General features: G+C 42.0%; 1 protein-coding gene across 1 annotated transcript; it reads left to right on the top strand.

The window, feature by feature from the left end:
* Nucleotides 1–1748: 1748 nt before the first annotated feature.
* On the top strand, nucleotides 1749–44285 carry LOC129834262 (CD151 antigen-like). The gene is made up of 8 exons (XM_055899101.1): nucleotides 1749–1989; nucleotides 11853–11949; nucleotides 20347–20538; nucleotides 37372–37446; nucleotides 38517–38621; nucleotides 39008–39166; nucleotides 40629–40715; nucleotides 42572–44285. Exons 2-8 carry the CDS (start codon nucleotides 11854–11856, stop codon nucleotides 42629–42631), a joined length of 774 nt encoding a protein of 257 aa, XP_055755076.1. The 5' UTR covers nucleotides 1749–1989; nucleotide 11853; the 3' UTR covers nucleotides 42632–44285.
* The last annotated feature ends 15825 nt before the right edge of the window (nucleotides 44286–60110 follow it).

Here is a 60110-nt window from a genome sequence, read left to right as displayed (position 1 = left end):
CATCATACTCTGCTCCAACTGTTGGCTCCCATACCCGCTTATATCATTTTCTTTATATGGTTAGGTGCATATGCTTTTTCGATTGACATAAATGTATTTTGTCTTTGCCTGCTTACTTTTAGTATATCATATTTTGTTACCTTTTTGAAAGATCATAAATTAGTAGCAAGTAATTTCCATGTAAAATGACCCATTAGCACCAACATGTGAAGTTCATAGGAGCATGTCAAATTTGGGTGTCAAATGAAGGCTACGAGTCTATATCATTAAATAATTAAGGAAAATACATTTTTCAACCATTTTCCATGCTAAAAATGTGGAATAAGCAAAGGCTTTGATTCCCGGTCAAACAGATGGAAACGGGGTCTTAGAAAACATCTACCAGAAAAAGTATATACATTGCATTCGGAAACTATTCAAACCCCTTCCCTTTTTCCACATTTTGTTACAATACAGCTTTATTTTAAAATGTCCGTTTTTCCCCCTCATCAATCTACACCCAATACCCCATAATGACAGAGCAAAATCTGGTTTATACATTTTTGCAAATTTATAAAAAATTAAAAACAGGATAATGAAAGTTCACAGAAATAACAAGTAAAGGTATAACTATCAATTAGTTATGGTGTTTTTACTGATCCAATTTAGTTTATAAATTAATTAGTGATTAAAACTCAAACCAAATCGGTAATCCAATTTTCCCTGTATCCCAGATAAAAATCTGTATCTGCAGTTAAATTGGCTACAATGGGAAATCATAGTAGTCACAAACCACAGTTGGATTCACAAGTTTGGACAGCACAGTACAGTAAAGTACTACGAAGTAGAGTTCAGTACAGTACACAGCAGAGCACACTGGAGTTGAGTACACTATAATGTACTGTATTGGGTGAGCGGTTTCTTGTTTGTTTATACAGTTTGTTGAGTGCCAAAGTGGTGTTGGCTTGTGGAGGGATGTATACAGCCGTGATGAATATGGATGACAACTCTCTTGGTAGATTAAAGGGTCTGCAGCTTACCATGAGGTATACTATATCAGGTGAACAAAAGGTTGTGATTTCTTTCACAATGTGTTTATGAAGAGACACACTGTACTCTACTTTGCTGTACTTGGATGTCCAAACTTGTGAAACATAGATGTCTATGATTGGTTCAAATTTGGTCCGAACCAGACCAACCAAATTTGGTATTGTTTGGGGGCAGAGCTCATTAAAATAATAGCCAGTGTGTAGAATAATACCCAAAAATGCAAAGGAGGATATTGCATATTTTTACCTTTGTGTACCTATTTAGGATACATCACCATGAAGAGAATGACATTCATAACTATGCATTTCTGTGTAGTATAAATCAGGGACCCATGATGAAATTCAGTTACCTCAATTATGTTACTTGGTGAAAATCCAGTACACTTACTATAGTTCAATACGCAAAATAGATTTTTTCAAAGTCAATGTGTCATGTCATAGCCAGCGGACATCCCACTCTTCCCGCAGACATCCTTGAATCATAATTCAGAGCAGATATTTAACAGAGTTTTCAGAAAAAACTGGAACACACAGAATGGAGTACACAGCTCTTCCAGTAAATATGTTTGACTAACATTTACAGTGAACATTATTAAAAATAGTCCTTGTGCATAGAGTTGTAGCCTATGGTTTGGTAAACTTTGAAATCAATATTTTTTTGTTTGGCATACGTTTAAAAACTCTGACTCTTAGCGCAAATCCGTTTCCCGTTCGCAAAGCAGCAACCAGGAACATAACTGCCTCAGGGCAGAAAAAAAGCAAGGTGATTGGGGTGGAGTCGACACGACCTACTGTACAGTCACAGACTCCAGTGGACTAGCTAATCACAAGTTTAGCATTTTGCCCTTCCCCTCTTTGGTTTGGACAATTGAAGGAATCCCTGAAAAATAGAGTTTGAAACGTCTCTATCTATTATTTTGGATACATCAACGCCTTGATACTTGTGACAACACAGCCGCAGGTAGGTACGGAGCAGCAGCCTCAAGCGTGTTACTTTGTAGAACATTAACATGTTCGACAGCCACAATGTTGCAATTCACAGAAAAGTTCATTTAAACGTTCCGTTTTGGATTATAAGGCAACCTATTCATTTTCTTATTTTAGTGATACCAAGCAGGGTTTAAATGTCAATTTGAACGTATTACTGCGGCAAAGTGATTGTTGTCTAGCTAGCATGTAGGCTATGTTAGCTCACAGGAACACAGCAATTATATATTATTTGTGAATCGGAGATACGCAGTCAACTGCTGTGATTAGGTACGCCAAAAATTATTTAGAACAGGGATCATCAACTAAATCTCCCCCTGTCAGACTTGCTTGTTAGTGGAGATTTCCGCTCTTCACTCCGTTGTCAGTTTAGCCTACATGTCACTGATCTTAGTAGCAGAAAGCATTTTGTGTGTGTCCTTCAAGGCAGCTGTCAATGATCACGTTAGGCTGCGTTATATATATATTTTTTATTTTTCTGGCGGTTTGATCGCAGGGGAGGCGCTAGTAATCTCTGCAGTTTTCGGTGTGGCTATTTGTTTTAAGTGTATTAGTCTATAAATAAATCTCTTTACAAACTTCGTCATGAAAAGTTTGCTTGCCTACATTTTACTCCCTCCTCTATGGGCGGAACATATAGTTGTAAATAGTTCGTAGACTGCAAATTGACCGCAAGAAGCACAAACGGATATAATATTTGACTAAAACGTTAAATCATTTCAAACCTTGCTCACATTTTGTATATGGTCACACATACAGTGCCCTGAAAAAGTATTCACACGTTTTGGAATTCGTTACATTTTAATGTGTTACAAATCTACACAAAACACTGTAATGTCAAAGTGTAAGATGTTTTTGTTTGTTGGGGGGGTAAATACACAATTCATAACTAAAATATAGTCGTTGTGTAAGTTTTCAGCCCCTTTGTTTAGGCAAGTTAAAATTAGTTCAGGAGTACAATGTGGCTTAACAAATACATTTGAATGAGCAGTTGCCATACCAAGCAGTCAGGATGCTCTCGATGGTGCAGCTGTAGAACCTTTTGAGGATCTGAGGACCCATGCTGAATCTTTTCAGTCTCTTGAGGGGGAATACGTTTTGTTGTGCCCTCTTCACGACTGTCTTGGTGTGCTTGGACCATGTTAGATTGTTGGTGATGTGGACATCAAGGGACTTGAAGCTCTCAACCTGCTCCACTACAGCCCTGTCAATGAGAATGGGGGTGTGCTCGGTCCTCCTTTTCCTGTAGTCCATAATCATCTCCGTAGTCTTGATCACGTTGAGGGAGAGGTTGTTGTCCTTGCATCACACGGTTAGGTCTCTGACCTCCTCCCCATAGGCTGTCTCGTCGTTGTCGGTGATCAGGCCTCCCACTGTTGTGTCATCTGCAAACTTAATGATAGTGTTGGAGTCGTGCCTGGCCGTGCAGTCATGAGTAATCAGGGAGTACAGGAGGGGACTGAGCACACAGCCATGTGGGGCTCCTGTGTTGAGGATCAGTGTGGCGGATGTGTTGTTACCTACCCTTACCACCTGGGGGCGGCCCGTCAGGAAGTCCAGTATCCAGTGGCAAAGGGAGGTGTTTAGTCCCAGGGTCCTTCGCTTAGTGATGAGCTTTGAGGGCACTAAGGTGTTAAACGCTGAGCTGTAGTCAATGAATAGCATTCTCACATAGGTGTTCCTTTTGTCCAGGTGTGTAAGGGCAGTGTGAAGTGAAATAGAGATAGCATCATCTGTGGATCTGTTGGGGCGGTATGCAAATTGGAGTGGGTCTAGGGTTTCTGGGATGATGGTGTTGTGAGCCATGACCAGCCTTTCAAAGCACTTCATGGTTACAGACGTGAGTGCTACGGGTCGGTAGTCATTTAGGCATGTTACCTTAGTCCCTGTGCCCAAGAACACTATGGTGGTCTGCTTGAAACATGTTTTGTATTACAGACTCAGACAGGGAGACGTTGAAAATGTCAGTGAAGACACTTGCCAGTTGGTCAGCGCATGCTCGGAGTACACATCCTGGTAATCCGTCTGGCCCTGCGGCCGCGTGAATGTTGCTCGCTGTTCTGATTTCTAGAAGCTCTTTTCGGTCATAAGACACGGTGGCAGAAACATTATGTATAAAATAAGTTACAAATAACGCAAAAAAACATACACAATAGCACAATTGGTTACGGGATCGTAAAACGGCAGTCATCTCCTTCAGCGCCATTTCTTAATATGCCAGTCATTTGCAAAATACCCCAAAACCTATGTATTAATTATTATAATGGATTTTATTCATCATTAATCTAATGAATAATAGTTTGACTAAACACGTGTAGGCCTATAGCCAATGTAAAAGTATACGAATGTGAAGGAACATGGTTTCTTCTGTCAAGTCCTTAACATGTCTGGAACTGGAAGGGTTTAAGGCCTTCAAATACTTGAACGATCTGTCATGCACAGGAGACAAGTCAGTGATTACTCATTGGGGTTAAGTTGTGAGCCTATTTCATACAGGCGTGGTATGTCTGGGGTATTTCTGCTTGTCAGCGGTCTTGTATTGAGCAGTAGGCGACTCAATTAAGATTGAAGGAAAAAGGGGATTTCAGTGTTCAAAATGTGAACATCCATGTACGTTTTCAGTGTTGAACCCTGTGTATTGAAAGAGCCTTTGATTTTGTATGTCTCAGATTAGGAATTTAAGTTGGACCTCTTTAGTGTATTGTGCTCCTCCTGTACACATTCGTTTTCTTTACTCAGCTGCCCCATTGATGTACATAATACAAGGATGAGTTCCTGTCAAAGGTTTGTTTGAATTTAATCGACAGGGACACACTAAAGGGGTCCACCCTAACAGATGGTCAACAGACACCGGGCAGGTTCAGTCGACAGACCCCCACACAAATATAGGCCTACACACACTATAAAACCATGAACGCTTGATGACGTAACCTACATTGTCTGCTAATGCCAAATGTAAGCACGGTGTGCTTACTTAATGAGCTGCTGGATATGGAGTTCTCTATATTAGATGCCAGAAAAGTTATTCCACCAGAAATAGCTTTGGCTACTGTACGTTTAACATTTTGTTTTTGGAGACACACAAGTGTAATAGGAATGTTAGTGTCAGCAAGTCCTAGTCATGCCCACATCATTTTTGTGGGCCATGTGTGACAATTTTTACTTTACCGTCTTTTTTGTTGACCATGCCCTCCTTTGGCCTGTGGATATAAACTCTGTATGATCTCACTGGTTTTATGCTCCTCAACCCACCGGAAAGGGCATCCACAGACACGAATGAACTCAGTGACTCAGCGTGTAACTCATTGGGGTGTTGACTATATATGTTCAGGCCAACTTTCGATCTCCTATATAGAGAGATATTGTTATAGATATGACCTTTTTAATGAAGTCAATCCAAATATATTATTGGTCACATGAATTAAGTATGCACTCTGAGTGCATGATGCTGATGTGTTATAGTGAATATAAGCCCGTTCAAACAGTTCACTACAGCACAATGCAAATGCGTCTTCATTCCACAGCTGTTGTTTGCTTTGTCCTCTCTTCCCTATGCTGGTCGGCAGTAGCCTGTTAGTAGGCTCGAGAAGGCTGTCGTGTGTGTGTGTGTGCACGAGTGGTGTAGATAAGGCTCTTACTATCACAGAAAGATTAGATTAGTACACTCTGGTACGGCCTGTGTGTGTGTGGGAGAGACAGACGGAGGAAGAGGGGAGGGCAGGTCTGGACGTGACTGATGAGTTAAAGGTGCTGTATGGTCAATCCAACGTCATTAAAACTTGTTTTTTCAACCACTCCACACATTTCTTGTTAACAAACTATGGTTTTGGCAAGTCGGTTAGGACATCTACTTTGTGCATGACACAAGTAATTTTTCCAACAATTGTTTACAGACAGATTATTTCACTTATAATTCACTGTATCACAATTCCAGTGGGTCAGAAGTTTACATACACTAAGTTGACTGTGCCTTTAAACAGCTTGAAAAATTCCAGAAAATTATGTCATGGCTTTAGAAGCTTCTGATAGGCTAATTGACATCATTTGAGGCAATTGGAGGTGTAACTGTGCATGTATTTCAAGGCCTACCTTCAAACTCAGTTCCTCTTTGCTTGACATCATGGGAAAATAAAAAGAAACCAGCCAAGACCTCAGAGAAAAAATTGTAGACCTCCACAAGTCTGGTTCATCCTTGGGAGCAATTTCCAAACGCCTGAAGGTACCACGTTCATCTGTACAAACAATAGTACACAAGTATAAACACCATGGGAGCACGCAGCCATCATACCGCTCATCCTAGAGATGAATGTACTTTGGTGCGGAAAGTGCTAAATAATCCCAGAACAGCAGCAAAGGACCTTGTGAAGATGCTGGAGGAAACAGGTACAAAAGTATCTATATCCACAGTAAAACAAGTCCTATATCGACATAACCTGAAAGGCCGCTCAGCAAGGAAGAAGCCACTGCTCCAAAACCGCCAATAAAAAAATCAAGACTACGGGTTGCAACTGCACATGGGGACAAAGATCATACTTTTTTGAGAAATGTCCTCTGGTCTGATGAAACAAAAATATAACTGTTTGGCCATAATGACCATCATTATGCTTGGAGGAAAAAGGGGGAGGCTTGCAAGCTGAAGAACACCCTCCCAACCGTGAAGCACGGGGGTGGCAGCATCATGTTGTGGGGGTGCTTTGCTGCAGGTGGGACTGGTGCACTTTACAAAATAGATGGCGTCATGAGGGAGGAAAATTATGTAAATATATTGAAGCAACATCTCAAGACATCAGTCAGGAAGTTAAAGCTTGGTCGCAAATGGGTCTTCCAAATAGACAATGACCCCAAGCATACTTCCAAAGTTGTGGCAAAATGGCTTAAGGACAACAAAGTTTTGGAGTGGCCATAACAAAACTCTGACCTCAATCCTATAGAAAATGTGTGGGCAGAACTGAAATAGCATGTGTGAGCAAGGAGGCCTACAAACCTGACTCAGTTACACTAGCTCTGTTAGGAGGAGTGGGCCTTAAATTCACCCAACTTATTGTGGGAAGCTTGTGGAAGGCTACACGAAATGTTTGACCCAAGTGAAACAATTTAAAGGCAATGCTACCAAATACTAATTGAGTGTATGTTAACTTCTGACCCACTGGGAATGTGATGAAAGAAATAAAAGCTTAAATAAATAATTCTCAACCATTATTCTGACATTTCACATTCTTAAAATAGTGGTGATCCTAACTGACCTAAGACATGGAATTTTTACTAGGATTAAATGTCAGGAATTGTGAAAAACTGAGTTTAAATGTATTTGGCTAAGGTGTATGTAAACTTCCGACTTCATCTGTATGTAAGAATGCTGTTTATTGACTATAGCTCAGCCTCCCTCCAAGCTCATCACTAAGCGCAGGGCCCTGGGTCTGAACCCCTCCCTGTTCAGCTGGGTCCTGGACTTCCTGACGGGCCGACCCCAAGGGGTGAAGGTAGCCAACAACACCTCCACCACGCTGATCCTCAACACTGGGGCCACACAGGGGTGTGTGCTCAGCCCTGTCCTGTACTCCCTGTTCGAGTGACAGCCTACAGGGAGGAGGTGAGAGCCCTGGCGGATTGGTGCCAAGAAAATGACCGCTCCCTCAACAAAACAAACAAGCTGATCGTGGACTACAGAAGACAGCAGAGAGTGCACTCTCGACATCGACTGGGCCGCAATGGAGAGGGTCAAAGCTTCAAGTTCCTTGGCATGGACATATCTGATGACCTGAAATGGTCCCTTCACATCTCAGGAGGCTGAAGAAATTCTGCTTGGCCTCTAACTTCTACAGATGCACCATTGAGAGCTTCCTGTCTGGCACCGGTGTCACAGGAAGGCCAAGAAGATCATCAAGGACCTCAGTCACCTGAGCTACAGCCTCTTCACCCCGCTACCATCTAGAACGGGTAGGCAACCCTAGTCCTGGAGTGCCGCAGGCACTTCATGTTTTTGATTTAACCGAGCTAGAAGATCAGGCATGTTGAATTTAGGCAATTATTGAACTGATCAATTGATTCAGTTGGGAACAAAACCCGGTTTCAACCGGTCCCAAGAATAAAGTGATCACTGCACACGGACAACTGCAGCTGTTGGATCACCTCAGAGTTCGTATCTACACCATAATCAAGATGTCGGATGGACTGCAGCTTTGCCTGACACAAAGCTCTATCGCGGACAGGAAAAGAGCAAAAATGGGACGTTATTGCACCTGGATACAATGCCCCTCATTTTGGCCAGATATTCTGCTTATTTACTTCCTTAAAGTGACTGAGACTCGCCTATTACTTTACTGCAGAGATTGGAAACCACTAGCCTAGCTACTAATTACTGTGGTTACTTCCTGTTGTCTTGACTTCCTTTTTAGTCACAATGGATGTGGAGTCTCTATACACCACCATTGAACATGAACAAGGTTTGGCAGCTATGCACCATTTCTCGAGTACCCGGCCTGAGACTGAGATGCCTCCTACAGAATTCATTGTCTCACTGACTGAATGGACTCTTAATCATAACATCTTTATCTTTCAGGACCGTATTTTTAAACGGTCAAAGGATGTGCCATGGGAGCTTGCTACAGCCCTTCCTACGTTGGTTTGTACTTGGGTAAATGGGAAAATGACTTCATTTTGGATCCTTCTAATAGCCATTTCTTTGACCGGATTATATGGTGGGGACGCTATATTGATGTTTGCCTGTTTTGGTCCGGCTCAGAAGATGAACTTATTTCCTTCCACCAATACCCTAACAGCATTAACCCTAACATCAAACTAACTATGGAATACAGCAAGGATAACATTCATTTTTTGGACCTCGACATTAGTAAAAATGACAAAGGTTGTTTGCACACGTCAATCTTTAGGAAGCCTACAGATGGGAATACCATTCTGAGGGCAGACAGCTTTCACCCCAAAAGGCTAAAAGAGAATATTCCATATGGCCAATTCCAAAGAGTCCGCAGAATTTGCGATCAGGAAACAGACTACAGTGTCAAATCTGCTGAATTGGAGAATCGCTTCTTGAATCGGGGCTACAGCGTTCAGGTCCTGAAAGATACAGGTATAAGTGCTGGATTACTTGACAGAGAGAACTTGTTGCGAAGGGGAGTGCCTCGTGATACATCAGTGTATTTTGTTACAAAATACAGCACTGAAAGCAGAGAACATTAAAATAATCATAAAAAATTATTGGGGAATCATCCAAAGTGATACGCTACTACGCCAAGTCTTTCCTGAGCCACCAGTCATACATAAGCTTTAAGAGATGTCCTACCCTAAATGACAAATTTTTCCACAGTTATCTTCCGGGTGACTCTCAAAAAACTTGGCTTGACCACAAACCCAAGGGCTCTTTTAAATGTTACCAGTGCAACCATTGCAGAAATATTGCACAGAAAAAGGATTTTGTTGACACCGCTTCCAAAATGGAGTATTATGTCAAGCATTTCATGAACTGCAAAACCACTCATGTCATCTATAGATTGGAATGTCCACAGTGCAAGGTGTTCTACATTGGACGGACAAAGAGACGCCTTCAAGACGCCTTCAAGACCGCTTAGCGGAACACAGGGTAGGCCATACGGGTAGGCAATGAAGACTACCCCATGGCAAGGCACTACAAGTCCTTACACCATGGCAACCCTGCCTCCCTACAAGCTATGGGTATTGATCATGTTCCGGCCTCTATTAGAAAAGGGGACCGTCTTAAACAGTTAAACCAAAGGTAAAGGTTTTGGATTTACAAACTACAGGCCACTAAATACCCTGGTTTAAATGACGGTATGGATTTCTCACCCTTCCTGTAGGGTTGTGATGGGTTCATTTGCTGTCATCTAGTGGACATTTTGCTCAATTGCCCTCAGCTATGTATAGACTGTTGTTGTTCATGGTTTGCTATGTTCTAGTGTACTATGGAATATATTGCTTTCTTATTCTTGACACTTCTCCCAGTCATATTTAAGGTTAGAACTACCTTTCTAAGTGTCCTGATACTTCTAGCTTGGAGTTGTATTTTTATGATAACAGCTTCAGTGTTTCACTTTTTAATGTGTATAGTATTGCTTACTAGGTGTGTCCAATCAACATTTTAACCACTCCCTCTTCAAGTTAGGGCTAATTGGAAACGCTGTTCAAAAGAGGACATTGTATTATTTCTTTGTACTCCCTGACGAAGGCCGTGCAGCCGAAACGCGTCAGATTTTTAAAACTTTGTTTCTATTGAACATGCCATACAAATAAAGGCATTTTAATTATATGAAGAGTGCCTTGGTCCTCCTTTTTGACGACCAATTCACCCCTTTTACCAAAGAGCGCCTTCTGTCTACTAAAAAATGTACAATTGTGTACCTTAGTAGCGCCCTTCCTCCTCTTTCTACTAGTACAAGCATACATGTATTTTTGTTAAGATTTAAGTTGATTAAAACACAAACTACAGTTATGCATAGTATGCATCTAGCCATCTGCCAAGATTAGGAACAATTAGAAACTTGTGTACTCCAAGACGTTTGGAGTGGACAGGTAGTAGTTGATGCAGAGAGAGAAGAATTAGATCAGGGATATCAGGGATAGAAGACCTACAAGTGGTGGACAGAAATGCTAACAAATGAGGGACGAGAAGATGACTATTACGTGACTACGCATGCACTTTTGGTTGGGGGGCGTTGTTATATTGTCATCCTTCATCCAGGGGATTTCTGTTTTTACCTTTTGTAATACAACAGTAGAGAGGGAAATTTGAAACTTTCTTCAGATAGGCTTTAGGAAGTCAAGTTGAACTAATTAACAAAAATAGCAGTGCAGGAAATGTGAATGAGCTCTCAGTTAATTCATAGAAATGTGTGTGTGTTACGGTCTTTGTGTGTGGCTTCTTATCCAGAAAGGTAATTTTTTGCAGATTATTTTTACCAAGCAATAACACCCAATTCAACTGATCATTTCTTGATTGAAGTCTATGATTAGTTGAATCAGATGTGTACTGGTTGGCAAGAACAAAAGCCTAATTTCACATTGATCTCTGTGGATATGTTTGGACCCTGCTATGAGTGCTACTTTCATGATAAAAGTCATGATCAGTTTTAACTTTAGAATATAATCTAATTGTACACAAGAAATGTCAGTTTAAGATTTGAACATTTGGAAATGAATTCAAATAGATTATTTAAGAGGTGGGCTTATTTGGAACACCCATGGGTTTAAAGCCCATTGCTGACTTTTCATATATTATTATCAAATATTTGTATGTCTTATTAAATAATATTGTAAGTAAAGCATCAACTTCCCATGAAATTTATTTCATCAAAATTAGGACAGTATATGTTAAAAATATTTCAAAATAGATTTTGGTTGGCTTAATAGGCACACTTATATTGTTCCAAACATTGTCTAAAAATAAGCAAAATCAAAAAGTTCACTTTTGAGCTATTAATATTTTTTACATTGAATAAATCTATTTAACATGTTTTATTTCATAGTATAGACATACTCCATATTTTCGAGCACACTATAAGGAGTATAATGACACCAAGATGTTGTTCCTACCATGTATGGTTCACAGATGATAGGGCCTTAAAGGAGGCCTGTATATGTCAAAAAAAGGCATTTTCTCAATAATGGTTTGTGATACGAATGTAAAAAGCATGTTTAAACATCCTTACTCCAATAAAGTTTTTATTTGAGAATTGCCAGAACGATCTGTGATTAGCAAAAATAGGATTATTCCGTGTCTGGGGAAACTGGCCCTAAAAGAAACGGCAACGGATACAGGGTTAACTGTTTGAACATTTCAAATCCACCTCTCTCTTTCTCCGACAGCATGGGGGCACCAGCGACAGCGTACGACGAGAAGAAGGAAACATGTGGGACCGTCTGTCTGAAGTACCTCCTATTCACATTCAACTTCCTCTTCTGGGTGAGTCTGTCTGCCTGTGTAACAGTATAACTTTAAACCGTCCCCTCGCCCCGACCCGGGCGCGAACCAGGGACCCTCTGCACACATCGACAACAGTCGCCCACGAAGCAGCGTTACCCATCGCTCCACAAAAGCCACGGCTCTTGCAAAGCAAGGGGCAACACTACTTAAGTCTCAGAGCAAGTGACGTAACTGATTGAAATGCTACTAGCGCACACCCGCTAACTAGCTAGCCATTTCACATCCGTTACACTTGCATGTGATTTTCATGCTGGGAAGACAACCCCTCTGAGAAATATGGGCTTTTGTATCTTTCCGGTGTCCACAGACCAACACAACACCACCAGGCATTCCATCCCACGTTCCCTATATCGCACAACTGTTACCCAGCCCGCTAGACGATACAGGTGTCCTTGAGTTGGCACGGGGACACGTTTTTTGGTGCGGTGCTGCAACATCTGCTGATGTACAAGTGTTAATGTTTTATGCGGTCGATTTAACCGCTTGTCATAATATTCAAACTGGGATATATTTTCTAAGTTGATATAGGCCTACACTTCTAGAGGGAATTATGTTGCGTTTTGAAGAAGAATACTGGCATTTTAATTAATACTCATGGGAACTACCTCCCGGGTGGCGCAGTGGTCTAGGGCACTGCATCGCAGTGCTAGCTGCGCCACCAGAGTCTCTGGGTTCTCGCCCAGCCTGGGCTGGGTTCGCGCCCAGGCTCTGTCGCAGCCGGCCGCAACCGGGAGGTCCGTGGGGCGACGCACAATTGGCATAGCGTCGTCCGGGTCAGGGAGGGTTTTGCCGGTAGGGATATCCTTGTCTCAGTATGTAAAAATGTAATAAAATGTATGCACTCTACTGTAAGTCGCTCTGGATAAGAGCGTCTGCTAAATGACTAAAATGTAAATGTAACTATTCCACAGTATTTAATACTGCACAAGGATGAATGGCTAAGGATTGAAGGTGGCAGTGGTTCATTTGTTTGCCACTGTAGGTGGTGGGCTGCAGCAAGCTATCTGCCTTGGTTTTCGAGATGATCGATCTATGTCAAGGGAGGAGTTTGGTCGATAGGCTGTTGGTCGACCGAGATTTCTTTAGTTAAGCAGTAGTGGACTGTTCCATTGTGAAGGCCGTGGGGATGGCACTGTACATCAGTCTAAGACATGTATATGGCTATATTACATAAGAACAATGGTGCAACACTAATATATATATTTTTTATAACAAATGCACTTTCTCCCGCAATGGATAGTGGTCGCTGTTGAATTGGCGCCTTTTCCTAGACCGTATTGCTACAGTGGCAAGAAAAAGTATGTGAACCCTTTGGAATTCCCTGGATTTCTGCATACATTGGACATCAAATTTGATCTGATCTTCATCTAAGTCACAACAATCGACCAACACAGTGTGCTTAAACTAATAACACACACATTATTGTATTTTTCTTGTCTATATTGACTACATCATTTAAACATTCACAGTGTAGGTTGGAAAAAGTATGTGAACCCCTAGGCTAATGACCAAAAGCTAATTGGAGTCAGGTGTCAGCTAACCTGGAGTCCAATCAATGACATGAGATTGGAGATGTTGGTTAGCGCTGCCCTGCCCTATAAAAAAATACTCACAAAATTTGAATTTGCTATTCAGAAGAGGCATTGCCTGATGTGTGAACCATGCCTCGAACTAAAGATATCTCAGAAGACCTAAAATTAAGAATTGTTGCCTTGCATAAAGCTTGAATGGGTTACAAAGTATCTCTAAAAGCCTTGATGTTCATCAGTCCATGGTAAGACAAATTATCTATAAATGTAGAAAGTTCAACACTGTTGCTACTCTCCCTAGGAGTGGCTGTCCTGCAAAGATGACTACAAGAGCACAGCTCAGAATGCTCAATGAGGTTAAGAAGAATCCTAGAGTGTCAGCTGAAGACTTACAGAAATCTCTGGAACAGGCTAACAACTCTGTTGACGAGTTTTCGATATGTAAAACACTAAACAAGAATGGTTTTCATGGGAGGACACCACGGAAGAAGCAACTGCTGTCCAAAAAAAACATTGCTGCACGTCTGAAGTTTGCAAAAGTGCACCTGGATGTTCCACAGCGCTACTGGCAAAATATTCTGTGGACAGATGAAACTACATTTGAGTTGTTTGGAAGGAACACACAACACTGTGTGGAGAAAAAAAGGCACAGCACATACTTTTTCTTTCCACTGTAACTCTGGGTCTTCCTTTCCTATGGCGGTCCTCGTGAGAGCCAGTTTCATCATAGCGTTTGATTTTTGTGACAACCCTGGAAGAAACTTTTGAAGTTCTTGACATTTCTGCGTTGACTGACCTTCATGTCTTAAAGTAATGATAGACAGTCATTTCCCTTTGCTTATTTGAGCTGTTCTTGGACTTGGTCTTATACCAAATAGGGCTATCTTCTGTATACCACCCCTACCTTGTCACAACACAACTGATTGGCTCAAATGTATTAAGAAGGAAAGAAATTCCACAAATTAACTTAAGACACATTTGTTAATTGAAATGCATTCTAGGTGACTACCTCATAAAGCTGGTTGAGAGAATGCCATGGCAAAGGGTAGCTACTTTGAATAATCTCAAATAAGTATATTTTGGTTTAACACTTTTGCTTACTACATGATTCCATATGTGTTATTTCACAGTTTTGATGTCTTCACTATTATTCTACAATGTAGAAAATAGTAAAAATGAAGAAAAACCCTGGAATGAGTACGTGTCAACTTTTGACTAGTACTATGTATTGTTGTGGAAATTCATGTATACTGAGAGACACTTGGACAATTATTCAAACAATACCTTCTAGAGGAATCCTGGTTCTTATATATCTGACACTAAAAATGCTTAATAATGGCTGGTCATAACCACGAGATGAACCCAAAGTGGCTTATCTGCACTTGGTGTTGTTTTACCCCCAGCCCAGGTGCCAGGATGATTAGGAACAATGAGGGTTTTGTTCTACTCCTGCAGGTTATCTCTATCTCAGTTCCACCCACCACATCTTGTCTATGGAATGCAGACTTTAGGTTTTATCACCAAGTCAACTATCAGCTCAAGCCCCAGAGGCCCAACTCAGTCCCACAGACACAGATGGGGGAGTACTCATCATAGCTATTCGATGCATAAACAGTATTAAACAATATAGTAATTATTCTATTACAATCCTCCATTTTGAGACTTCTCTCATCTTAAAAAGACATTTAAAATGTCGCTAAGAAATTCTCTGCAGTCTAAGTCGGTATGAAACAAAATCATCATGTTGATAGAAGATACTCCCTGAGCATACTCCCATTGGTCAGCATGGTAGAAATAGCCTTTTCCATCCCTATAGCACCATCTGAAGAAACTGAAATTAGCATTATCTTGTTGGATAAATTCAGGTTGTGACTATCGTTCTAAGTAAAATGTCTTCAAGGCGACACCTATGGACTCTATGTCCCATTAGTATAAACCTGCTATACTTCCTGAGTATTATCATTATCATAAAAAATTGCAATTTGGTAATGGATGTAGGTCAAATAGATTAGGATCAGTTTCACTCTCAGGATCAGAGTTCACCCTCTCCATCCACCAGGGCATGCTGAGAATAATGTCAACATCTTTGGTACACAACTTCTTTACACATGTCACAATCGACATAACAATCAATCCATAATACATTAATTGCGCCACTCATAGAACAGATCTTTATTGTAAAGGGTTTTAACACTGTTTCCCATGCTTGTTCAATGAACCATAAACAATTAATGAACATGCACCTGTGGAACGGTCGTTAAGACACTAACAGCTTACAGACGGTAGGCAATTAAGGTCACAGTTATGAAAGCTTAGGACACTAAAGAGGCCTTTCTACTGACTGAAAAACACCAAAAGAATGATGCCCAGGGTCCCTGCTCATCTGCGTGAACGTGCCTTAGGCATGCTGCAAGGAGGCATGAGGACTGCAGATGTGGCCAGGGCAATAAATTGCAATGTCCGTACTGTGAGACGCCTAAGACAGCGCTACAGGGTGAAAGGACGGACAGCTGATCGTCCTTGCAGTGGCAGACCACGTGTAAACACCTGCACAGGATCGGTACATCCGAACATCACACCTGCGGGACAGGTACTGGATCGGAGAGTAGGGCTAGGGCCATTTCCCCCCCAGAAATGTCCGGGAACTTGCAAGTGCCTTGGTGGAAGGGTGGGGTAACATCTCGCAGCAATAACTGGCAAATCTGGTGTAGACCATGAGGAGGAGATGCACTGCAGTACTTAATGCAGCTGGTGGCCACACCAGATACTGACTGTTACTTTTGATTTACAACCAATTTTCTCATTTTTTGTTCAGGGACAAATTATTACATTTCTGTTAGTCACATGTCTGTAACTTATTCAGTTTATTTCTGTGAAACTAGTTCAGTCTGTTGTTGAATCTTATGTTAATACAAATATTTACACGTTAAGTTTCCTGAAAATAAACGCAGTTGACAGTGAGAGGACGTTTCTTTTTTTTTGCTGAATTTAGTTATTACCATACTAACAATTTACTCAAATCAATTAGTCAGTTTTAAAAGTCATTCAGTTAACAAATCATAATCAAAACACAATTATCCAACCCACATTTTTAGGATGACATTGCTCAGTGATTCACATTGAGTGGTAGTGAACATTAAAACCCTCAATTTAACACACATCCACACTGACAGAATGTACATTTATATTAACATACAAAATATGAAATATTCTAGTGTTTAACTTTCTCATCATGACTATAATTACAGATCAGTATCTCAATGCATTCTTAGTCTAAATTACTATAAATTTAGCAGTGTGTAGACTTCCACAATCAACCTGATACCCCCCAAATAACAATTTTGGACAAGACTAAATCAATTACAGGTACATTTGATCAACCCCCCCCCCCTTTCCCTGAGCACTCAGTCTTCTGGTGTCTCTTCATTGTCTTCTTCAGATAGCTTCACAGTTCAAAGTGGATGGCCCATGATAATGTCCCAATTTCAATGTCTCACCTGAGCCGCCACCACCTTTACTACTACCAGTATACCAGCAACATGAGAAGTTTTGGAACGGCTCTCTCTCCATGCTCACTCCACGTGGACTACTGTCGCACTCCTTGGAGAAAAGGACGAGAGAAAAGGCAGTTGATAGCTTCGACTGGATGCTGTGTAGAGGTTGCTGGCTTGGACTCAGGTCTCTCAATAGAAGTGGTGCAGGACATGGACGTATTGAACACCATTTCTTCAGCCGGTTAGAGAGGGTTTTGAGGTCCACACGGTTTGGTCAAATTGTCCCTTCCATGCATACCATCTGTAGTTACCTTTGCCATAATCTCAAAAGAGGATAGATCAGAACAACTATTTTAGTTTAGGCTATTCTGATTTCACGAAATCCAAACAAATGGTTTACTCTATGCCAAATTATTACTACAACCAATTTTCTCAATGCAAATTTCTAAGACCAATGTCAAAGAAAATAACAATGCTGTTGAATTTTCCTTCTCAAATTGGTTTATACTCTTATCACAGTGTCGACCTAACCGCCGGAATAACAGGGTCAGGGAGTTAGAGGCCTAATCCTTAGGGAGAAATCCTGATCATCCAGCAGATGCAATCTGGTGAGTTTTGTATCGAAACAAACAAACAACGCAACAATACACTCCTTTATATATCCACTCGATACACTTCATATATCGCTCGAGGTGTGAACGTCAATCCAAAAACCTCGAAGGGCTGGTAATTCCCCCATTTTGACACATGACTCACAATGTGATTTAATGTTTAAAAACCAACACTGCAAATCAAATTAGAATTACTACCATTAACTCCATGGATATTTTTTTTACCCATAACTTGATTCAAGGAATAGAAAAATAGACTAGAGACAGGTCTATCCTTTTCGTGGTCCGAATCACACAGATAACTATTAATTATGAGTATTACAAATGACCTTCAAATCAGTATTACATATGACCTTTAAATCATCAACCAATGTCTCTTGGCTTTCCAGTGAGGGCGATCAAACCACACTAGAATGTCAGGTCAGAGGTCATTCAAACCCTTCAAAAAAGCGTTTCTTTCCCGATTAGACAAATTATTTAAAAACACTCAAACATTTCATACATTTCGTATCCCAGGTTACAGTAATTTCTTCAGTACATTTCTTACCAAAATAATTCACGTGTTCAATTTACACAAAAAAATAAAACTTTCAATTTGTGTGCCCCTTTTAGATACCTCAGCTCTAATCTGTGAAAACCCCACTAAAACCAAATGAAATGGACCCCTCACAATAAGGCAGACATGGCATTAAAAACAATAACAAATATTCATAATATAGGGTAAAAACAAACAATTTGCCAGGCCTTATTTAATGTGGAAGCTCCCATAACATACATACTGTAGTGGACTTCCATCAGTCCTGGAAGAAAGAATCCTACTCAAAACACATCAGATAATGGTGTTCCATTAAGTGGAATAGACACCTTCTAAAGTAAACAATCGGAGATACCCTTTCCGGTGATCTTATCATTGTCCCGATTTTTTTTTATTTTTTTTTTTCCCAAGCTGTATGGGCTATTTTATTTAAATGTATTACCCGGACGTAGAAAATCCCATAAGCGTTTATAGTTTAATTGGTTCGTGTACAGAGTCCATGTATAACGTAAGAAATCTTAGGTACTCACATTAACCATTCCATGTGCGTTTTTTATGACTCTCCATCGTGGAACCCAAAAAGCGTTAGTTTCCCGGACGCTGCCCGGCCGTTCATGGGAATAATGCTCCACACTTATCCGGTTCTCTAGACTTCCAGAAACGATAGAAAACGCTACATATCGAATCCAAATTTAAATCAACTTATTTTACACATTTCTATATCTTATCTAAACTTAAGATTTAACACTTATTTCCACACTCACACAACTCTCATATCATATTCACAAACACAGGACACACAGGGGAAGAGGAAAAAACAGTCAGCGCTGTTTTCAGATATCAAACCCTGTCAATATGAACAGGGAAACCCATACCATTATCAAAATATTGCCTAATTAGGGGTCCCAAAACAAGTGTTGTATCCACACTGGGATATCGCCTTACTATGGTATAGATTCTTACATCTATCTAAATGTGCAAAACTACCGACGGAGTACCCATGTCTCCTATCTATGTAACACGGTCCCAAAAATCCAATCTTACCTCGTATTTTCTATGTACCAGGAATATCAAAACACTCACAATAACACCTCACAATAGTAACCCAAGGTATACCGGTTTACCTCATTTATCATTTTTTTTAATCAAAACATTACACGTTATAATTTGAACTTCACCAAGCCGAGTGCTCTCGCAAGCACTTGCTCTCTAGTCCCTTGCTCTACAGTCATGGCCAAAAGTTTTGAGAATTACACAAATATTAATTTTCACAAAGTCTTCTGCCTCAGTTTGTATGATGGCAATTTGCATATACCCCAGAATGTTATGAAGAGTGATCAGATGAATTGCAATTAATTGCAAAGTCCCTCTTTGCCATGCAAATGAACTGTATGCCCAAAAAAACATTTACACTGCATTTCAGCCCTGCCACAAAAGGACCAACTGATATCATGTCAGTGATTTCCTTGTTAACACAGGTGTGAGTGTTGACGAGGACAAGGCTGGAGATCACTCGTGCATGCTGATCGGGTTTGATTAAGGAAGCTTCAAAAGGAGGGTGGTGCTTTGAATCATTGTTCTTCCTCTGTCAATCATGGTTCCCTGCAAGGAAACACATGCCGTCATCATTGCTTTGCACAAAAAGGGCTTCACAGGCAAGGATATTGCTGCCAGTAAGATTGCACCTAAATCAACCATTTATCGGATCAAGAACTTCAAGGAGAGCGGTTCAATTGTTGTGAAGAAGGCTTCAGGGCACCCAAGAAAGTTACTGCATGAATCTGCAGGTAGCTAACCAACCAGGTTAAATGTTAGCTATAACTAGCAATAAAAAATGGCTCTGAGATACGTGTATTATCTGTGTAGTTATATTATTCGTAACTTTAGCTAGTGAGCCAGCCAGCTAACTTTAGCTAGCTAGGTAATAGTACACTTTAACTTGAAATGAAAACAACTATCTTAACTGTATACATGGATGGACACTTCTCCCGCTCTGTCACGGATGCCATGGTTGCCCTTTAGTTTGAAGATATAATCCGGAGACAGGTGTTTTATACAACAGTCTTGTGTGTTCTCTTTTCGACTCCGTCTGCATATTTGCAATCAAACGGCAGAATTTTGATTGCACTGATTTCATAACTCGGTCCTCCAGAAAGTGGAGAGTAACACTTATGCAGTTCTACAATGTGATATCTTTGTCCTCCCAGCTGGCAGGGGGCGTGGTGATGGCGGTGGGCATCTGGACGCTGGTGGAGAAGAGCGACTACATCAGCCTGCTCTCCTCCGCGACCTACGCCGCCTCCGCCTACATCCTGGTCCTAGCCGGGGCCATCGTCATGGTGACGGGAGTGCTGGGCTGCTGCGCCACCTTCAAGGAGCAGAGGAGGCTGCTGAGAGTGGTGAGTGGTGACCCTCAATTATGCACAGACATTTGCACACACACACACACACACACACACGTGTGACACAAGTGGAAATTCTGTCCCAACCGGGACGCAAACTTCCAATCTTCCACACCGTAACATATATAAAAGTTTATTTGCGGCATGCACAGGACACAACAGGTGTAAAATTCTTACCTTGAGAGCTCTTCCCCAACAATGTAGTGATAAGAATGATACAGATAATAATTAAGAATATAATAAACACGTAATAAACTCAAACACAAGAATGCAAGTATATACATGTCAGAGCCAGTACCTTATTCAATGTGCAGGGAGACTGGGGTGGTTGAGGTAGGTTTATACATAAAAGTGACTGGTAGCAGGATATACATAGAAACAGGTCTGAGAAGCGTCAGTGAATGTGTGTGTGAGTATGTGCGTGACAGTGAATGTGTGTGTGTCTAAATGGGTAGAGACCTGTGGATGGGCATAGTAAGTGGGGATAGGCTGTGGGAGAGGGAGATCAGTAGTTGTTAGCCATTTAAATCTTGTTGCCAGGGGATAAAATCTGTTGGTCTGTGCCTTGATGCACTGGTACCGCCTGCCGGACAGGAGCATGGAGAACTCTCCATGTCTCAAGTGGCTGGAGTCTTTGGCAATTTTTTAGGCCTTTCTCAGATATCATCTGGCATGTACGTCCTGGATGACTGGGAGATCACCCCCAGTGATGTGCTGAGTCATTCACATCACCCTCTGTTGGGCCTTCCGGTCGAGGGCGGTGCAGTTGCCAATCCAGACTGTGTTACAACCAGTCTCGAGGATGCTGTCGATGGTGCAGCTGTAAAAGTTCCTGAGGATCTGAGGGGCCATTTCAAATCGTGTCAGCCCCCTGAGGGAGAAGAGGCACTGCTTTGCCTTCTCCACGACTGTGCTGGTGTGAGTGGACCATGTTAGGTCCTCAGTGATGTGGACACAGAGGAACTTGACCCTCTCCACTGCAGCCCTGTGCATGGGGGTGTACACCCCCACTGTTCCCTGTAGTCCATGATCAGCCCCTTGGTCTTGCTGACGTTGACAGAGAGGTCATTGACCTCCTCCTTGTAGGCTGTCTCATCGATTGTGATCAGGCATACCACCACCAGAGCGATTGTAAGTCGCTCTGGATAAGAGCGTCTGCTAAATGACTTAAATGTAAATGTAAATAAGAAACAATGCCTTTTTTGGTGACTTTTTCTAATCATAGTCGCACACCTCAATGTAGCCTAGCCCATAGGCCTCTATGTTTTAATAAGGTTTGTATCACAACTAAAGTGGCCAAATAATTTCTTAAAATTAAGAACGTTAATCTGCTTTACAAGGGATGTATTGCCTAACTGGCATATATAAGCAGCGAGTGAGTTTCAAGTTTGGGGAAGATCCTTTTCACCATAATGCGCTTTTATAATAAAAGTATTACATGCATAATTGCATTTGCTGTCACTTTTGATAATGGTGTTTTGCGCTAATAAAACATTTGCGCTTATAGCCTACTACCATGTGCGCATTGCAATGTAAAGAAATAGCCTAATAGTTTATAAACATTTCAAGCTAAAGGTTCTGATCTGTTGCATCAGCCACATTGCATAAAAAAGTTTTTTTGATACTTGTGGTTGTATTAATTTGTATTAATTTGTATTAATTTTAATTTGTGCTTCTACACCTGCATTCTAGCTGTTTGGGGTTTTAGGCTGGGTCTCTGTACAGCACTTCGAGACATTAGCTGATGTACGAAGGGCTATATAAAATAAACTTGATTGATCTATCGCATCCCACAACTGTCAGACTACGTTTGGAATATTTATTTCTCGCATAGAATAGGTCGACCTTTGTACTATGGGGGATAGTAGATTGACATAGGCTAGTGCTTTTTCTGTTCGTTAAGCCTACACATCTTGTTGGCTGACGAAAAGTAAATGTGGACAGTTCTTCCAATGTCTTCAATATGCACCTCGGAATTGGATAAGGACGCGCGCAGTTGTGTCTCCGATGTGTCTGTCTTCACTTGTAGCCTGTGAGAAAGACCCGATCACGTGATGGAGTGTGCAGCACTTAGGGAGAAGGGCATAACGGCCATTGGCCACAAAAGGCATGAATGTTTTTAGGGTGCATTACGGCCACACAAAGGGGATGCCGCTGTGAAATTCTAGGCATTATCAAGTGCAAGTCAAATTGTGAATGAGTGACTGATGTACAGCCTGTGCAAAAAACCTTTCAAACCACTTTTTTCAAAACATCTTTAGTCGCATCATGCAGCCTTACAATGTATGAAATCAAAACATATAGCCCAACGTTTGTAGAACAACTGAAGTTACATTACTCTAAATTAAGCATATCTGAATACCTATTTCTTTGTTAACCGCTCAACACAAAATAGCTTCGTTTGCCCACTCCCTCAAATCGTTTGGAGAGAATATCATTTTTATTGAGCTTTGTTCATATTGTATTCTTCACACTTATTTACCCCCTTTTCTCCCCAATTTCGTGGTATCCAATTGTCTCATGGCTGCAACTCCCGTACGAACTCGGGAGAGGCAAAGGTTGAGAACCGTGCATCCTCCAAAACACAACCCAACCAAGCCGCACTGCTTCTTGACACAATGCCCACTTAACCCGGAAACCAGCCGCACTAATGTGTCAGAGGAAACATCGCACACCTGGCAACCGTGTCAGCATGCACTGCGCCCGGCCTGCCACAGGAGTCGCTAGTGCGAGATGGGACAATGACATCCCTGCCGGCCAAACCCTCCCCTAACCCGGACGACGCTGGGCCAATTGTGCGCCGCCCCATGGGTCTCCTGGTCGCGGCCGGCTGCGACAGAGCCTGGACACAAACCTAGAATCTCTAGTGGCACAGCTAGCACTGCGATACAGTGCCTTAGGCCACTGCGCCACCCGGGAGGCCCTATATTATCCTTTTGCCTGTTTGATGGCTTTGCGGATGTTGTACCTGGACTTTTTGTTCACGTTCCTAAGCCGTAGCCTCGGGGTTGGCTGCGATAGCCCTGTGTGCGGTAGCTCTGTCCTTTAGCTTAGCATGTACCTCTTTGTTAATCGAGGGCTTTTGATTGGGGAAGTATCGAACCTTCACTGTGGGGACAACGTCGGCGATGCATTTCCTAATGAAGCCGGTGACAGGTGGTTAGCTCGTTGATGCTATTGGTGGAGTCCCAGAATATATTCCAGTCAGTGCTAGCAAAGCAGTCCTGCATCATAGCCTCCGCTTCGGTTGACAATTTCTCTAATGAGCGCATCACGAGTACTTCCTGTTTGAGCTTCTGTTTGCAAACAGTAAGCAGGAGAATAGAGTCATGATCTGTTTGCTGAAGTGGGGACGAGGGAGGGCCTTGTATGCTTGCTTGTGGGTTAAGTAACACTGGTCTAGGTCAATATCGCCCTAGTGGCAAAAGAAGTGTTGACAGAAGTTGGGGATCACCTGTCTTAGTGATGAGGAATTAAAATCAATGGTAACAAGAAAAGCTACCTCTGGGTGCATGGTTTCCTGTTTGCTTAAAGCCTCAGACAATTTAAGTGCCACGTTGTTGTCCTGAGGTGGAATACTGTATATACAGCAGTCACGATAACAGATAACTTTCTCAGGATTTAGAAGGTTTGTGATTTGACCATCGGCTATTCCAAGACAGGTGAACAATGGGTCAACACTGAGCAACATATTTTGTTGATAAAAATACATCCTCCTCCTCACCTAAGGCGAAGGTTTTCCCTTCGCCTTAGTTTCATAAGGACGCCCTCTCTCCTGCGTTTCGTCTTGGGTAGCCTGTAGATTGGGTCGTAGGTACACAAAGAGCCCAGGGCAGATGAGTCGAAGTTGAAGCCTGAATTGAGGTTGGTAACTTCCCATCTGGTGTTCGATTTATTGTCGGTCATAAGAAATGATAGTGGATAACTCCGGTAAGCGACATATCGACCCTTCAGCCATCGGAGAGGTGCGTCAACTGCTGAATCTTATGTGTAAACTCCTAGAGTAGACAAAAGCCAATGTATTGGACCTTATCAGAAAACATTCATTCTATAAATTAAAATGACATGTAGATTTAGTCAACACTTGTCACATATGTTATAATTTTATTGTTTACTATTTATATAATTTTTCTTTCCTGCTACTGAAGAATGCTCTTTGTTGAAACACACACAGCACAACATGTACTCTTGCGTTGGGCATGGTTGGTGAGCTTAGTCTAAGTATTGTGGGGGTGCATCAACCACACACACAATACAAGAGACATACCTTACTTAATATATCCTCTGACACATCAACTGCTGGAAAACACACATGCACACCCCCACACACACACACAACCCTTTTTATTTTATTTTTGTGTTTATGTATTTCACACACACACACCACAACCTTTAAAAAATATATTATTCCACACACACACACCTTTTCTATTTTATTATCTAAAATAAAAAATAAGATTCTGTAGTTTTTTGGGGGGGTTTCTCTCACACACACATTTGGATTGTCCTGTTATATATTTGTGTATATATTTTCCTATGTACTTTACTCTAACCAAATAATATATAGATATACAGTGCCTTCGGAAAGTATTCAGACCCCTTGACTTTCCACATTTTGTTACGTTACAGCCTTATTCTAAAATGGATTAAATACATAAAAATCTACAGCAATCTACACACAGCACCCCATAGTGACAGAGAAAAGAGGTTTTAAGATTTTTTGGGGGCAAGTGTATTAAAAATAAAAAACGTACTTTATTGACATAAATATTCAGACCGTTTGCTTTGAGAGTCGAAATTGAGCACAGGTGCATCCTGTTCCCATTGATCATCCTTGAGATGTTTCTACAACTTGATTGGAGTCCACCTGTGGTAAATTCAATTGATTGGACATGATTTGGAAGGTACTCACCTGTCTATATAAGGTCCAACCGTTGACAGTGTATGTCAGAGCAAAAACCAAGCCATGAGGTCGAAGGAATTGTCCGTAGAGCTCCGAGACAGGATTGTGTCGAGGCACAGATCTGGGGAAGGGTACCAAAACATTTCTGCAGCATTGAAGGTCCCCAAGAACACAGTGGCCTCCATCATTCTTAAATGGAAGAAGTTTGGAACCACCTAGACTCTTCCTAGATCTGTCCAAACTGAGCAATTGGGGGAGAAGGGCCTTGGTCAGGGAGGTGACCTCTGTGGAGATGGGACAACCATCTCTGCAGCACTCCACCAACCAGGCCTTTATGGTAGAATGGCCAGCGGAAGCCACTCCTCTGTAAATGCCACATGACAGCCCGCTTGAAGTTTGCCAAATGGCACCTAGACTCTGACCATGAGAAACAACATTCTCTGGTCTGATGAAACCAAGATTGAACTCCTTGGCCTGAATGCCAAGCGTCCCGTCTGGAGTAAACCTGGCACCATCCCTACGGTGAATCATGGTGGTGGCAGCATCATGCTTTGGGGACGTTTTTCAGCGGCAGGGACTGGGAGACTAGTCGGGATCGAGGGAAAGATGAACGGAGCATAGTACAGAGAGATCCTTGATGAAAACCTGCTCCAGAGCACTCAGGACCTCAGACTAGGTCGAAGGTTCACTTTCCAACAGGACAGCGACTCTAAGCACACACAGACACACACAAGACAATGCCAGAGTGGCTTTGGGACAGGACTGTCCTTGAGTGTCCCAGCCAGTGCTCGGACTTGAACCCAATCTAACATCTCTGAAGAGACCTGAAAATAGCTGTGTATTGACGCCCCGTCCAACCTGACGGAGCTTGAGAGGATCTGCAGAGAAGAATGTGAGAAACTCCCCCAAATACTGGTGTGCAAAGCTTGTAACGTCATACCCAAGAAGACATGAGGCTTTAATCGCTGCCAATCGCTTTCAACAAAATCCTGAGTAAAGGGTCTTTAATATTTACAGTACCAGTAAAAAGTTTGGACACCTACTCATTCAATGTTTACTTATTTTTACTAATTTCTTCATTGTAGAATATTAGTGAAGACATCAAAACTGTTAAATAACACATATGGAATCAAGTAGTAACCATAAAAAAGTTAAACAAATCAAGAAATATTTTGGATTCTTCAAAGTAGCCACCCTTTGCCTTGATGACAGCTTTGCACACCTTTGGCATATTCTCTCCATTAACTTCAGCTGGAATGCTTTTCCAACAGTCTTGAAGTTCCCACATATGCTGAGCACTTGTTGGTTGCTTGGACGTTCACTCGGCGGTCCAACTCATCCCAAACAATCCTAATTGGGTTGAGGTTGGGTGATTTGTGGAGGCCAGGTCATCTGATACAGCACTCAATCACTCTCCTCCTTGGTCAAATAGCCCTTACACAGCGTGGTGGTGTGTTGGGTCATTGTCCTGTTGAAAAAACAAATGATGGTTCCACTAAACGCAGCAAAGCACCATCACACCACCACCTCCATGCTTCACGATGGGAACCACACATGCGGAAATCATCCGTTCACCTACTCTGCGTCTCACAAAGACAAGGCGGTTGGAATCGAAAATCTTATGTTTGGACTCATCAGACCAAAGGACAGATTTCCACCAGTCTAATATCCATTTCTCGTGTTTCTTGGTTCAAGCAAGTCTCTTCTTATTATTGGTGTCCTTTAGTAGTGGTTTCTTTGCAGCAATTTGACCATGAAGGCCAGATTCACTCCGTCTCCTCTTGAACAGTTGATGTTGAAATGTGTCTGTTACTTGAACTCTGAAGCATTTATTTGGGCTGCAATTTCTGAAGCTGGTAACTCTAACATATCCTCTTGTGACGACCCTCCCACTCTGTCTGCTGTATTCTTTCTCTTTGTTCTTGTTTTCCTTATTCGGTTGTCGGTGGGCGACCCTCCCGGCTCCGCCCACCGACATCCTAATAAGGAAAACAAGAGCAAAGAGAAAGAATACGACAGACAGAGTGGGAGGGTTGTCACATTCTGCAGCAGAGGTAACTCTGGGTCTTCCTTCCTGTGGCGTTCCTCATGAGTGCATGTTTCGTCATAGCGCTTGATGGTTTTTGCGACTGCACTTGAAGAAACTTTCAAAGTTTTTGAAATGTACCGTATTGACTGACCATGTCTTAAAGTAACGTTGGACTGTAGTTTCTCTTTTCTTATTTGAGCTGTTCTTGTCATAATATGGACTTGGTCTTTTACCAAATAGGGCTATCTTCTGTATACCACCCCTACCTTGTTACATCACAGCTGATTGGCTCAAATGTGTTGAGGAATGAAATTCCACAAATGAACTTTAACAAGGCACACATGTTAATTGAAATGGATTCCAAGTGAAGCTGGTTGAGAAAATACCAAGAGTGTGCAAAACTGTCATCAAGGCAAAGGGTGGCTAATACTTCTAGAATCATTTCTTGGTGATTTCTAGATACTCGATGTCCTTCAGGCTAAAGGGAAATTCTACTTCCATCATTAAAACATCAAATGGGGCACGGACTCGGGAGGAATTATCTTATGGTGTAAACAGGACCTTTCACGTAGCCCAATCAAAAAGGGTAACACCAACTCAACAAAGGAACAATCCTTAGTGACAATTATTTATATATAGTTGTGGCGTATGCTTCTCCCTGATGATATTCGCCAAAGAGAGACCAACCAGTTTTGAAGCCGGAGGGAAATGTGCTTGTGTATGGGGATTTTAATGCTAGAACAGGTTCTGACCCTGAATGTGTAAACCCTGAGGGTAATAGACATATTGTATATTCGGACATTCCTCCTTATACCCGATTCCCATCCCTAGTGATAGAAATAACCCTGGCCAGGTAGTGAACAAAAATGGAAAGGCGTTTAGTCCATGTATTTATTTAGATCTTTGTCAAATAGAAAACATCACCAGCTACAAGATAGAGACGTTCGGCAACAATATTGTGACACATTGAAAGAATACAAACAAAACCTATGATGTAAGAATTTTGAGAACACTCTGAAAGATGTTTGAAGACTCCGTTGATGGAAACCAGTTCTGGGAGGAATGGTGTAAATGGAAAATGGAGAAAGGACCTAGCCATTCAAAATGACAACATTTGGGAAGATCACTTTGAAAGTCGCTATGGAATAATTCCATCAGAAGACTTTACTTTAAACCAAAAAAGTATGCAAGAAAACTCAGCTCCCTTGAACACACAATTATTTATTTTTTTAAACAACCAGAACCAAATTGACAACCTCCTATTTGAAAAACGTAACAAAAACACAGAATTAACTAAATTGCTCAAAGGAGAATACAAATTGGAAGAATATCTCTCCTCTGTCAGAGATACAAAATAGACGTCAACAGTGAAGAGGCGACTCTGAGATGCTGGCCTTCTGATCAATTTGATGTTATTTTAATGGACAAAAAATGAGCTTTTCTTTAAAAAACAAGGACATTTCTAAGTGACCCCAAACTTTTGAACTGTAGTGTTTATACTGTATTCTATACTATCTATTGCATCTTTAGCCTATGCCTAGAGAGCGCTTGCAGAAGGAGCGCACAGGAGAGAGAGCTCACAGAAGGAGAGCACAGAAGGAGAGCTCGCAGAAGGAGAGCACAGAAGGAGAGAGAGCTTGCAGGAGGAGAGCACAGGAGAGCACAGGAGAGAGCTCGCAGAAGGAGAGCACAGAAGGAGAGGGAGAGCTCGCAGGAGGAGAGCTCGCAGGAGGAGAGCTCGCAGGAGGAGAGCTCGCAGGAGGAGAGAGCACAGAAGGAGAGAGAGCTCGCAGGAGGAGAGCACAGAAGGAGAGCGGGAGCTCGCAGAAGGAGAGCACAGAAGGAGAGCAGAGAGAGAGCAGAAGGAGAGCACAGAAGGAGAGAGAGAGCTCGCAGAAGGAGACCATTGAAGGAGCTCGAGCTCATAGGTGAGCACAAAAGGAGAGAGAGCTCGCTCGAAGAAAGGGGAGCGCAGAAGGAGAGAGAGAGCTCACTGAAGGAAAGCACAGAAGGGCGGCGAGAGCGCTCACAGGAGAGCACAGAAGGAGTGAGAGAGAGCTTATAGGAGAGAGCGCTCACGGAAGGAAAGGACAGGAGAGGGAGGGGTTTGGTATGAGCACAGTCCATTGTTCTGGGGCAGAATTGAGAGGTGGCACAGAGAGTAGAGGGAACCTGTTTCCCTTCCAAACGGACACAATTTATACCACGGCTGAGTCAGAAAACCCCAGAGGCAATGAATAGAGAAACTGACCGCATACTCTCACTGACCAGAGCCCTACAAGGCTATCATAGACACAGCTGAACTGTGGTGGAAGCAGAGCCAAACTTAAAGGGGTAGTGCACCCAAATGACATTTGTTCTTCTTTTCCTCATCTTTTGAAGTAATTCAATATGAATGACTGTAATTTACAATAACATTTTCATTACTCAGCCTTTGGTGGCCATGGCTAACATTCACGTTGATTACTCTAAAGTAATAGTTGGTAAGGTGCCCTTGTCTCAGAATGAGAAGAATACCCTGTAGACTTATTTTTGTTTATTTAAACATGGTGCAAATTATGTCTACACCAATGCCTGCTGACAACATGTTGCCAAGTAATTTTCAGTCGGTGAGGAACAGAACTAGTGTTATGACTTTGCCCTGTTGGGGGAGGTTTATGACCCCCATAAATACCTTTCCCCCTTTTCTCTCCACTCTACAGAATGGTTTCTTGAAAATCCCTTTGTTAACATAGAGAGAGTATGGTGACATCAAAAGGGTGGGGAAAGGTACAATATGTCTGTAATCCAACCAGTTGAAAGTGTCCATTGGTACTTAAAAAAATATGATGTCCGATCAGTTGGTGTCTTGGACATATCTGATGATAGGACAACATAAATTGTATCTTGGAAAGTCTACACATTCTAGTTATCAGATTCACATGGAATTATTGTGCAATTTAAATGTTTAAATATGAAACTATTTGTGAAAAGATTAAATGTAATTTTAGCTTCTAAATGAGAGAATTGTTTTCATAAAGTAAACTATGCTCACTCAGTGGCCGCGCTCAAGTGAACAGACATTGATTGAGAACTATGAAACACGCCCTTCATTCCCCCACTACAAAAGCCGTTGACGGAAGTCAAACCTTAGTTCCCGATGACGTGAGGACTGGTGTCCATACGTTTAAAAGGGCTAATTTCATTGTGGAGGTGACAATCACCATGCTGGAAGGATGAATTTCGACTAGACCAGCCAGAATACAGCACTAGCTGAGTATGGAAAAATGGTATGAACTTTGAACTTATAATTCACTAAAGAAGAGTTGATACATCCTAGAAGTTGAGTTATCAGCTGCAGCTGTAAACGTACATGGCCTAGGAAAGGACAGACAATCTCCTGAGAAGACAGGGAACAACGTATCCACCATACAACACTACGCCCAGACAGATTCTACAAAGGACAAAGGCGATCTCTGCTGGGCAAACCAGTCTTCCATCTTCGACCCATCTATCGAAGCGCAGCTCAGTGTAAATATATATCTTGTATTTTCCTTTTCCGCATGGGCGGTTATTAGAATGCATAAGATTCTGTATTTACGTCAGCATAGCTTTTCAAGGTCCAATAGAGACCCAATCTCCTTTGTACCTCAGCCTTCCCACTCTTTCATTCAAACCCAACCCCTTTTCTTTGTGTAACCAGCCGTCATATTGGTTTCTTCCGCTAGGGACTTTTTATTTTATGACATGATTAGTAATTGATGTATGATCCATCCTGTGTATTCGTACTTCTGTGTGATTATTTAGGTAGTTAGTAAATAAATAATGAAGACAATTTTTGAATTGCGGATTCAACTCGTTAGACAGGGTTCGTGAAGATAACCAAGAATTTTACGACGTTCAGATAAGACTGAATAAGGTGACGATTAATAGTTGACTGCTATTGATATAAAAACTTCAAGAGTGGATTCGGGAGATAGTCGCTTTATATAAACTAATGTTTCCGTGGTGCCCCAGGTTATTAACGAGTTAATTGTCGCATGTTTTAATTCAATCACGTAATCAATCAAATGTTAGGTAATCGATTTGATAAAATAGCATGTTGTATAATTTAATCAGTCAGAGACATGACACTAGGTCAACAGAGCCTGTATGGTGTGTCTGGTTTTGGCATGCGATGACCTACATGCCCAAAAATGTATTCAAGTGATATCTAGGTATTCACATAGGACAATCTGTTTTCCATATCAAATTGAACAGGGAATTTTGAGGAAACCAATACTAAAACCTCAACGAGTTTAGTTATTTAGTAATAATAGGATCTCTATTCAGTCCTTACCCTGACCTTTTGTGCATTATATTCCTTAGTGAAGGGACAAGGGAGGAGTAGTTGAAATGCTCTAATCCAGTATTATTCATTCACATTGGGTAAGGCTTCTCAAACTATTGTGTTATCGGCTCCTGTTCTAGATGGGCCTTTGCTGTATGTCCGCGTTTGATCCCAAACATATGCTGTGGCTTTTGTGTGCAAGTGTGTTGGAATGCAGAGCGCATCACAAGAAGTTAAGATTAGGCCGATGAATCATGCTGAAGGAATTAACTTGTCAGGAGGGAGGGGAGAGATGGTGAGGAAGAGGTGTATGTGTGTGTGTAACTTAACCCTGGCAACGAGAGGCGAGAAGACTGCTGTCGAATCTGTGTGAACTACCTCCGATGTTTGCCTCGGTAGCTATATCGGCTTTCTGTCAAACTCCATGTATATCACAGGTGTGATACACCATGACAGCGCAACACACAAGGGGTGGAACAGTGGCAAAGGTACCCACAGGACAAACAGAATAATATTAGTCTGAGGAGAGATTAAATAGCATTAATACAACAAAAATAATTCAAAACAATATGTGTGTGTCTCTGTGTGCGTGTTAGGGTTGGGCAATATCAGTCTTTTCCTATCAGTATAATGTACCAATAAAACATTGTGATATACGATGCTATCGCCCCCTATTGGCCAACCTCCCCAAATTATATATTTATAAGTATGAAAAAAAACTGCTTAAATTAAAGTAAGCTACTGTGAGGAAATCGAATGCAACTGGATGAAATATAATGTTGTTGAAAGCCTGGGCAGAGGATAAGTGCAGGCATATCTTTTCTAATATTGCGTTCTGGTGGAGGAGGGTTAGCATGGACGTGTGTGTGTAAGTGTGGCGCGCTGGGATGGAGCAGTGACTGTCTGATGAGGAATGGGCTGTGTTACCGTAGTGACGTGGGCTGAATGGAAGCAATCTACCGCAGACCCATATCTACAGTATACAGTTGAAGTCGGAAAGTCATTCAAACTCGTTTTTCAACCACTCTATAGTTTTGGCAAGTCGGTTAGGACATCTACTTTGTGCATGACATAAGTACTTTTTCCAACAATTGTTTACAGACAGATTATTTAATTTATAATTCACTGTGTCACAATTCCAATGGGTCAGAGGTTTAAATACACTAAGCTGACTGTGCCTTTAAACAGCTTGGAAAAATCCCGAAAATTATGTAATGGCTTTAGAAGCTTCTGATAGGCTAATTGACATAATATGAGTCAATTGGAGGTGTACCTGTGGAAGTATTTCAAGGCCTACCTTCAAATTCACTGCCCCTTTACTTGACATCATGGGAAAATCAAAAGAAATCAGCCAAGACCTCAGGAAAAAAAAATTGTAGACATCCACAAGTCTGGTTCATCCTTGGGAGCAATTTCCAAACGCCTGAATGTACCACGTTCATCTGTACAAACAATAGTACGCAAGTATAAACACCATGGGACCACGTTGCCGTCATACCGCTCAGGAAGGAGACGCGTTCTGTCTCCTAGAGATGGACGTACTTTGGTGCGAAAAGTGCAAATCAATCCCAGAACATCAGCGAAGGACCTTGTGAAGATGCTGGAGGAAACCGGTACAAAAGTATCTATATCCACAGTAAAACGAGTCCTATATCGACATAACCTGAAAGGCTGCTCAGCAAGGAAGAAGCCACTGCTACAAAACCACCATTAAAAAAAGCCGGACTACGGTTTGCAACTGCACATGGGGACAACGATCATACTTTTTGGAGAAATGTCCTCTGGTCTGATGAAACAAAAATGTAACTGTTTGGCCATAATGGCCATCGTTATGTTTGGCAGCATCTTGTTGTGGGAGTGCTTTGCTGCAGGAGGGACTGGTGCACTTCACAAAATAGATGGCATCACGAGGAAAGAAAATGATGTGGATATATTGAAACAACATCTCAAGACATCAGTCAGGAAGTTTAAAGCTTGGTCACAAATGGTTCTTCCAAATGGACAATGACCCCAAGCATACTTCCAAAGTTGTGGCAAAATGGCTTAAGGACAACAAAGTCAAGGTATTGGAGTGGCCATCACAAAGCCCCTTAATCCAATAGAAAATTTGTGGGCAGAACTAAAAAATCGTGTGCGAGCAAGGAGGCCTACAAACCTGACTCAGTTACACCAGCTCTGTCAGGAGGAATGGGAAACATTTTGAAACATGGGAACAACACTTTACGTTGCGTTTGTTTTTGTTCAGTGTATGAAATGTATGGGTCTCTATTCTCACTATTTGGCCCACTTCTATTCAATGCTAGAACTACTTATTTTTTTCTAGTTCTACTACTTCTGACCTTGATGTGCATTTTGATAACATATCTTTTTTCACTTTCGAATGTATAGTGTTGTTTACAAGGTGTTGTGTAATGAATTTAGGCTGTTCTGTAACCACTCCCTCTTCAATCAGGGGTGGAAAATGCTTTGTTCAAAAGAAGACTTTGTTTCATCTTATCTCCGGCCATGCAGCCGAACCACGCTGGAGTTTTTAAATCATTGTTCCAATGAACATGCCGTACAAATAAAGGTATTTTAATTAATTATATGAAGAGTGCCTTGATTCTCCTTTCTTTTTGATGACAAATTGACCCCTTTTACCAAAGAGCACCTTCTATCTACGAAGACCTATTATTATGTACCCTAGCACCATTTAACTTATTTTTTTCGACAAATAATTTAGTTTGTTCTATTATAAAACTTTTGAGAATAACCTAGGCTATAGACTTTCATTGTTATTTTTGAAAGTCACAACTATAGGCTAGAATATTTGGGAAATACGCTACTGCTCATTAGGCTTGGGCGGTATCCAGATTTTCATATCGTCATACTGTCCTTCTCTCATCCCGGGATTTATGGTATTACCGGCAAAGCACACAAGGGGGCTCAAATAATGCAAAAAAAGCCCATTGTGCCTCTTTTACCAGAATGCTAACAAAATTAGCACAAACTAATAGCGAATTCACATAGACGCTGTTAGCTAAATGCTAACGAGCGTAAACGAACATAAAGACAGGCAAATACAGCTCATAAAGTTATGCAAGCATAGCTAGTAGCTGCCGAATGTCGTTTTTGGTGAGTGTGGACATTTTACAAATGAAATTGAAAGAGAGAAACTGCAAATGGTAAAGCTTTTCTGAAGGAAGCGCAGCATGTGTACACGGAGCGGAGGAGAGTAGGACGGAGGAGGAATAAAACTCTAGTTGGAAGCACAGGGAAAGAATAGCAGCTGTGCAGATAACTCATCCAGAGCTCTTTGACTTCTGGTAGAAAACCAGAAAAATGTAACTTCATCATGTGCGCTGCACAACAGACTCCACCATTTCCCTTTGTGCTATTTACAAGTCTCCCTTTGTGCTATTTACAAACAAACACGACTGGCTCAACTGTTCTGGGGTACTATGGTAAGCTTCATAATATAAAATAATGTGACGGGTCAAATGAAGGACGCAATCTGCTTTAACTCCTAACTTATTGCACAAATTGACTGGAGGTATTAACTTAAAGTAGCTACAAATATTCCAGTTTATTGAAAAACTTCAAGTAAGTTGTCTTGATGGTTTTGAAAAACTATCCGTGGCTTTTTTTCCCAAATACCCCTGTTTAAGGTATATACGGTATACCGCCCAAGCCAACTGTTCATAACTTTAACTTGAAATAAAGCTTTTAGGATAGGTTATTGGCCATTTGGTTTTCAACCACACTTGGAGGGATTTTCCCAGCCCGCAACTTGATTAAACTTGTCATTCGATTTTTCTATAGGCTATTGATATTGTGTGTTCTCGATCGTTATTCGTCCCCTGTCTACGTTACGTTTTTTAGGCTATTCAAATCACTTTTGGGGAGATAGCCATTGAATAAAACGATGAAGCGTAACCTTCAGTCATATTCATATAGCCTATCGAATGGAGAGAGAAGGGAAGGCTGCATTTTTTTTTTGTGACTTAACACAAGATGGTGTACATTTATACATAAAAAAAAAATGAATACGTTTAAGCTATAGTGTAAAGCCCATGCATCCAACAGAAAGAGAAAGGAACAATATTGGACATTATGCGCTTCTTTGGCGGAATTCTCCGCTCTGTCTGGCCTGCATTGCTCTCAAGCATTCTGGATCACATATTAAAAAGGTAATAGCAAGTAGGAATAGGCAAATTACACGGAACGTCACTTGTGTGCTGCCCTGCTTTGCACTGCGAGACACCGTTCTTTACTGCAGGGCGCCAACCATCGTCTGTCATCTCACGATGTCGCTACCATCGGCGATGATTGACAGCCATTGTCGATGGTGACGACATCGTGAGGTGACAGACGATGGCTTAGCCTACGCGGTCGTAATATCGCCCAACCCTAGTGTGTTTGTGTGTTTCTTCAACACCATTGGGACCGCATCATCAGGCATCGATCAGTCCGCTTCGTCAGCCTTCAAGATCAGAGCCACTTTGAGAAAAGACAAAGACCAACTCCACTTAACACCAAAGATCAGCGGTGAGCCAGAAGATTTGGGTCAAGGTTTTCCCCGATTTTTATCTCCCCGTCTGTCTAACGCTAAAGGAACTTGGCGGTGAATGCAGACCTGCCCATGCCCTACCTCCTGTGTCTGCTTAAATCAGATGGGAGATAAAACTCTAATCTAACTCTGTGACTGAAAGGAAATGGCCTCCCTCAAAGTACAAGGCATCCATACAGTTTAAATGTAGTCCATTTGCAGGGCAAATGCAGAGCACACATTGAAGGACCACATACAATATACTGCCACAGACCCCCTAGGATCTTACCCATACCATCTTGGCTCTTGTGTAGATTTGTAAGGATTTGATGGGTATGAAGTGAAAATTCCACCTAGCCTGTTAGAGGGCAAGGTAGAGCTATGAACATATTGCTAGTACCTAATCAATCCTTCCAGAGCTACACACGAGTTGATGGGATATTTTTGTATCTACATTAAGCACTAAGGGTTTGAAATTTTATTGGACCGCTACATCCCTAAATGAACAGACAAGGACTGTGCTTACTTCTTTAAAGGGACAGGGGATTTGATTTATTTTTTTATTCCCATATTAAGAGGGCAATCGGTTATTGCTACGGTGCCTTCAGAAAGCATTCACACCCCTTGACTTATTCCACAGGTGATCTTGGGTTGCACAAGATGGCGACCGGCAAGTTCGGCATGGTGGCAGCACTTTTACTTTATGTGTTTGTTTTAAATGTTACTGGAAAAAATTGCATCTGCTATTCATAACAACATTGTCAAAATTCTGAAGCATCCCTTTAAGGGCGGCATACTGTTTGTACGGCTCCGTTGACATTTCACCACATAATCAATACGCCACAAATTAAAACTATGATTGGCGAACATTCTTAGTCCATTTTCTCAAAATAACAAAACGACAACGGTGATCCCCACTACCACCAAATCGACAGCTCTGCTAAATTTAACTCTAGCTCGTCTAAATTAGATTTGCCTGTTTTAACTGTGAAGTCCATAAACAGAGGGCCAGGGGATATCCATTTCAACCTAATCCCCTACCTTTCATTGTCTCCCCACAGTACTTTGTCCTGCTGCTGTGTATCTTCCTGCTGGAGATCCTCGCTGGTGTCCTGGCCTACATCTATTACCAGCAGGTAATGAATGACTTGATTCACCACCTGATTCCACCGCCAGGAACACTATCTATTCCCAGAGCCTGCCCAGAGACAGAGTGTTTGTTTGTTTGTACAAACTGAAACCCAAACAAGGGAAGGTTCACGGATAATTCCCGACTCTCTTTCTCCATCTGTTGCTTTTCTCTCTCTCTCTCTCCCGCTCTGCTTTCCCACACCTGCCACATCTTGTTGTAGCATTTCTGTTTTGTGATAATATCACTAAGATGTGATTCCCACTACTATCCTTGTCACTAGCACATACCCCTGCTGTGTAGATGTTAGACCTGAAGGAATGTTATCCTACCAGCTGGTTGTGTATCATTTGAACTGTAGTTGTCTGCTCGTGTTCCTAAGGCCTTTCACCCTGTTTTCATCTGTCAACAGGTCAAATAAAAACCTATTATATTTCTCTCTCTTCCTCCGTCCCTCGTTCATTTATTCCCTTGATCTGTCCTTTACGTTCTGACTTGGCTCTACATTCTGTGGTTGCCATAGCAACTATGGACCAGCTAGATGTAGGCCCATGCTCTTGCCTAAGTTTTGCGCTACTGTTATAAATGAATGAAAATGTACTTCTTCTTACCTTCATGTGTATCATTTCCCCTTTCAAGAGGAGTTCCTTCTGTAATTACACTTTTAGCTATTCTGGACCTTTGATACAGTGGATCATGCCATTCGATTAAATCGACAATGAGAGGCATTACATTCCTTCAAGTATTATTTTACTGATAGAAGATTCACAGTCATTGGTGAGCTTATGTCTGCTTCTCCCACTACCTTGTTCTCAATGTACATGCTTCCTATTCAGAAAGACAATGTCCCTTTTTGTTCCAGCTTAGTGCTAACATACCTGATTTAAGTAATCAACAGGGTGTGTTAGAGTTAGGCTAGAACAAAAGCCTGCGTTCAAATACCGTAGTTTCCCCTTCCTCGGTATTGTATATGCTTCTATTTCTACCGTCTGCTGGATAGCTGTGTTGTAGTCTGACCAAGGTCATGTTTACTGTGTCCGTTCTCTCATATCCCCTGTGTCCCGTCTTCCTCTGCAGCTCAATGAGGAGCTGAAACAGAACCTGCAGGAGACCATGGTGCAGAAGTACAGGCAGCCAGAGCAGGAGCACATCACCAAAGCAGTGGACAAGCTGCAGCAGGAAGTAAGAGAAGACACCAGACGCAGACTTGAGGAGTTTTGTTTGGAAGTTTTCGGAAATATTCATGTGGGAATTAGTCGATTTTCTCCAATGTGCATTAATAATCTTTTTTATTTTATTTTTTTTACTTTAATTGAATCTACTATTATTTCCGCTGGCACAGTTATGTGTTTTCATTATGCGTGGTTGCAGTATGTTATAGCCCTACATGTAACTCGTCATTATGAAACCTTGTGATTTGAAAGATGGCCCGTTGTTTTGTATAAGGATTTGGTTCATGAACGGAATATCATTCAGCTCGTCTTCTGAAACAACTGCAAGACAACTGGAAAAACATCCGCCACCCTGTTTGTGAAATGCCCTCCTCCTCCTCCTCCCTCTCCCGCCAGTTTAAGTGCTGTGGCAGCAACAGCTCGTCGGACTGGGGCGAGAGCGTGTGGATCCGCACCAATGAGGCGGATGGCAGGTTGGTGCCGGACAGCTGCTGTAAGACCCAGACGCTGGGCTGCGGCCACAGGGACCACCCATCAAACATCTACAAGGTGGAGGTGAGTGTCCGATACTGAGAGCAGCTGGTGTCGTTGAGTGTTATTGTGCTTGCAATTCCTAGTGCAAATTCTGCTTGAGTTCAGGTTTGTGTATCAAGATCATAGCTGCGGGAAGTAGTTTGGGGGTTGGTGTGCTGTCATTTCTTCCGTGGGGTGGGGGTTAAATATAGCTAAGAATCAAAAGGTATAAGGTTTAAATAATTTCATATTGCTTATATTAAGTAAAACAGACGGCACAATTTTTTATTCTTTTTACGGATAGCCAGGGGCACACTTCAACACTTAGACAGTCAGTTACTAACGAAGCAGTTGGGTTTAGTGAGTCCGCCAGATCTGAGGCAGTACAGATGAGCAGGGATGTTCTCTTGATAAGTGAGTGAATTGGACCATTTTCCTGTCCTGCTAAGCATTCGAAATGTAACAAGTACTTTTAGGTGTCAGGGTAAATGTATGGAGTTAAAAGTACATTATTTTCTTTAGGAATGTAGTGGAGTAAAAGTTGTCAAAATATAAATAGTAAAATACAGATACCCCCCCAAAAACTACTTAAGTTGTACTTTTAAGTATTTTTACTTAAATACTCTACACCACTGTAATCTGATAATACATGTGGAATATAAAAATACTTGCCTGATATATGTTTTCCAGTTTCTTGAAATACTTTGCAAATGCAGCTTATTTCTATTTGTAAACTGAAATGGTCTATTCAGTCCTTTTACATTTTAGTAGATGCTCTCATCCAGAGCAAATTGCAGTAGTGAGTACATAAATGTTCATACTTTTTCGTACTGGTCCCCCCCTGGGATCGAACCCCCAATCCTAGCGTTGCAGGTGCCATGCTCTACCAACTGAGCCACATCATCACAAACCACTTGATGTCTCATTGTACTCAATTTCTCTATTGTGCATTGTTCATGGTGATACAGGTACACAACTAGATGACCAGCCTATGTAAAATACAGTAATTTACTTTAAGTGGTTTGTAAGGATGGTAAATGAATACTGCATTCAAATATTTGATTTGATGTGGATGTTTTGTGTCTTTTGCCCATAATGCACCCTTTGATGTAAATGTTTGAGGACAGGGTTTTGTACTTTCTGGATGGATACCATTAGAATGACAATTGCAGAGAAAGAGACAGGGCAATGACTATTACAATTCCAACTATTGAACCCTGTAAGATACTGTTCTTAATTATACAACTACCTTTTTTGATAAAGCCCAGATGCTGAAAATATGTGTTTGCCCGTGCTACAGACATCTATATCGGTCCACTAATACTAGTAAAGACCCAGTGCACTACTTTAGTAAAACAAAACAATTCTACAGTACCAGTATATATTTTTTCTTGTTAATATAACTTTTTAATTCAGATTTTTCAGGGGGTGCTGCAGCACCCTCAGCTCCCATCAAGAGTGAAAGTCTTCTTGAAAGTCACATGCACTTTTCCTCTCACTCCAGGGGGGTTGTATCACTAAACTGGAAAACTTCATTTTGGACCACCTGAAGATCATTGGAGCGGTGGGCTTGGGCCTCGCCTGTGTACAGGTTAGCAAAAAGAAGCCATTTCACTGTTTTACAGCACAGAGATAACCCAAGATGGCCACCATAAACATCAGAATCCTTGCCCTGGTCTCTGGAAATTCAGGGGTAATGGTAGAAGTGTAAAGCAACCCAAAGTAATTTGACTTTCATTCTGAATTATGTGGACACTGAAACACTTAAGCATGTATTCTTATGTGGCCTCAGACATATATGTTGAAATGTGCTGGCACCAACTGAAACATGTACAGTTGAAGTCAGAAGTTTACATACACCTTAGCCAGATACATTTAAACTCAGTTTTTCACAATTCCTGACATTTAATCCGAGTAAAAATTCCCTGTTTTCGTTCAGTTAGGATCACCACTTTATATTAGGAATGTGAAATGTCAGAATAATAGTAGAGAGAATTATTTATTTCAGCTTTTATTTCTTTCATCACATTCCCAGTGGGTCAGAAGTTCACATGCACTCAATTAGTATTTGGTAGCATTGCCTTTAAATTGTTTAACTTTGTGTCAAACGTTTTGGGTAGCCTTCCACAAGCTTCCCACAATAAGTTGGGTGAATTTTGGCCCATTCCTCCTGACAGACCTGGTGTAACTGAGTCAGGTTTGTAGGCCTCCTTGCTCGTTCACGCTTTTTCAGTTCTACCCACACATTTTCTATAGGATTGAGGTCAGGGCTTTGTGATGGCCACTCCAATACCTTGACTTTGTTGTCCTTAAGCCATTTTGCCACAACTTTGGGAGTATGCTTGGGGTCATTGTCCATTTGGAAGACCCATTTGCGACCAAGCTTTAACTTCCTGACTGATGTCTTGAGATGTTGCTTCAATATATCCACATCATTTTCCAACTTCATGATGCCATCTAATTTGTGAAGTGCACCAGTCCCTCCTGCAGCAAAGCACCCCCACAACCGTGCTTCACAGTTGGGATGGTGTTCTTCGGCTTGCAAGCCTCCCTATTTTTCCTCCAAACATGACAATGGTCATTATGGCCAAACAGTTATATTTTTGTTTCATCAGACCAGAGGACATTTCTCAAAAAAGTACGATCTTTGTCCCCATGTGCAGTTGCAAACCATAGTCTGGCTTTTTTATGGCGGTTTTGGAGCAGTGGCTTCTTCCTTGCTGAGCGGCCTTTCAGGTTATGTCGATATAGGACTTGTTTTACTGTGGCTATAGATAATTTTGTACATGTTTCCTCCACCATCTTCACAAGGACCTTTGCTGTTGTTAGCACCAAAGTAAGTTCATCTCTAGGACAGAACCCGTCTCCTTCCTGAGTGGTATGATGGCTGCGTGGTCCCATGGTGTTTATACTTGCGTACTATTGTTTGTACAGATGAACGTGGTACCTTCAGGCGTTTGGAAATTGCTCCCAAGGATGAATCAGACTTGTGGAGGTCTACAATTTTTCTTCTGAGGTCTTGGCTGATTTCTTTAGATTTCCCCATGATGTCAAGCGAAGAGGCACTGAGTTTGAAGTTAGGCCTTGAAATACATCCACAGGTACACCTCCAATTGACTCAAATTATGTCAATTAGCCTATCAGAAGCTTCTAAAGCCATGACATAATTTTCTGGATTTTTCCAAGCTGTTTAAAGGCACAGTCAGCTTAGTGTATGTAAACTTCTGACCCACTGGAATTGTGATACAGTTCATTTTAAGTGAAATAATCTGTCTGTATACAATTGTTGTGGAGAAATGTGTGGAGTGATTGAAAAATGAGTTTTAATGACTCAAACCTAAGTGTATGTAAACTTCCAACTTCAACTGTGTGTGTGTGTGTGTGTGTGTGTGTGTGTGTGTGTGTGTGTGTGTGTGTGTGTGTGTATTTATCTCCTCTCTCTCTCAGATTGTGGGGATGGTGTTTACTTGCTGTCTATATCGGAGTTTGAAGTCAGAGCCCTACTGAGAGTAGAACACGAAGAGAAGGAAAAGGGAGGGAGGGGTCTAGTCTCTGCCACCCAGTGTCATCATATTCCAGCAACCCGTTTAGTCATGGGATCTACCACTGTGCCATGCAAACAGAAGATGACGATATGTGTAATGGTCTAGGATGCACTTATGATAGTGTCTCTCAATCCATTCCTTGGGGGGACCATTTTGGTTCTAGCCTTGCACTAACTCCCCTGATTCAACAAAACAAGGGCTTGATTTGTTGAATCAGTTGTATTGAGCTAGAATTCCTAAGGGGTCCCCACTTGAAATGGAGAATCAGATTTAGGCAAGCCGTTATATGCTATCGGATCTACAAAGCTCTATATTTTGGTAGTGTGCAACAACAGAGCAGTTGGTGTAACCTAGTGTGATGTAAAAGATCAGTGGACCAAAATGGCCCATGCATGAGAACAGCTTGCCTTAACATTGCAATATTCATGACTGTGGCCTAATGAGCGAGAACTGACCTCTGGGGCCGATTACCATAGCAACACATGTTCTTTATACATCAAGCAGCTATTTATACATCTACACACGCCTTTTACACTGTTTCTCTCTCAACTTTTTAATTGTTAGTTTATTCGAATTTTTTAAAATGTATGTTTTAACACAAGGGATTTCTACACTTATGCCAAAGTTGTCGTCAACACTGACTTTGTGTAAAATCATATCAAACTGACTACTCCTGCAAGCCTTTTTCATGTATACTGAACAAATATATAAATGCAACAATTTCAAAGATTTTACTGTGTTACAGTTCATAGAAGGAATTCAGTCAATTGAAGTAAATTCAACAGGCCCTAATCTATGGATTTCACTTGACTGGGCAGGGGTGCAGCCATGGGTGGGCCTGCACCCTTGCCTGCACCACTGGAGCCAGGTCCAGCCAATCAGAATGTGTTTTTCTGCACAAAAGGTTTTTATGACAGACATAAATACTCCTCAGCACCCCTCCTCCCCCCTCAGGCGATCCCGCAGGTGAAGCAGCCAGATGTAGAGGTCCTTTGCTGGCGTGGTCTGCGGTTGTGAGGCCGGTTGGACGTACTGCCAAATTCTCTAAAATGATGGCTTATGGTAGAGAAATTAACATGTAATTATCTGGAAACAGCTCTGGTGGACATTCCTGCAGTCAACATGCCAATTGCGTTCTCCCTCAAAACTGGAGACATCTGTGGCATTGTGTTGTGTGACAAAACTAAACATTTTAAAGTGGCCTTTTATTGTCCCGGGCACCTGTGTAATGATCATGCTGTTTAATCAGCTTCTTGATATGCCACACCTGTCAGGTGGATGGATAATCTTGGCAAAGGAGAAATGCTCACAAACAGGAATTTAAACAATATATGGGATCTTTTATTTCAGCTCATGAAACATGGGACTTTACATGTTTCGTTTTTGTTCAATATATATTCTGATTGTCTTTGTGTGCCTTTGAAGATAACATTTTTTATGAAGTTTTGCTTTTATTCAAACCGGAAATGTTATTTTATTGTGTATTTAACAGACGAATAGGAGGATTTTATTATAAGTGTGCCTCAAAGACGCCACAAATGAATAAACTGCTGTATTTCTGTCGGTTTTCCTTTATACATGGAAGTATTTAGCTGAAATAAACACAATTAAACCTGTTTGTCTATGTTTTGGGGTAAATTCACAAGGTGTAGGTAGCTCTGGTATGTCAAATTAACTGTCAAAGGGAGTCATAAAGTTATACATATATAGGTAGGAGCTACCGAATGTAATTTTTGGTGAGTTTGGACATTTACAAGCAAATGTGAACGAGAGACATCGAGCAAATGGCTCTGGAGCAGCATTTTTACATGCTGTGTCTGTGGAGTCTGGAGTCACTAGGGCTAGGGGGAGGTACAGACAGGCTGAAAAGATAGCAGTGGCAGCTGTACAGATAACTCATCCAAAGAGCTTTGACTTCTCAAACATGGCAGAAAACCAACACAATATGATTCCCCAGTTTAACTTTCAGAATTCTTCATTTTTCATGCAGGGAAAAAATATTGAAGTCATAAGAAATATCTTGCTTTGTTTTGTAAACGCAGATCTAAAATGCTTATTGTAATTTCTAACTTTAAGAAAAACATTAGGAAAAGTAGCTGGTTACATTCTTTATGATAAACAGAAATATGCAAAAAAATACCTTGCTTTTTCATTGTAATCTAATTTAGCCTACTTGTGTGGCTGCTAGCCAAATAGCGTTGCACTGCTGTTGTAATCTGATAGCTGAAGATATTTTCTCTCCAATGTGTTGCACAAATTTATTTTCTGTGAAGGAAAACTAATTGCACGTCCCTGATCACTCGATTGAAGCTAAAAAAAAAACACTGGACTGTCAATATACAACAGGACCCCTGTCAATACACCGCTGGACTCACCTGCTGCCGCTTTCTCCAGTTGTGATACTTACAAACAGACGTGACTGACTCAACTCTTCTGGGGAACTATGGTAACTTCATAATGTGACCAGTGAATTGAAGAACGCAATCTGCTTTATCTTCTAACATATTGCACAAGTTGACTGCAGGTATTTACTTAAAAAGTAGCTACAAATATTAAATGTATAGATATTTTTTTTCAACAGTATTGACGGTATTGAAAAAACATCCTGTGGCAATTTCCAAGTACCACGGTATACCGCCCAAGCCTAGTATGCGATGTTACGATGATAAGTTGACTGAAAATATATTTATTAGTCTTTTTTTAAATTAAAGGTGCTGAGTTCAGGACAAGAGGGGAACTGACATGTAAGCCTACGTTGGCTGGATTACAAGTTGTTGACTATTTCAGGCCATGCGATTTTAATTTTACGACTCATAATTCATAACTGTGTTACTGTGGATGCGTTTACGCAAGCAGCCCAATTCTGACATTTTTTCCCAATAATTGGTCTTTTGACCAATAAGATCAGATATTTTTCAGAGCTGATCTGGTTGGTCAAAATACAAATGAGTTACAAGAAATATCAGAATAGGGCTGCCAGTGTAAACACAGCCTGTGGATCTCTGTAATGAACTCAGCAGCAGCCCAAAAAGTAATCACTCTTTCCAAACACCAGGAGGCAGCACTTGCCAGATAATTATCCTGGAACGTACAGTATTATTGTCCCTTGTGACACAGTCTGATGAAAACAACTGGAAAGAGTGCCTCCAAATCTTCAATAAGAATTCTGTAGGTGAACAAGGATTTCCTCTGTTGAACCTACCCCCTGCGTAACACGCTAAAGAGCCTACCCCCTGCGTAATATGACAAAACCTTCATTAAAGGTCAAATTACACTGCACTAATTATTACTGCGCTAATGTCCAGAAAAATAACAACATCCGTCCATTATAGACAATAAGCCAATTATGAATCGAGGTCTTTTGAATAGCACACATTCATGTGAACACCGCAAGGTGAGTCATCGCTTGCTAATCAAGACTATAATCGTTTCTTAGAGGCAAAGCGTGTAAAGGGGGAAAAATAATTTTACATTTTCATTGGATAAAAAGTAATGCAGCACATGGACCAATGTAGTTTAACAGGAAGCCTTCTGAGGCTGACCATCTGTAGAACCAGCCTGGACTCAGAGCCATACGAAATATCAGGGGCGCAACTTTGGTTTTAGAAGTGGGGGGGACATAACATTTTATTTGTATTTTATTAAGTCTGATAAACACTCCACAAACAGCCTACCGGACCGCTCAGAGTCATCCGCATGGTCCTAAAGCATACCTTTGCCTCGCTTTGTATCACATTCTAATGATAAAACTTGGGGGGGGGGGGGGAAGGGGCACAAAAATGCAATTTCGGTGAAAGTTGCACCCCTGCGGAATATACTATACATACATACATTTCTGAGCACCTACATACAGCAAACGACTAGCAATCCAAAGATTGCGTGTTTGAGTCACATTGGGGACAACTGTAGCATTTTAGCTATCCCTTCCCTTTTCACCTAACCTGCTACATAAATTATACTATAATACTATACGTCACCAATTTATATGCTATTGTATGACCAGGTAAGGTGTGATACTATACCTCCTCTAATTCGTATGATATTGTAAGGCCCCTATTCAATTCATAATGTGACCTAACACATCATATAAAATTAGTGGTATTCAAAGGTGGCGTTGCGACCCCTAGTTGGGTTGGGAGTGAACTGTGTGTTCACCCCCCCACAAAATAAACAAATCTGTAATTTGTTTCGGGAACCAAAAATTAACAGAACAGATTACTGTATAGGACAAGATACAAATGTTTTTAAGAAAGAACATTTGAAAAAATGTCATTTGATTGAGTAGATGTATTTATTGGTTTCTTTTAATTTTGAAAATAGATTAGAAGGTTATTTGTTGATGTAAAAAAAATCGAAATGTACAGATTTTTAGGTTGTCATTGGATTTGGGGTGGGGTTGAGAGTAATTCTTGAGGTTAAAATGGGGGCCCCAGAAATTCTGCCGGGAAAAATTGGGTCCCTGCTGAAAAAGTTAGAATTACACTGTACTTAATGGAGGGAAGAGATTAACATACCAAATCCTACGAATTGCCCTGAGACCAGGTTGGTGATCACCATCCATGGGAGCTGCAATGCTACTGATCCTGTGGCTTTCAAAATGTGTATCTGTCTGTCTCGGGATGTTGGGGAAAAGGAAGAAGACAATTGTCCATTCGATTCTATCTACAGTTGAAGTCGGAAGTGTACATACACTTAGGTTGGAGTCATTAAAACTTGTTTTTCAACCACAAATTTCTGGTTAACAAACTATAGTTTTGGCAAGTCAGTTAGGACATCTACTTTGTGCATGACACAAGTAATTTTCCCAACAATTGTTTACAGACATATTATTTCACTTATAATTCACTGTATCACAATTCCATTGGGTCAGAAGTTTACATACAGTAAGTTGACTGTGCCTTTAAACAGCCTGGACAATTCCAGAAAATGTCATGGCTTTAGAAGCTTCTGATAGGCTAATTGACATAATTTGAGTCAATTGGAGGTGTACCTGTGGATGTATTTCAAGGCATACCTTCAAACTCAGTGCCTCTTTGCTTGACATCATGGGAAAATGAAAAGAAATCAGTCAAGACCTCAATTTTTTTTTGCAGACCTCCAGAAGACTTGGTTCATCCTTGGGAGCAATTTCCAAACGGCTGAAGGTACCACGTTCATCTGTACAAACAATAGTACGCAAGTATAAACACCATGGGACCACGCAGCCGTCATACCGCTCAGGAAGGAGAGGCATTCTGTATCCTAGAGATGAACGTACTTTGGTGCGACAAGTGCAAATCAATCCCAGAACAACAGCAAAGGACCTTGTGAAGATGCTGGCGGAAACTGGTAAAAAAGTATCTATATCCACAGTAAAAACGAGTCCTATATCGACATAACCTGAAAGGCCGCTCAGCAAGGAAGAAGCCACTGCTCCAAAACCGCCATAAAAAAGCCAGACTACAGTCTACAACTGCACATGGGGACAAAGATCATACTTTTTGGAGAAATGTCCTCTGGTCTGATGAAACAAAAATAGAACTGTTTGGCCATAATGACCATCGTTATGTTTGGAGGAAAAAGGGGGAGGCTTGCAACCCGGAGAACACCATCCCAACCGTGAAGCACAGGGGTGGCAGCATCATGTTGTGGGGGTGCTTTGCTGCAGGAGGGACTGGTGCACTTTACAAAATAGATGGCATCATGAGGAAAGAAAATTATGTAGATATATTGAAGCAACATCTCAAGAGATCAGTCAGGAAGTTAAAGCTTGGTCACAAATGGGTCTTCCAAATGGACAATGACCCCAAGCATACTTCCAAAGTTGTGGCAAAATGGCTTAAGGAATTTTTACTAGGATTAAATGTCAGGAATTGTTCAAAACTGAGTTTAAATGTATTTGGCTAAGGTGTATGTAAACTTCCGACTTCAACTGATTATATTGCAATTCTGCAGTTTCTCTGGATGAAAGCCATACTAATAAAAGATCTCCCTTCCTCTGGCGTAAGCCTACTAAGCCCCACTGCCAGTAGAATGCTGGTTACTTGTCCAACACTTTGAAGCCCTAAATCAATCACCATCAGCACGCTAGAAATGCCATGCATGACAATTCGCAAATATTTCCTCCGGACAGTAGCATACCTCACTGGGCAGTTGTCCAGTCATTTGCACCCACCACGCCAAACAGTGTATCTTGACCTGTAGGTCCAACGTGTTTGGAAATTATTTTTGGTGGGGCTCCCTTTCTATACTCCTCACCTTTGACCCTTATTGGAAGGTGTTTGTGTTTCCATAGCGACAGGCGGTGAAACAAACAGTGGTCGATAACATGCTTGTATAATTTGTCCTGGGGTTGTTGTCAGGGGTTGGTAACGGGGACGGAGACTCAGTGTCCCCGCAGGCATTCCCCCTCAGGGTCACTCACCAGCGAGGGGGAGGGCTCTTGGGTTATGGTGTGCAAGAGGGTTGATGCAGAAGTGTGTCACCTAAGCACATCTTCCATCTTATTCAAAATTCTGAAAGCGCTGTCTTTTTTTTATACAGCTTCACGAAAAGACTGTTATGAAAAAGATGGCCATGTGTTCATTTATTTAGGATTTATGGAGTTAAAGCCTACTGTTTAAGATACAGTACGTTTGCATCATTCAGTGGGGACTTGTGTATGGTTATCTTATGCCCTGTAGATGGCAACCTTCAGTCTATTAAATGGAGAAAAAAAGGATGCTTTTGTTTTGGCTGTCGAGCTACAGACTTGAAATTGAAATTTAATTGAAATATCTAGCGTGAAGAAAATCTATTTCAACCTTAGTCGTGAAATAAATCTACATATCTGCAAGGCTCAGCCTGTCTAGCCTCATAAACTATATATTCACATTGTACACATACATTCACCCAAAGAGACGTTGCCATTGCTATTAATACACACACACACACACACACACACACACACACACACACACACACACACACACACACACACACACACACACACACACACACACACACACACACACACACACACACACACATACATACACGTGTTTATTATACAGAGGCACACTATCCATCATTAAAAAAGAACAGTGTTATATACTTAAAAACATACCAAATGCATTCACACACATTTAAAAACTTAAATCATTAACACATAAACACATAAACACACAAACACTAACACTAAACACAAACACACACACTAAAACAATCCCAGTAAGGGGTCCACTACACAAAGTGGACGATGAACACGAGACCGGGGATAGGATAAGCTTCATTATCCCTGAAAGAAGAAACATCAGTTTCCTTCCACTCTGTCTGGTCCAACTTCAATTGACTGCCTCAACATTAGGCCTACTTACTATATTTTGGCTATTTTTACACTGTTATCAAGGGTGTTGTGAAGCGCCGACTTCACATTTTGCTGCTGATTATGTGACTTGTTTACATTTCACCAATTGGAGAGTGACTGGCTCTGCTGGGTGTTGGAGTTTGAGCCATGATGGCAGCCCCTAAGCTCCCTGCAGACTCGCCAAAACACTGCTACAAAGAGGGTAGGGTGACACGAGGTATTTTTGTCTAGTGTGCCCTAGCCAAATGTGGCATAACCCTTATGTCACCTATGTGTATGATATTTCATTATATTGTAAAATGTTATGATTTAATGATTTGTGAAATATTTTGCTCATGAGTGGGACGGTCTGGCCCTTTCTGTCCAATGAGGTGATTTCTGGACAATATGTGTCCATTTCAGAGTTTTGCAAGAGCACCCTCAGAGACAATAATAGGTCTGTATAGTATGTTTAAAGAAGCCTTCATAAGATGTACTTCAAGATGTTTAAAGTGCGACTCACTTTTCGAATTTACCGACTATTTATTATGAGAACTTCAATATTTCCGATGTTTTTTTGCCCTGGGTAGCAGAGAGCTGCTGAGATCTGACTATAGTGCTTCCTTTCTCTGTATCATTGAGGGAGAAAGCGGAGGGGAGAGCGGGAAAGCCGCTGGGGCAGAACCCGTCCGCTTCTATTTGTCACTGCCGACTCCCATGGCCGGCAGTGAGACGACTTGCGTCCGCCCGTTCTGCCCGCTGCGCTGCCTGAACGGACGCTATACTAAGGGTTTCTGGGTGCCCGCACCTCCACCATTGTGTATCTGCCCACACAGAACCCGGGCTGGGCCGACCTGTTGCACCATGAACACCCAACCCTAACCCTCTCCCCCCTTTTCACACACACATGCCAACTCCCCCACATGGGCATGGTACATGGGTACAAAGAAGGTGGTGAGGGTAAATGAGGAAAGGAGGGAGGAGGGGGTTGGAGGTTAATGTAGTCAAGCAGGGCAGGCTGGCAAGGAGGGATGGCTGGCTGGCGGGAGGGAGCCTGCCTTCCTGCCTGCCTCCCCCTTAGGCCAGTTCCTCCCCTTCCACATGAGTCACTCCCCAACACACAGGTCATCGGCTCCCTCAACGTGGTAATGAATGAATTCCAAAGCATGCTGAATTAAACTGCAATCACAAGATGGGCCCGTGATGTCTTAGTCAAGCTGTCTCTTGCATTAAGGTTATATAATTGAGGCAGTGGGAGATGGAGGGCGACCGGGCTGTGTGTGGGAGGCGTAGGGTAGGCCTATAGACTAGCTCAACTTCTATCCCTCAGTTTATGGTTACGCCCCGTTATTAGCATGCCCATTGGAGGGTTTCAAAGAACAACAGAGGAGGAGGCAGGAAGCAACATAAATGGGACATTAGTGTTGATAATTGAATTGTTTCATTAGTCTTTTTTTAAAAGTTTGAGTTTTTTCAAGATGGTAGTGTATATATTAAATGTGTGATATTATATGTAAACAGACCATATTTTTGAATGGAGCAGCAGAGTGCATTTGGAAGATGAAAGAGGGCAATTTTCCGTTCGTACATTAGAAACATACGATTTGAAAGGAAATTCAGTACAATCAAACCCCTCAACTGTTCCATGGTCTGAATTCAACCTATGGTAACTGGAAAGAATGGCAAGCTAGATAAATGCTGGTATCTTTGTGTTGCACACGAAGCTATCTAGACATACTCCGAATAACAGCATTAGAAAAACGGAGCAGTAGGGTTCGTGTTATTTTCGGGCTTGGAAAGCGGACAACATATATAAACATGATATTCATTGGATAACGCCAACTCAATAGTGATGATGAGACATGTTAGATAGACCACAAACCATTTATCACGTGCTTGTGTCCCCAGCTTGGTTGCTGTGGTAGGGAGTGTGTCTGCAGTGAATGCAAGGCCTATGCTCGCTTGTGCAGATATGTTGTTGTTTACACCCTTTGTAGCTTTCCTAGCTGGGGGGCTGGGGGGGGGGGGGGGCTGGAAGCTGCCACTGCTCTGACTGTTATCAGCATAGACTGGGAGGAGAAGTGTGTGTGCGCCCGGGCAGGTGGGTGGGCGTGCATGTGTGTGTGTCAGAATATAATATAATACAACTTTATTATCCAATGTGTGTATGTGTTGGGTGTATGAGGGGCTGGGTTAGTTTAGTGGTTCACCTTTGTAATGTGACTTTTGGACGAGATACACAATGGAAACAGGACCACAGTTCCCCCAGATTTCATTTCACTCGGTCATGTGGCCTCCAGCACTCTACTCATGCTTGGTTCAAACTCATTTGACTTTTCAAACAACCACGCTGTTTCCAACACAGTCATACCCTTCTGTCGTTTTGGAGACCTATTTCGAAATGGGGGGAGGGAATGCCTGTTACGAGTGCCTATTTTAAATTTTGATTCACTCTAGTAGAGTGAGCATACTGTGATGTCAATCAGTCAACGATGAAACACACTCACGCAAAGAAAGACACACAGCATACACTGGCTGTGCCCCGGAGGAAGCATACAACATGTTTGTCCTCGGCGTACATCGATCCACACGCCTGGCTCATTATGATAATTCATCAGACATTATTTGAGTGTGCTCTTCAGGGTCCTGAGGGTGCAGGCGAGTTCTCATGCCTCTCTGTTTATTTGCGTTTATTTTTTAAATGTAATTGATCAATTAAATGAAACTAATTGCAACGTTGTGACGATTTCTCTGCGTATGCAGAAGGGGAAGGATCTTATACATTTTGTTGATGATTTTGATATTTTCCAACTCTTTGGCATTTAAGGTACAGTATTTCATAGGGGATCAAATCCTTACTTACTTGAAATATGCACCAATTGACATTTGAAACATTACCATATTTAAGGTGGGAGTGAGTGAGCTGATCTCAAGTTAGATTTTAGACCCCCAAGAGTGATACTGTCGAGCCTGCCTCTAAATGTTAATTGCATTTGAAAAGAAGGTCTTCTTACATTTTGAGTTGATTCGTTTTTGTAAAAAAACAAAACAAACATATCCCGACAATAAATCAGAATTTTAACTTGCATTGGGTCGTATTAATTTGGTTCCAAATGGAAGAGAACGGACTGAAACAGGGCTGGATTACGTTTCAATGCGCTTTTACACTGAATGCAACCCTGGTGATGGAGGATCTGTTGGCCTGCTGTGTTGGTTTGTTCCAGAACAGACTCATGGAATCAGCCCCTGGCGTCTCCCTGGAGAAGCCAAATTAGATGGCTGTAATTTTGAACAAGTGGAAGAGAGCAGGCACTAATGATATCCAATGTAGGTCAGGCTGATTCATACAGGAATCAGCCTTGCAAAACAAAATCTCTCTGGCTGACTATATGGAAACCGCCAGACATGTGAGGGCTGACTCTGATGGAGCAGCCTGACTGCCATCCGTTCGTCCGTCCACAGCTCATTGAACTCTCCCTCCATCCATCCATCGCGTAGTGTTGTGCATCCTATCTGCACTGACAGTATAACTGCCTAGCCAGACACATGACTTACGTCATTATGGTTTTATGGCTAATTTAGTGGGAGATATTTAGATGCATTAACATTGTGCTATGCCGGTGCAATACTGCAATGTTGTTGCTCATGTGTGTTTGATCAGGATTCAAACCTGGGTCTCCTGCTTGCCACAAGACTGTGTTAGCCTGCTGAGCTACAGTAGGTATGTTTTTAGGTCCCAGACAAGGTTACTCATCACCGAGTGTGGTTCCGCAACAACCCCGCTATAATTCACCCCACCTTTGACCTTCTTTTTCATTTGCAAGACGTATTGTGTGATTTGTAGGTTCAGATGAATAGTTTGCATCATGATCACGATAAAAGCTCTATTTTTGAGCAGACCTTTTCATAAAGGCTACTGACTCATTGAGTTTATGTATAGGATTCAACATTGTTAATGGGCAAGAAATGTGATTAGGTTGACAGCGTTGGCTGGTTTAAACATAACAAACCGTGTTTTGATATGACGAAAAGGAGCAGTTGGGAAGTGCTAAATGATTTCTGGAGGTACCGGATAAGTACAGCGCAGGTTTAAATAAATCCAGACGATAGTCTAGGGGCCACTACATTATACTGTATGCCCCTTTTCTCATGCCCCTTTTCTTTGTGCTATCAGATGTTATTGGCCCTGGAAACCAACATGTGTGCACGTGTGCTGATGCACGGTTGTCCGGAGAGTTTGTCTAGGAGGTGTGGTTCAACCAATGCATTCCTCTCACTGAAAAACACAATTGTCTGTGTTTTTTTTACGAGTCATTTCTGTATTTAGGGGCCCTTGCCCTGTCTGCAGTTTGTAACTTTTAAGCAGGGCAGCAGACTATTCTATGAACACCCCTGTCAGGGTCCATCAAATCAATTCGGCTTGTAGGCATTGTTTTGTCCCCAAAATACAGAGATGACATCATCGTCGTGCAAAGTACAAGGGATGACTCTGAACGCCTTTGCTTTGTGGATGACCTAGTGTTTGTACATTTGCTTTTAGGGGATAGACAGTCAGAGGTTAGTATCTTTTTGACTTTGAATGTGTTGTAGGAGTGCACATTCTTTCCTGAAACTAAGGTGAAGTATTCCAGAAAAATGACAGGTTGTGATTAATAGCTTGGCATGTTGATTCTAGGGGATGTGGTGTATTTGTCAATCGTTCTAGGGCATATCATGTCAAATGTTTTTTTTTATGGATGCAGATCATTCAGTGTTAATATACAGTGGGGCAAAAAAGTATTTAGTCAGCCACCAATTGTGCAAGTTCTCCCACTTAAAAAGATGAGAGAGGCCTGTAATTTTCATCATAGGTACACTTCAACTATGACAGACAAAATGAGAAAAAAAAATCCAGAAAATCACATTGTAGGATTTTAATGAATTTATTTGCAAATTATGGTGGAAAATAAGTATTTGGTCAATAACAAAAGTTTATCTCAATACTTTGTTATATACCCTTTGTTGGCAATGACAGAGGTCAAACGTTTTCTGTAAGTCTTCACAAGGTTTTCACACACTGTTGCTGGTATTTTGGCCCATTCCTCCATGCAGATCTCCTCTAGAGCAGTGATGTTTTGGGGCTGTTGCTGGGCAACACGGACTTTCAACTCCCTCCAAAGATTTTCTATGGGGTTGAGATCTGGAGACTGGCTAGGCCACACCAGGACCTTGAAATGCTTCTTACGAAGCCACTCCTTCGTTGCCCGGGCGGTGTGTTTGGGATCATTGTGATGCTGAAAGACCCAGCCACGTTTCATCTTCAATGCCCTTGCTGATGGAAGGAGGTTTTCACTCAAAATCTCACGATACATGGCCCCATTCATTCTTTCCTTTACACGGATCAGTCGTGCAAGTTCTCCCTTTTTAAGTGGGAGAACTTGCACAATTGGTGGCTGACTACTTTTTTGCCCCACTGTAATTGTGCTTCTACACCTGCATTGCTTGCTGTTTGGGGTTTTAGGCTGGGTTTCTGTACAGCACTTTGAGATATCAGCTGATGTAAGAAGGGCTATATAAATAAATTTGATTTAGAATTTTGTAAATCTAGGTGAAGGGCCTTAGTTTTTAAAGTAAAGGAGTAGGGGGCTTTACTTACTTTTCTCTTTCTCACTCACTCACGCAGGCATGCATGCCGAACGCACCCATGCAGACACACCCACAGGTACTCTATATGCTTCTCTGTGACCCTTAACCTGATCCTTTCCACTGAGCTCATTTTAAGCATCCCCTCTGACACTGAGCCGACCTGCACTACTCAATATCCCTCTCAGCCTATGACCTCTAACACTTATCGCTCTCCTTTCCAGAGTGACCCCTGTCCCTTTGTGTACTGTATCCAGCTCATGGGATGTTTGAAGGACAGGCTTTGTGACAGTTGTTATTTCAAGGGTTTGGTCATGGCACGCACTGCGAGGGCCCCGATCCCAAAACTGTTACACAAGCCTTGACCCCCCCCCCCCCCCCCCGAGGGGATCATCGAACTGTAACCAAGCAGCAGCATTGTTGTGTGTGTCTCTGTGTCCTTTGGTCTCACGAAACACAACAACACACAGTCGTCTCCTAATGCTCTTATTGTGATGCTGTGGATGACAAACGGATTTTGGTCACACCGTACCAAGCTGCTTACCGCGAATAAAACTGATCTCATCCAACAAGCAGCCTGGAGACTTAAGAGACAGCGTACTGTATAAATGTCTCTGCACATGCTTTGAAAAGTAACCTGAAAACATTTATTTAGTTTGTACTCTACTCTTCGTGTGAGAGACCGTTGAGCCTAAGGACCGCCTTAAATCTGTCAAATCTGAAAGCCTGTGTGACATAGTCCTTCTCTGCCAGTACATGCTACAGTCAACATATTGTATACATTAAATTACATCTTGTGTTATTAAAAAACACCTATCAGGCACCTTGGCTAAAGAAGGGCTGGCATCAGTAAGAATGGGGAGGAAGGATAGTGGGGCCATCCATCACCTTCTGCTGCTGTTAGGTTAGACAGCAACTGATATATTTAAGCAATAAGGCCAGAGGGGGTGTGGTATATGACCAATATACCACAGCTAATGGCTGCACTTATGCATGAAGCAACGCGAAGTGCCTGGATACAGCCATTAGCCGTGGGATATTGGCCATATACCACAAACCCCTGAGGTGCCTTATTGCTATTATAAACAGGTTACCAACGTAATTAGAGCAGTAAAAAGATGTGTTTTGTCATAACCTTGGTATACAGCCAATTGGCTGTCAGCCAATCAGCATTCAGGGGTCGAACCACCCAGTTTATAATGGCAAATGACCCATATTGGTTGATTGTATCAGAAAGACTGATGATCGCATCTGCTGGCCGGCTCCCTTGGGGTGTTGGCAGTCCCCTGAAGTGGAAGTTGCATCTCTTTCCTCCAAGATTTGAATAGCACTCCCATTTAACTTGGCAGTGGGCAATAGGGATGGGCATGGTTAATCGAATATCCGAACGGACGTTAGTATTCGATTACTTGAGTGAGTGTTCATAATGAATTATCCTTGTGACATTTTTACTGACAATGTCATACTATAATATTTGAAATTCTTAATTTAATAAAACAACAAACGTTTGAATGTAGTTGACATACCGGTACCCCATTCCCTTCAGGTTGCTCTGACATTAGTATGCTATTTTCCACACTTCAAATAGCAACTACAGGACGCTCACCTAACTGAGTTTCCACAAAACTTGACAATGCAAAACACTCATGGCGAAAATCAGACTTCTCTTTCGCTGTTGCTTTTCAAACTACCGTAAAAAACCCGGAATAAAATCAAATGTTATTGGTCACATACACATGGTTAGCAGATGTTAATGCGAGTGTAGCGAAACGCTTGTGCTTCTTGTTCCGACAGTGCAGTAATATCTAACAAGTAATCTAACAATTCCCCAACAACTACCTCATAGACACAAATCTAAAGGGATGGAATAAGAATATGTACATATAAATATATGGATAGCTGAGCGGCATAGGCAAGGTGCAATAGATGGTATAAGGTACAGTATATACATATGAGTAATGTAAGATATGTTAACATTATTAAAGTGGCATTGTTTAAAGTGACTAGTGATCCATTTATTAATGTGGCCAGTGATATGAGTCTCTATGTAGGCAGCAGCCTCTCTAAGTTAGTGATGGCTGTTTAGCAGTCTGATGGCCTTGAGATAGAAGCTGTTTTTCAGTCTCTCGGTCCCAGCTTTGATGCACCTGTACTGACCTCGCCTTCTGGATGGTAGCGGGGTGAACAGGCAGTGGCTCGGGTGGTTATTGTCCTTGATGATATTTTTGGCCTTCCTGTGACACTGAGTGCTGTAGGTGTCATGGAGGGCAGGTAGTTTGCCCCCGGTGATGTGTTGTGCAGACCGCACCACCCTCTGGAGAGCCTTGCGGTTGAGGGAGGTGCAGTTGCCGTACCAGACGGTGATACAGCCCGACAGAATGCTCCCGATCGAGGTGTGCATGGCCACGCAGTCATGGGTGAACAGGGAGTACAGGAGGGTGCTGAGCACGCACGCTTGTGGGGCCCCAGTGTTGAGGGTCAGCGAAGTTGAAATGTTGTTTCCTACCTTCGCCACTTGAGGGCGGCCCATCAAAGGTCAATTTGGAGGTGATGTGATCCTTGACTAGTCTCTCAAAGCAATTTATGATGACAAGTGAGTGCTACGGGGCGGTAGTCATTTAGTTCAGTTATCTTTGCCTTTTTGGGTACAGGAACAATGGTGGCCATCTTGAAGCATGTGGGGACAGCATATGCTGGTCTGCGCATGCTTTGAGGACGCGGCTAGGGATGTCGTCTGGGCCAGCAGCCTTGCGAGGTTTAAATGTCTTACTCACATCGGCCACGGAGAAGGAGAGGGGGGGGGGGGGCAGTCCTTGTTGTGGCACTGTGTCATCCTCAAAGCAAACAAAGGTGTTTAGTTTGTCTGGAGGCATTATGTCCGCTGTTTACCTTTGCCGTGTGCATTTACAGTATATTATTCTGATTGCTCGAGAGTCAGTAGCTACTTATTTATATATATTTTTTAAAATGTATATCCCCCCAAAAAATGTTTGAATAGTATTATTATTATTTGAATAGTAAAATAATTTCAAATGCCAATCTCTAGTGGGCAGTGGGCACCCTCATAAGTCCTGAAAATCAATATTGGTAAAGTCCACTGTTTTTAAGACACTCCCAATAATTGATTTGTATAATTCTAACCTAAATGTATTCCTTGTGACCTATATGTGAATAACATTACAATAACACAGAGTTCAGGTGGGCCTTCGCACTTCAGAAAACAAAGGAAAGGAGGGGTGCTCAACAACAATGACAAAAATCATGAGACGTTCTTACCAAGAAAAACTTCCAAAAGGACAAATTCAAGGTAAAAAGGAGTTGGAGCACTCAACAACAAAAAAAGTCTGCAATTGATTTCTTATTGCTCACTTTAATCCATTGTACAGGATGTGGACAGGTGACTGACCTTTCGACGTCTTCCTCTGTAACATATAAGCTGGGAGTCAGGGAGCAGGTGCAGAAGGTGAGTTTAATAAAGAAGCGATATCAATGAACAAACATGAAGCGGACAGAACGTGAGAGAGAACCATACTAATGACTGATGTCAACTAAGGGCTAAATAAAGGGGGAGTAAATGATGACCAGGTGTGTGTAATGATGGGGAACAGGTGTATATATATTAATAGTTGCCAGGACCGGTGGTTAGTAGACCGGTGACGTTGAGCGCTGGAGGGAGGGAGCAGGAGTAAGTGTGACAGTACCCCCCAGGGGAGGCAGAGGGGTGTCTCGGGGGATGGCATCAGCCAGGGGACAAGGACCCACCGGCCTGAGGAGGGAAACATGAAAGGAGCATGAGATCCAGTAGTTAGTGGGGATTTTTAGGAGATTGGTTACCTCACTGACCATCCGAAGGACCTTGAAGGGCCCCGCAAACCAGGGGCTCAGCTTCCGGCAGGGCAGGCGGAGCAGGAGGTTCCTGGTGGAGAGCCAGACGCGATCACCAGGATGGAACACGGGAGCCTCACTGCGGTGGAGGTCCACCGGATCCTTCTGCACTGGAAGGGAGTCAGCCCGGTGGAGGAGTGATGAAGTGAGTTCTGGGCGTATCCCGCCCAGGGAAGGAACCGGGCCCACTCCCCCTGCCAGTCCTGGCAGTGACTTCTTAGGCTCCTGGTTGGTCCTGTCCCCCTGCCCATTGGACTGAGGCCGATACCCGGATGTGAGGCTGACCGTGGCCCCCAGCTTCTCCATAAAGGCTTTCTCGACCCACGATATTTATTGGGGACCATGGTCGCAAACGATGTCCTCCGGAAGGCCATAGTGCCGGAAGACCTGCTGGAATTGTGCCTCGGCGACCTGGACAGCGGTAGGTAGACCAGAGAGAGGGATAAAACAGCAGGATTTAGAGATTATGTCAACTACAACCATAATAGTGATAAAATCAAAGGGGGAGATCAATTACAAAGTCTATGGACAGATGTGACTAAGGTCGCTCAAGCACGGGAAGGGGAAGTAGTTTCCCTGCTGGAGCGTGCAGGGGAGACTTTGATTGGGAACGTACGGAGCATGAGTTGAC

This window comes from Salvelinus fontinalis, chromosome 35, assembly GCF_029448725.1.
Source record: "Salvelinus fontinalis isolate EN_2023a chromosome 35, ASM2944872v1, whole genome shotgun sequence".
Classification (NCBI taxonomy): Eukaryota; Metazoa; Chordata; class Actinopteri; order Salmoniformes; family Salmonidae; genus Salvelinus; species Salvelinus fontinalis.
Note: the sequence above shows the minus strand (reverse complement) of the source record. Positions and strands in the feature narration are given on the sequence as shown.

What these genes read in the sequence shown, in the direction of transcription:
- LOC129834262 (XM_055899101.1), top strand. Translation starts at nt 11,854, where the DNA reads ATGGGGGCACCAGCGACAGCGTACGACGAGAAGAAGGAAACATGTGGG. An exon ending in CAAACATCTACAAGGTGGAG is followed by an intron (nt 39,167 to 40,628) that starts GTGAGTGTCCGA and finishes CTCTCACTCCAG; the next exon opens with GGGGGTTGTATCACTAAACT. An exon ending in TGGGCCTCGCCTGTGTACAG is followed by an intron (nt 40,716 to 42,571) that starts GTTAGCAAAAAG and finishes TCTCTCTCTCAG; the next exon opens with ATTGTGGGGATGGTGTTTAC.